Genomic DNA, 71,475 nt, shown 5'->3' with positions numbered 1-71,475 from the left:
AAGCTGTGGCGCACGTAGTAGCACTCCTTAGCGTCCTGGTTTCCCGTTGAGCCAGGGTCCGTATTCTGAAGCATTTTTGTGTTTATGTTTTCTTAAAAGAGTGGGGGCCCTCTGTCGTTGAACGCGGCTTCCCGGTGACAAAATCGGCTAGGGCTGTGCCACAAAGGGCTGCGGAGAAATCTGCGGCTAGTGTTGCACGTAGTAGCACTCCTGATCGTTCTTGTTTCCCGCTGAGCCAGGGTCCGTATTCTGAAGCGTTTATGTGTTTAGGTTTTCTTAAAAGAGTGGGGGTCCTCTGTCAATGAACTCGGCTTCCCGGTGACAAAATCGGCTAGGGCTGTGCCACAAAGGTGCTGCGGAGAAGTCTGCGGCCAGAGTTGCATGTAGTAGCACTCCTGATCGTTCTTGTTTCCCGCTGAGCCAGGGTCTGTATTTTGAAGCGTTTTTGTGTTTCGTTTTTCTTGAAAGAGTGGGGGCCCTCTGTCATTGAACGCGGCTTCCCGGTGACGAAATCGGCTAGGGCTGTACCACAAAGGGCTGCGGAGAAATCTGCGGCCAGTGTTTCACGTAGTAGCACTCCTGATCGGTCTTGTTTCCCGCTGACCCAGGGTCCGTGTTCTGTAGCGTTTTTGTGTTTAGTTTTTCTTAAAAGAGTGGGGGCCCTCTGCCATTGAACTCAGCTTCCCGTTGACGAAATCTGCTAGGGCTGAGCCGCAAAGGGCTGCGGTGAAAGCTGCGGCCAGTGTTTCACGTAGTAGCAGTCCTGATCGTTCTGGTTTCCTGGTTAGCCAGGGTCCGTAATCTGAGGCGTGTTTGCGTTTAATTTTTCTTAATATATAGAAGGCACATTGGACGCGGCTTCCCGGTGACGAAATCGGCTAGGGCTGTGCCGAAAGGGGCTGCGGGGAAAGCTGCGGCCACTGTTGCACGTAGTAGCACTCCTGATCGTTCAGGTTTCCCGGTGAGCCAGGGTCCGTATTCTGATGCCTTTTTGCGTGTAGGTTTTCTTTCATAAAATTGACGAGGCACTTTGGACGCGGCTTCCCGTTGACGAAATCGGCTAGGCCAGTGCCGAAAAGGGCTGCGGGGAAAGCTGCGGCCACTGTTGCACGTAGTAGCACTCCTGATCGTTCTGGTTTCCCGGTGAGCCAGGGTCTGTATTCTGATGCCTTTTTGCGTGTAGGTTTTCTTTCTTAAAATATACGAGGCACTTTGGGCGTGGCTTCCCGTTGACGAAATGGGCTAGGCCTGTGCCGAAAACGGCTGCGGGGAAAGCTGTGGCGCACGTAGTAGCACTCCTTAGCGTCCTGGTTTCCCGTTGAGCCAGGGTCCGTATTCTGAAGCATTTTTGTGTTTAGGTTTTCTTAAAAGAGTGGGGGCCCTCTGTCATTGAACGCGGCTTCCCGGTGACAAAATCGGCTAGGGCTGTGCCACAAAGGGCTGCGGAGAAATCTGTGGCCAGTGTTGCACGTAGTAGCACTCCTGATCGTTCTTGTTTCCCGCTGAGCCAGGGTTAGTATTTTGAAGCGATTTTGTGTTTGGTTTTTCTTAAAAGAGTGGGGGCCCTCTGTCATTGAACGCGGCTTCCCGGTGACGAAATCGGCTTGGGCTGTGCCACAAAGGGCTGCGGAGAAATCTGTGGCCAGTGTTGCACGTAGTAGCACTCCTGATCGTTCTTGTTTCCTGCTGAGCCAGGGTCTGTATTTTGAAGCGTTTTTGTGTTTCGTTTTTCTTAAAAGAGTGGGGGCCCTCTGTCTTTGAACGCGGCTTCCCGGTGACGAAGTCGGCTAGGGCTGTGCCACAAAGGTGCTGCGGAGAAGTCTGCGGCCAGTGTTGCACGTAGTAGCACTCCTGATCGTTCTTGTTTCCCGCTGAGCCAGGGTCCGTATTTTGAAGCGATTTTGTGTTTCGTTTTTCTTAAAAGAGTGGGGGCCCTCTGTCATTGAACGCGGCTTCCCGGTGACGAAATCGGCTAGGGCTGTGCTACAAAGGGCGTCGGAGAAATCTGCGGCCAGTGTTTCACGTAGTAGCACTCCTGATCGGTCTTGTTTCCCGCTGAGCCAGGGTCCGTATTCTAAAGCGTTTTTGTGTTTAGTTTTTCTTAAATGAGTGGGGGCCCTCTGTCATAGAACGCGGCTTCCCGGTGACGAAATCGGATAGGGCTGTGCCTCAAAGGGCTGCGGAGAAATCTGCGGCCAGTGTTGCACGCAGTAGCACTCCTGATCGTTCTGGTTTCCCTCTGACCCAGGGTCCGTATTCTGAAGCGTTTTGCGTTTAATTTTTCTTTCTTAAAATATAGGAGGCACATTGGACGCGGCTTCCCGGTGACGAAATCGGCTAGGGCTGACCAGCAAAGGGCTGCGGTGAAAGCTGCGGCCAGTGTTGCACGCAGTAGCACTCCTGATCGTTCTGGTTTCCCTGTGACCCAGGGTCCGTATTCTGAAGCGTTTTGCGTTTAATTTTTCTTTCTTAAAATATAGGAGGCACATTGGGCGCGGCTTCCCGGTGACGAAATCGGCTAGGGCTGTGCCGAAAAGGGCTGCGGTGAAAGCTGCGGCCAGTGTTGCACGCAGTAGCACTCCTGATCGTTCTGGTTTCCCTGTGACCCAGGGTCCGTATTCTGAAGCGGTTTGCGTTTAATTTTTCTTTCTTAAAATATTGGAGGCACATTGGACGCGGCTTCCCGGTGACGAAATCGGCTAGGGCTGAGCAGCAAAGGGCTGCGGGGAAAGCTGCGGCCAGTGTTGCACGTAGTAGCACTCCTGATCGTTCTTGTTTCCCGGTGACCCAGGGTCCGTATTCTGAAGCGTTTTGCGTTAATTTTTCTTTAAAATATAGGAGGCACATTGGACGCGGCTTCCCGGTGACGAAATCGGCTTGGGCTGTGCCGAAAAGGGCTGCGGTGAAAGCTGCGGCCAATGTTGCACATAGTAGCACTCCTGATCGTTCTGGTTTCCCTGTGACCCAGGGTCCGTATTCTGAAGCGTTTTGCGTTTAATTTTTCTTTCTTAAAATATAGGAGGCACATTGGACGCGGCTTCCCGGTGACGAAATCGGCTAGGGCTGAGCAGCAAAGGGCTGCGGTGAAAGCTGCGGCCACCGTTGCACGTAGTAGCACTCCTGATCGTTCCGGTTTCCCGGTGAGCCAAGGTCCGTACTCCGAAGCGTTTTTGTGTAGTTTTTCTTTAAAATATAGTAGGCACTCTCACTGGACGCAGCTTCCCGGTGATGAAATCGGCTAGGGTTGTGCCGAAAAGGGCTGCGGGGAAAGCTGCGGCCAGTGTTGCAAATAGTAGCACTCCTGATCGTTCTGGTTTCCCGGTGAGCCAGGGTCCGTATTCGGAAGCGTTTCTGCGTTTCGTTTTCCTTAAAATATCGGAGGCACATTGGACGCGGCTTCCCGGTGATGAAATCGGCTAGGGCTGAGCCGAAAAGGGCTGCGGTGAAAGCTGCGGCCAGTGTTGCACGTAGTAGCACACCTGAGCGTTCTGATTTCCCGGTGAGCCAGGGTCCGTATTCTGAAGCGTTTCTGCGTATGGTTTTTCTTAAAATATCGGACGCACATTGGACGCGGCTTCCCGGTGATGAAATCGGCCAGGGCTGAGCCGAAAAGGGCTGCGGTGAAAGCAGCGGCCAGCGTTCCACGTAGTAGCACTCCTGATCGTTCTGGTTTCCCGGTGACCCAGGGTCCGTATTCTGAAGCGTTTCTGCGTTTGGTTTTTCTTAAAATATAGGAGGCACATTGGAGGCGGCTTCCCGGTGATGAAATCGGCTAGGCCTGTGCCGAAAAGGGCTGCGGGGAAAGCTGCGGCCAGCGTTCCACGTAGTAGCACTCCTGATCGTTCTGGTTTCCCGGTGAGCCAGGGTCCGTATTCTGAAGCGTTTCTGCGTTTGGTTTTTCTTTCTTAAAATATAGGAGGCACATTGGATGCGGCTTCCCGGTGACGAAATCGGCTAGGGCTGTGCCGAAAAGGGCTGCGGGGAAAGCTGCGGCCAGTGTTGCACGTAGTAGCACTCCTGATCGTTCTGGTTTCCCGGTGAGCCAAGGTCCGTACTCCGAAGCGTTTTTGTGTAGTTTTTCTTTAAAATATAGTAGGCACTCTCACTGGACGCAGCTTCCCGGTGATGAAATCGGCTAGGGTTGTGCCGAAAAGGGCTGCGGGGAAAGCTGCGGCCAGTGTTGCAAATAGTAGCACTCCTGGTCGTTCTGGTTTCCCGGTAAGCCAGGGTCCGTATTCTGATGCCTTTTTGCGTGTAGGTTTTCTTAAAATATACGAGGCACTTTGGACGCGGCTTCCCGTTGACGATTTCGGCTAGGCCTGTGCCGAAAAGGGCTGCGGGGAAAGCTGTGGCGCACGTAGTAGCACTCCTTAGCGTCCTGGTTTCCCGTTGAGCCAGGGTCCGTATTCTGAAGCATTTTTGTGTTTATGTTTTCTTAAAAGAGTGGGGGCCCTCTGTCGTTGAACGCGGCTTCCCGGTGACAAAATCGGCTAGGGCTGTGCCACAAAGGTGCTGCGGAGAAGTCTGCGGCCAGAGTTGCACGTAGTAGCACTCCTGATCGTTCTTGTTTCCCGCTGAGCCAGGGTCCGTATTCTGAAGCGTTTATGTGTTTAGGTTTTCTTAAAAGAGTGGGGGTCCTCTGTCAATGAACTCGGCTTCCCGGTGACAAAATCGGCTAGGGCTGTGCCACAAAGGTGCTGCGGAGAAGTCTGCGGCCAGAGTTGCACGTAGTAGCACTCCTGATCGTTCTTGTTTCCCGCTGAGCCAGGGTCTGTATTTTGAAGCGTTTTTGTGTTTCGTTTTTCTTGAAAGAGTGGGGGCCCTCTGTCATTGAACGCGGCTTCCCGGTGACGAAATCGGCTAGGGCTGTACCACAAAGGGCTGCGGAGAAATCTGCGGCCAGTGTTTCACGTAGTAGCACTCCTGATCGGTCTTGTTTCCCGCTGACCCAGGGTCCGTGTTCTGTAGCGTTTTTGTGTTTAGTTTTTCTTAAAAGAGTGGGGGCCCTCTGCCATTGAACTCAGCTTCCCGTTGACGAAATCTGCTAGGGCTGAGCCGCAAAGGGCTGCGGTGAAAGCTGCGGCCAGTGTTTCACGTAGTAGCAGTCCTGATCGTTCTGGTTTCCTGGTGAGCCAGGGTCCGTAATCTGAGGCGTGTTTGCGTTTAATTTTTCTTAATATATAGAAGGCACATTGGACGCGGCTTCCCGGTGACGAAATCGGCTAGGGCTGTGCCGAAAGGGGCTGCGGGGAAAGCTGCGGCCACTGTTGCACGTAGTAGCACTCCTGATTGTTCAGGTTTCCCGGTGAGCCAGGGTCCGTATTCTGATGCCTCTTTGCGTGTAGGTTTTCTTTCATAAAATTGTCGAGGCACTTTGGACGCGGCTTCCCGTTGGCAAAATCGGCTAGGCCTGTGCCGAAAAGGGCTGCGGGGAAAGCTGCGGCCACTGTTGCACGTATTAGCACTCTTGATCGTTCTGGTTTCCCGGTTACCCATTGTCTGTATTCTGAAGCGTTTTTGTGTAGTTTTTCTTTAAAATATAGTAGGCACTCTCACTGGACGCAGCTTCCCGGTGATGAAATCGGCTAGGGTTGTGCCGAAAAGGGCTGCGGGGAAAGCTGCGGCCAGTGTTGAAAATAGTAGCACTCCTGATCGTTCTGGTTTCCCGGTGAGCCAGGGTCCGTATTCTGATGCCTTTTTGCGTGTAGGTTTTCTTTCTTAAAATATACGAGGCACTTTGGGCGCGGCTTCCCGTTGACGAAATCGGCTAGGCCTGTGCCGAAAAGGGCTGCGGGGAAAGCTGTGGCGCACGTAGTAGCACTCCTTAGCGTCCTGGTTTCCCGTTGACCCAGGGTCCGTATTCTGAAGCATTTTTGTGTTTAGGTTTTCTTAAAAGAGTGGGGGCCCTCTGTCATTGATCTCGGCTTCCCGGTGACAAAATCTGCTAGGGCTGAGCCGCAAAGGGCTGCGGTGAAAGCTGCGGCCAGTGTTGCACGTAGTAGCACTCCTGATCGTTCTGGTTTCCTGGTGAGCCAGGGTCCGTATTCTGAACCGTGTTTGCGTTTATTTTTCTTAAAATATAGAAGGACAATTGGACGCGGCTTCCCGGTGACGAAATCGGCTAGGGCTGTGCCGAAAGGGGCTGCGGGGAAAGCTGCGGCCACTGTTGCACGTAGTAGCACTCCTGATCGTTCAGGTTTCCCGGTGAGCCAGGGTCCGTATTCTGATGCCTTTTTGCGTGTAGGTTTTATATCATAAAATTGACGAGGCACTTTGGACGCGGCTTCCCGTTGACGAAATCGGCTAGGCCTGTGCCGAAAAGGGCTGCGGGGAAAGCTGCGGCCACTGTTGCACGTAGTAGCACTCCTGCTCGTTCTGGTTTCCCGGCGACCCATTGTGTGTATTCTGAAGCGTTTTTGTGTAGTTTTTCTTTAAAATATAGTAGGCACTCTCACTGGACGCAGCTTCCCGGTGATGAAATCGGCTAGGGTTGTGCCGAAAAGGGCTGCGGGGAAAGCTGCGGCCAGTGTTGAAAATAGTAGCACTCCTGATCGTTCTGGTTTCCCGGTGAGCCAGGGTCCGTATTCTGATGCCTTTTTGCGTGTAGGTTTTCTTTCTTAAAATATACGCGGCACTTTGGCGCGGCTTCCCGTTGATGAAATCGGCTAGGCCTGTGCCGAAAAGGGCTGCGGGGAAAGCTGTGGCGCACGTAGTAGCACTCCTTAGCGTCCTGGTTTCCCGTTGAGCCAGGGTCCGTATTCTGAAGCATTTTTGTGTTTAGGTTTTCTTAAAAGAGTGGGGGCCCTCTGTCATTGAACTAGGCTTCCCGGTGACAAAATCGGCAAGGGCTGTGCCACAAAGGGCTGCGGAGAAATCTGTGGCCAGTGTTGCACGTAGTAGCACTCCTGATCGTTCTTGTTTCCCGCTGAGCCAGGGTCCGTATTTTGAAGCGTTTTCGTGTTTCGTTTTTCTTAAAAGAATGGGGGCCCTCTCTCATTGAACGCGGCTTCCCGGTGACAAAATCGGCAAGGGCTGTGCCACAAAGGGCTGCGGAGAAATCTGCGGCCAGTGTTGCACGTAGTAGCACTCCTGATCGTTCTTGTTTCCCGCTGAGCCAGGGTCCGTATTCTGAAGCGTTATCGTGTTTGGTTTTTCTTTAAAGAATGGGGGCCCTCAGTCATTGAACGCGGCTTCCCGGTGACGAAATCGGCTTGGGCTGTGCCACAAAGGGCTGCGGAGAAATCTGTGGCCAGTGTTTCACGTAGTAGCACTCCTGATTGTTCCTGTTTCCCGCTGAGCCAGGGTCCGTATTCTGAAGCGTTTTTGTGTTTAGGTTTTCTTAAAAGAGTGGGGGCCCTCTGCCATTGAACTCGGCTTCCCGGTGACAAAATCGGCTAGGGCTGTGCCACAAAGGTGCTGCAAAGAAGTCTGCGGCCAGTGTTGCACGTAGTAGCACTCCTGATCGTTCTTGTTTCCCGCTGAGCCAGGGTCCGTATTCTGAAGCGTTATCGTGTTTGGTTTTTCTTTAAAGAATGGGGGCCCTCAGTCATTGAACGCGGCTTCCCGGTGACGAAATCGGCTTGGGCTGTGCCACAAAGGGCTGCGGAGAAATCTGTGGCCAGTGTTTCACGTAGTAGCACTCCTGATCGTTCCTGTTTCCCGCTGAGCCAGGGTCCGTATTCTGAAGCGTTTTTGTGTTTAGGTTTTCTTAAAAGAGTGGGGGCCCTCTGCCATTGAACTCGGCTTCCCGGTGACAAAATCGGCTAGGGCTGTGCCACAAAGGTGCTGCAAAGAAGTCTGCGGCCAGTGTTGCGCGTAGTAGCACTCCTGATCGTTCTTGTTTCCCGCTGAGCCAGGGTCCGTATTTTGAAGCGTTTTTGTGTTTCGTTTTTCTTGAAAGAGTGGGGGCCCTCTGTCATTGAACGCGGCTTCCCGGTGACGAAATCGGCTTGGGCTGTGCCACAAAGGGCTGCGGAGAAATCTGCCGCCAGTGTTTCACGTAGTAGCACTCCTGATCGTTCTTGTTTCCCGCTGAGCCAGGGTCCGTATTCTGAAGCGTTTTTGTGTTTAGGTTTTCTTAAAAGAGTGGGGGTCCTCTGTCATTGAACTCGGCTTCCCGGTGACAAAATCGGCTAGGGCTGTGTCACAAAGGTGCTGCGGAGAAGTCTGCGGCCAGTATTGCACGTAGTAGCACTCCTGATCGTTCTTGTTTCCTGCTGAGCCAGGGTCCGTATTTTGAAGCGATTTTGTGTTTCGTTTTTCTTAAAAGAGTGGGGGCCCTCTGTCATTGAACGCGGCTTCCCGGTGACGAAATCGGCTAGGGCTGTGCTACAAAGGGCGTCGGAGAAATCTGCGGCCACTGTTTCACGTAGTAGCACTCCTGATCGGTCTTGTTTCCCGCTGAGCCAGGGTCCGTATTCTAAAGCGTTTTTGTGTTTAGTTTTTCTTAAAGGAGTGGGGGCCCTCTGTCATAGAACGCGGCTTCCCGGTGACGAAATCGGATAGGGCTGTGCCTCAAAGGGCTGCGGAGAAATCTGCGGCCAGTGTTTCACGTAGTAGCACTCCTGATCGTTCTTGTTTTCCGCTGAGCCAGGGTCCGTATTCTGAAGCGTTTTTGTGTTTAGTTTTTCTTAAAAGAGTGGGGGCCCTCTGTCATAGAACGCGGCTTCCCGGTGACGAAATCGGATAGGGCTGTGCCTCAAAGGGCTGCGGAGAAATCTGCGGCCAGTGGTTCACATAGTAGCACTCCTGATCGTTCTTGTTTCCCGCTGAGCCAGGGTCCGTATTCTGAAGCGTTTTTGTGTTTAGTTTTTCTTAAAAGAGTGGGTGCCCTCTGTCATAGAACGCGGCTTCCCGGTGACGAAATCGGATAGGGCTGTGCCTCAAAGGGCTGCGGAGAAATCTGCGGCCAGTGTTTCACGTAGTAGCACTCCTGATCGTTCTTGTTTCCCGCTGAGCCAGGTTCCGTATTCTGAAGCTTTTTTGTGTTTAGTTTTTCTTAAAAGAGTGGGGGCCCTCGGTCATAGAACGCGGCTTCCCGGTGACGAAATCGGATAGGGCTGTGCCTCAAAGGGCTGCGGAGAAATCTGCGGCCAGTGTTTCACGTAGTAGCACCCCTGATCGTTCTTGTTTTCCGCTGAGCCAGGGTCCGTATTCTGAAGCGTTTTTGTGTTTAGTTTTTCTTAAAAGAGTGGGGGCCCTTTGTCATAGAACGCGGCTTCCCGGTGACGAAATCGGATAGGGCTGTGCCTCAAAGGGCTGCGGAGAAATCTGCGGCCAGTGTTGCACGTAGTAGCACTCCTGATCGTTCTTGTTTCCCGCTGAGTTAGGGTCCGTATTCTGAAGCGTTTTTGTGTTTCGTCTTTCTTTCTCAACCTGGTGGAGGCACTCTGTCATTGGACGTGGCTACCCGGCGACGATGGGACGCCATTTACAGAGGAATAATTAAAGAAAAAACGATACGCCGTGTTACAAAATATGGCCCCTGGTCTCTATAGCTGCGGGATTGTCGGAAGATCTTGTTTGGTGCATGGTACCGTTCTCTGTGCGTACTGTCACAGGGCAACGCGTTCTTTAACGCAATTCTTGAGATTTGTGTTCCGGAACAAACGCTTCAAGAACAAGACGACTACAGGAAGTTGTTCTGACTACTAGGGAAGAAGGCTTCATGCTGTGGCTGTCGGAGCCTGCTCAGGTTGCTCGAGGAAAATGGCCTCCACGGCCTTCTGTAGTATATTGACAGCCCCACCTTATGCCACTTGGGAGCTCGAAATGAAAACAAAAGGTGCCGCGCGGTGTCGTTTACTTTGCGGGAATGGCCGCGCAAGAAACCGCATCTCGTCTATCGCGGGGACGAATGTGTCAACGCCTGCTGCCGGTATTTCGGCCGCTGGGTCTCTGGGAACGACACTGTCCCCGTCCAGTAAGCCCTCTCGTACACGAGCCGGCTAACGTGCTCTGGGCGTTATTTGCAACCGTAATAAACACCTTTTGGACGCTGCTGTGCGTCATATATCCGATGACTGAGCATGCAACCCGGTCGTGTTCCGGTAAGGACATTGAACCCAGCTCCTTACCCCAAACCACAATCGCGCCGTGACCTGCCTTTCAATTGCCACTGCCCCGCGTCTAGGGCGGTGACTGAAGTATACAGGTTTTCATAGCTAAAGCTGAGTGAAATTAAATTTAAAAAAAAGGCGTTCTTAACTGAAATCAAATGAATGATGTTTGGAGTTGTATATAATACCTGATAGTAAAATTTAGTTCGTTCCGTATGATTTAATGATTAGTTTTCATTAATTAACTATATAAATATGGTTTAAAACGTTCAGGAGTGAATTGTAAAGGTATCGAACGCCATGAAAATGGACCAACCCAGGCGATTCCTACGAGGTAGCCCGCAGCCCGTTTTATTCGGCAGAAATGAAAGCCCGCGAAATTTGTAAAAATACCACGCGACCGCGTGCTCCGTTCCCCTGAACGCGCCGCGATCACAGCGCTCTCATCTGCTCACGACAGAGTTTGCTGCTGGTCTCGAGACCAGATCCAGCGGCTGCTGACGGCGCGCTTTCATGCGTGTTGGCCGCCCGTTCAGTGTTTCGTTTCATTCTCAAGCGGCATTTTACATTAGCAAGCAGTGAGTTTCTGGTCGTATTATTAATACCACCACAGTACTTCCTTTCTCTATGGTATTTATGCGACGAAACATGTTTTACACGAAGCAAACCTTCCTGTTATGTGCGAACGTAGCTTTTGACGTAGCGTGCGCCATTTTTTATGTGGTACAAAATTCTTCGAGATGAATTTCATTCTTAGTCCATCCGCAGTAGGGTCACTGCACGCCAAGCGTCCCAGACCGCGAAAGCAACCACCGCGGAATCATTTGAAAAAAAAAGGCTAGTTGGCGATTAGGAGAATGTAGTTTCACAGAACTATTTTTCTCGAAAAAAGTTATTTGCTCATGCCAGCGCTCTTTGAAGTTTCCGCCAAGAAGAAAAAGTTGGTTGGAGCACAAAATTTTAAAATCAAACGTGCAACAGGTTATCATGACAAATTTATATTTTGGATAATTTCGCTTTCTTTGTTTTTTCATCTGACTTCATTAATGAATCCGTGCAAGAATTTCTCGTGTTTACTCGTTTCAGTGAAAAGCAGGAAATAGGGCGTTTTAAGAATTTTTTTTACATAAACGTAGCTAACATTCCAGCCAAAATAAAATTCTGCTTACACCGGTTGCTGTAGCTTATGCTAAAAATAAATTTTGAAATTAATTTAAAATTTGAAATTAAACTTTTTAGGAAAATTACTTCCAAAGTTCGCAAGAAGTGACTTTTTCCTGACATTCACACCTAAATTAAGGATCAAGGCCCTCCAGGCAAAAATGCTTGAACTGGCTCATAATAGTCACCAGCTTCGTTGCTTGCAATCTGGAAATTTTATTTCGAGTAAATTTTGCTCTAGGCGAGAAAAAAAAATTCTTCGCAATACTGCCTCAGTGTTCGACTTAAAAGCATTAGCTAGGGGAGCTTCAAGTGTTTACATCGGTGTTCTCAGGAAACGTGGAAAAGACCAAATCCAAACATCCGCGGATGCTTCCTTTCCGGAAACACCCTTTCTAAGACACAAGCAGTGCCATTTATCTCATGGGTTTGCACTACTATTTCGATTTACAGCCACCTTGGCAATATCCGGTATATATCCTCGTTATATCGGCTAATAAACTTTATAAACGTGTGCGTCACAACACGACGAATCGTATGACACCATCCGGAACCCCTTGCGACAAACGGCTTGGCTGTAATGGCCGTCTGAAAGTCCTCGGAATGCACGGTTTGGGGGCGGAAAGGTCGTCGTTGCGAATCTCACATATAGTTTGGCCTTCATCTCAATTAGTAATTTTATCCTCAGGAATATGACACCGCATTTGACACCGCCTCGAACATTCTGCGTCAAACAGGTGGCCCCAAATTTTATGCAAATGGTGGTCCAGCGGGGAAGGTGGGTGGGGTCCACTTCGATGACCGCTACACTGGCACATATATAACGGATCAAAGGCACGCGCCCACTGTTGCTATGTGATGTAGTGTGGTCACGTGGTTACTATTTTGGTCAATTTGACCTTCATTGCAGACAGATGCGTCCTTGACAAACGTAAGTAGTAAGAGCTAACGCTCTTAAAAAATTTGAAGTCTGCAACCAGCCTCCTCCGTAGATACTGCCGAATTGCGTTTTCACTGCAGAACCTGTTCTATTGTGCTCAATACGAACTGCAATGCACAAGATGTGACAGCACATATGCACTTGGAACTGAGGCGCAGTGAATATTGGTGCCATTAAAATAGGCGACAGGTAATATTTCGCTCACAACGCATCCGATGGGAACCAGCTGAGGTTTTTGCTTCATGGTAAATCAATTCCCCATGTCAAAGGGCACCCGACTAGCACAAACATGCAGCGTACTTTGTTGTTTGGATTGGGAGCTAACTACAATAATTTCTAGCACCATTGGGTTCGCACTGCTTCGAAAACTGAGCTCCTATCACATCTTGTGCATTGCAGTTATTATGAGCACAATAGCGCGTGTTCTGCAGTGAAGACACAGTTCGGCAGAATCTACAGAGGCGGCTGGTTGCGGATTTCAATTTTTTTTCTTGCCTAAAACAAATTTTACTCGAATGTCTGGATTATAAGCAACGAAGTTAGTGTGTATTATGAGCCAGTTCACGCATTTTTACCTGGAGGGCGTTGATCCTTAATTTAGGACTTAATCTAAAATAAAATAGTAACTTTTGTGAAGTTCGGATTTTTCTTAAAACGTACTCGTTTAACAATTTTAATTTATTTTTAGCCTAAGCTATAGGGACAGGGGAAAGCAGAACAAGTTATTGTGGCTGAACCTTTATTGACATTTGTGTACAAAATTTCTTAAAACGCCACATTTTTGTTTTTTATTGAATCAATAAAACGGAAAAATCTTTCATGGCCTTATTAATGAAGTCAGACGAAAGAACGAAGCAAGGAAAATATTCTAAAATAATATTTGCCATTGTACCCTAGTTAACATCACATTTAAAATATTTTTACTCCAACTAACTTTTGCTTCTTCGCGGAAACTTCAAAGCGCTCACTTGAGCAAAACGTTTTTTTTTTTTGAGGAAATACTTCACTGAAACTCCAATCGCAAAATCGACAACTAGCTCTCTTTTTTTTTTCAAAAGAATCGGCGGTGGCCGCTTTCGCGGTCTAGGACGCTTCCCGTGGAATGACCCAGTGCCTATTTTATCCAACTCAGCAGACAGGAGGCAGTAGAGTGGAGGAACATACAGGCTAGGGCCTTCCCAAACCTAGCCAAACACCACGAAATCTGGGCCGAAAATTACAAAGACAACACATGCACTATATACGGAGAAGTATTTGACATCATTCATATGGTATGGAACTGCAGAGAACAATTAGAGAAGCATAGCACTAAAGCACTCAGCCGAGCGGAGTGGTAGGCGGAGCTGGCCCACACAGGTGTCTCTGAGCAGGGCAAGCTGCTCACCAGATCCCGACAGGCAGCCCAAACTACTGAGATCCTGGTCTGAGCACTACCACCCACGCAATTCCGGAAGCGCAATTCATTCATTCATTCATTCATTCATTCATTCATTCCCAATTAATCCATAGGCTGTGATGAAAAGTCCGCTGCATGGAAGATGGATTTTTTTTAAACGGCCGTTTTTGCATGAAGGTTATGCGACCAGGTGAACACGAATAGGTTAACACCATCGGTGCGCTTACTTAAATTAATACAAACTTTTTAGCCACCGCGTTGATTATAAAGTATTGCAGCGATTTAAGGTTCAGGTATTGATTTCATTTCAATAAGGTATTTATAGCTGTCATTCTCTTTGTATGCACCAGCTGGTCGCGTAACGACGTTGGCATAACCTGCGTGCAAAAACGCCTTCCGCGCACTGCTCATGGTTTTCAGAAAAAAAAATGGTACGGCTAATTTCGTGTGGCGTCATCGGCTTAACTTTATGAAAATGCGTCGAAAAATGTTCTCCAGTCGCCGGACCGTACTAGTTATTGTCAGGCTGAAGTGCGGCGCTGAGAGTATTATTTCGGATACGGGCGAGAGCACCCTACATCACGTTGTTGTAGCGTTCGCCACATGATACCATCTTGGCCAGTAGCCACTTGCAAAGAATGAGTGAAAGAATGAGACAACCCACGCGAGGCAAGGTCAGGCACGACCACCGAGACGCGTCGTGACGCAGCAAGCGGATCTCGATGCAATGTGACGAGAACTTGAGATAAGTAAAAGCCGGTGTGTCAGTGACGTGCACAGCCGGCGAATTAACGTCAGCTGGCGCGACTCTCTTACGGCTTCCGCACATGACTGCCCGGAACGCGCCTGCGGGGGATCCCCACCAGGAAACGAATGCTGTCCGTGGCCCTGAACCCTTAATGCACGTGCCATGCCGGCAGACCGGTTTGGGCGCACTCTTCTCGACTGGTGCCGCGATTAGTGCGCGCGACGCAGCTGATCAGTCACGTCTTCCGAGTCAAGCGTGTGCACTCCGTTCTCGGCGAGGGCCGTCATGGCGTCAAAACTGGTGAGACGCCGCGCTCGACTCCCGGACGTCTGTGGCCGCCGCTGCTTCCAATTTTATGTGGGATTCCATGCGAAAGTTTCCCAGTGGCTGCGACACTTGTCCAGCTAAGGCACTCCGCTCATACAAGCGTGGAAGCTCCATCTTGTTGGTAGCTCATGCTGGAGAAACTTGCAGCGCAATTCGACGAGGACAGAAACACAACCACAGAAAGTAATTGAACGCGACAGTCGTTCGACACAAATTACTTGAGCGCTGTGGTTGTGCTCCTACCCTCGCCTTCATCGTTTTGCGCTGCCAGGGATCCTTTCAATTCCTGTTTCCGTTGTGGGTTCCAGCGAGTAATCATTCAGGCTTCGCGAATAAGGTGCGTAAATTGGTGTGGCTGGCGTATGCATGTGCGCGAAGCCTCGAACACCGAGCATCGTGTCGAAGCTTCAATTGGGCAGCCTCGCGTGACCCACGCGTTACGCAGGTACATTAATTCCTGTTCTCAAGGGTCAGCCACACTTGTCGCAAACGGCCCTCTCGCGGTCTTACGTATAGTGTTATTTTTTGCATACTTTTGCGCGACGTATCAAGTTTCGTCGATTTTTCATGTAGTTATACCGGTCATTTTGAGTGAAAATGCCTAATTTTTTTCTTCTGTAGTCCGCTCATAAATCGAAATTTCAACAGTGAGCGCGCCGTTATCGTAGAAGATACATATATATGCAGTAACGGGATACGGTGGCATTTTACGTGCATGTGCTTTAGAAAAAAAGTATGGAGATGAGTTTTATTTGCCCCGGAAGTTCGTCGCTATTGAGGGGAGTAAGGTGCACGGCGATTGTCTTCACCCTCTAAATGTTATTTTTGTCTGTTTCGACAGCTCAGTATTTTTCTAAACTTTGTCAAACTTGGACCAAGTAACGTTCTTTTTTCGTCTACTTTTATGGTCTGTGTCTAAAGAAAGCAGTGCGCCACAGCTTCCATAATTATAATTTTTTTTTCTACAGAAGAATGCCTATTGAAGAGGACAAGGTCCTGTTCATATGGTTTACGGGTAATAAGATAAGGTCGCGCAAAATTCGAAAAAAAAGAACGAAAACTTCTGACGACAATTAAAACGTGGTGTTTAATGTCGCGAAGCTGTGTATAGGCTATGAGGTACGCCCTAGTGGAGGCCTCGGGAGTCATTTCGACCACCTGGGGCTCTTTTACGTGCACTGACATTGCGCAGCACATGATCGTTACAGCACTTGACGGTTTCAATGGAGACACATCTGCATTCGCAATGTGTGTGTGTGTGTGTGTGTGTGTGTGTGTGTGTGTGTGTGTGTGTGTGTGTGTGTGTGTGTGTGTGTGTGTGTGTGTGTGTGTGTGTGTGTGTGTGTGTGTGTGTGTGTGTGTGTGTGTGTGTGTGTGTGTGTGTGTGTGTGCGTGCGTGCGTGTGTGTGTGTGTGTGTGTGTGTGTGTGTGTGTTTAGGCTACTTGTTGCAATTAGGCTTATAGACTGTCGTTTCTAATAGCCATAGCAATCAGTTTTCAGAATTTCGGAAACGCGATTATACCCTCGCAGCTCTGGCTAGACAAAATTTGTCTTTTTGCTTTGCCTACATGCTTGCATGCGGTCGATGCAGCCGATGCAGCGCATATATTTTCGCAGGATGAAAAGACAATTAAGGCAGCTGCCGAGGACGGCCTTGAAGGCCCGAGGTAAGCGTATATAGTCCCCGTTCCGTTCTTTGTTTCAGTATCGCTTGCAGTGCCTTATCTCCCATTGAAGACAGTGTATAGGATGGGCCACGGGCAGGCGCCCAAAGACTAAACTCTTGGACGATTAGAAGGGGTTATAATGGGCGCATCCTAAAATAAGACGGAGTCCAGCACGCCCCCGCCCGTGTCCACACTTCCAGCGGTCTTCCTCTTCCTCGCTGGCCGGGCTGCGAAGACGATGAAAAGGATTCAACAAACAGCGCAGCGGTGGGGACAGAACCAGCCCTGGAGGGAGGTCTGTTGCGGACCGAACGCGGCGCATCTTGTGGTGCGCATCGTGGTACCTTTCTTTTAGCGTGCGCTAAAGGAAAGGATTGGAATTAGGAGCCAAGGACTCGTCACCATCACGAGCATCGCACTAAGATGTCGGTGCCCAGTGTCACACACACATCCAGAGCTCGAGAACCTCTCAGCGTTTCCTTGAAAGTGCATTTTCCTCTTTCTTGCACTGCAACCTGCATGTATACGTATATATGATGCGCTTTTAGCGGCTTTATTTCAGGCGGTGGTTCAAATCATTGCATCTAGATTGAAAATTCTTCGGAATATTTTCGGAAGCTCTGACACATTCGTTTCTTGTGATACACACCATCAAAGAAGACGTTACTTGGGCCAAGTTTGACAAATTAAAAAAAGATACTCAGCTCTCGAAACAAACAAAAATAACGGCACAAACCAAAGCATCAATAATTTGACTCCAAAAACTTAAGATGCCTATTATTTTTATTATGCAACATGTTTTTGACGATTCTGAACGTTGGTATACAGAAGAATGCGTGGACAAAGTTTAAGAAAATATCAAAAATGTTTTTTTTTCATTCTCGTCAGAAGCCTTTGCTGTTCTGTTTTTTTTTCGTTTTTGCGCCATCATATTTCATCATCCATATATATATATATATATATATATATATATATATATATATATATATATATATATATATATATTAGCAGACAAGGCAAATGAAGTGAGGAGCTCGTTTGACAAACATATTAAGGAAGCCAACAGTCACCGAAATCAAGGTGCATAGGGGAATGTTTCTTTTTTTTTATTATCTAGTGCCAATCAATTAGTTCTTTTTAAGAAAATTACTTATAAATCAGCAGAAAAAACAACCATGCCGCCGGTGGGATCCGAACCCACGACCTCCGAATATCGCGTCCGGTGCTTTTACCAACTGAGCTACGGCGACGGCTGTCCAATCTGCTGCTTTCGTGGGTCTGCTAATAGCTTAACGGGGGTCTCGGTTCTGGCAGTCTTGATGCCATAGGTAGCATAAGAGGGCTCTCGCACAGTTTCCGCCCTCGCCGTTAGATGACGTTCTACGTCACACTCGTGGTATTACAGGACGTGCTACGTCCACCGCTATGCACGAGGGTGGCGCTGGTGAACACTGTCAAGGTTCGCTTACACGCAAAACATAAACACCCACGAAAGCAGCAGATTGGACAGCCGTCGCCGTAGCTCAGTTGGTAAGAGCACCGGGCGCGATATTCGGAGGTCGCGGGTTCGGATCCCACCGGCGGCATGGTTGTTTCTTCTGCTGCTTTATAAGTAATTTTATTTTAAAGAAAACTAATTGATTGGCACTAGATATTAAAAAAAAGAAACATTCCCCTATGCACCTTGATTTCGGTGACGGTTGGCTTCCGTAATATATATATATATATATATATATATATATATATATATATATATATATATATATATATATATATATATATATATATATATATATATATATATATATATATATATATATATATAAACATGGCCTTGTTCACTTCGAGAGGCATGCTTGTGTAGAATATAATGTGTAATTATGGAAGCTCTGGCACATTCGTTTCTTGTGATACAGACTATCAAAGAAGACATTACTTCGGCCAAGTTTGACAAAATAAAAAAATATACTCAGCTCTCGAAACAGACAAAAATAGCAAGGCGCAAACTAAAGCATTCATAATTTCACTCCAAAAACTTGATGCTTATTATTATTATATTTTAATTTATTCATAGTCAAATTGGACCAATACAGCAGAACGTGTAAGCACGCCACTCCACCTCTCCATGATGAAAAAAATTTCTGCGCTTTGAAAGAAAAAAGGTTGGGGGATAAATCAACCCCAGAACCGTTTATTCTAGTCATCAGGCAACGACATATAAAACTATCAAAGTAAATGTAAAAGGTCGACCAGCCACCCTTTGGTTGATCTTATCTGGAACCACCCTGCTCCAAACTTACAACCTCGCACCTCCACCACGGTGGCCGCTACATCGCCGCACCACACCTTCACACCGTCCGTCCTTGTGCCTGCCCCGCCGGACGCCCGTGTATGGATGAGCGATTGTGTGACCCATTGTGACACCCATAATGCTGCCCAGATTTATTTTTCTGTGTCTGTAGCAGTCACGTTTTACGTACAAGGGCACACGCACAACATTGACTATATATGGCGGCACAGGATTACGCAACAGAAAAAAAAAGAAGTAGCGGTGTGCATAGAATGACGACAGAAATGGACTTGTAATGTTGATGTTCTCCGGATCGTTTATTCTAAAGAGCCAGACGCTTGCGTCCGATATAAATACGGTGAAATAATTTTGTTCACAGTACGGTACGAAGCCACCCCAAGATAAAGTCACGTAAAGTCGTGAAATCACTATCATTATTTTTTTTACTGAATCAGCCTACATCGCCAGCAGTCCCTTCCAGTTTGAGCTGGGGTTGCAATTTGTGATGAGGGAATGACTGAGTTGTAGAATTTCTACATGATACCAAAATTTTAGTCAGAACGGAACATTGGATGGCTCCATGACATGGAATTCCACTTCCCAAGAATCTCTTCACGCAACCTCTGCGCTTGCGCCATAGAGGCTTTGATGGCGGAGGACTGCTTGTGCTCTGATTACAGCTTCGTGTCGGGCCCATGCCCTTCGAGCGGCTCCGCTGGAATCTGCATAATTGGCTTTTGTTCCAAACTGAGCACCCTGATCAGAAAATGCGCAAAATAGAAGTGGACGATTAGAGGGTCTGCTTCATGCATACACGTCTGTTGTAGTAACCGAACGCTTCTGCGAAACATGTATGCGAAACGTTGACAAGCTCCGTGAGGCTTCCCCTTCCCTTGTTCTCTTTGTGTGTGTATACGTATACATCATTCCTGAGGTGCAGAACGGGGATTCACTAGCCGGAATTACTATAGTTGTGTTTTTCCAAGCGGCGTTCTTGTCATCCAACAACAATCAGTCAATGAAGTGCTGTTGATATACAGAGATAGAGAGATGGAGACTGCAACAGACGTGGTGGACGAAGCAAACGCTATAAAAAACCAGCACGATCATGAGATTTCAGCCCCTTACCCCACACACTATACGCAATTTCATTTTTCGGTCGACCGCATGAAGCAGCGATTTGTACCACTGCGGCTGTGTCGAATGCCCCTACAATGCCTCCTCCTGGAGGCAGACGTCGGCGAGTAACCCGGAAAGTCATTCTTACAGGCGATTGCGGCGTCACATGCAACTTGTGAGTCTGAAAGACCGCCCGCCCTGTTCTGCTCTCTCATCCGGAACAGGCGATAACTTTATTGGTGCTGCTGGCGCTGGCAGTGTGCAATACCAGCGGCCAAGGCCAGGGCAAGGGCCTCGGTCGCGGGAGAGGACAGGGTCACGGCCAAGGTCGCGGTCAAGGCCAGGGTCACGGCCAGGGCAGAGGCAAGCACGGCGGAGGCCCCTCTGTAGGCGGTCCCTTGGTTGCGGATGGCGGCCCTGTGCCCGGAGGCGGCGGCGGCCAGTTCCGCGAGTCCGGCGGCTTCCGGCAGACCCAGGGCCATCGGGTCGAGGAGGGCTTCGAGCAGACGGACTTCGACAACCAGGGCCGCGGCAACGGCGCCGCCTTCCTGGGAACCAACTCCGGCGTGCTGCAGTCAGGCCTGCTGCAGGAAGTAAAGGGGAAGTTCAAGATCATGGGATAAGTGCGCGGATACACGGCCGCCAGCGCACTAGAGCAGCAGGGGTAGCTGAACCAGCTTAGGGTGACCAGCCCCGCGGTTGTCACGCCAAGCGACTACTGCGGCTAAGCTCCGCAGGCCTCAGATTAAAATACCGGGGAACAGTCTTTTTCATCCTCTTTTCCAAAAGCCTGCTCTTTTGCTGCGTTGCAAACTAGGAACCTTCAAAGCTGGAGACATTTTTCGATCGCTCAGGCGTACTTTGAGGCCGCGCTGTTTTGCCGGTTGCATAAAACTTCAAGTGGCCATTTTTTATGAATAAGAGAGAACCTACTGACCGTCCTGGTGCTTTTGATAGATGCGAACTGTGTAGCACGTACAGCTCCTGAACAAAGCTAGTCACGGTGATTGTTTTTTCTGGCAAGACATTCGGGCAAGACATTTCCGCTGATTTAGCTGCTGTGAGAATTGATGGTTATGCATGGCGATCTGATTTGTTGGAAAAGAAGTAAAGATATATAGGAAAATCAATAGTCTCTGACACTGTTCGTTGCACCTTTCTTAACGTGCGTGGTGTACAGTTTGGCCTAAGTATACAGGCTGTTTCACCTAAGACTGCGCAATTTTTAAAATTAGGCTTTTTGAATTAGAAGAGCGCTTTTTTTCCCGGCATGGCATTGTCAGCGGTGCAGTACATCATAATGACGTGCCAACTAGCAAGGTGGTGAACTAATATTGAATAGTTAACTTTTTAATTATTACTGTTAGGCTCCTTAATTACTGGGAAGAGATCAGCCACCATAATTAATATCCTTATAAGTTTTTAGAATTTCGAAAACGCGGTTACCCTCGGCGCTATGGTCCAACAAATTTTGGCCATTTCGATGAGTTAAATGCACTGGAGAGGTTGCTTTGCCTGCAAGCTTCCCGAAAGCACCTATTTTGGCGCGATGTCGCCAAACATTGTTGGGCCACAGCGCCGAGGGTAACAGTGTTTTCGAAAGTCTAAAAACTTATATGGATATTACTTATGGTGGGCTACACGCCTCTCAGTAATTAAGGAGCCTAACTGTAATAGTTGAAAAGTTAACTATTCAATGTTATTTAACCAGCCTGCTAGTTAGCACTTCTTAGCTATATTATGATGTACTGTACTGCCGATGACAATACTATGCCGAAACAAGCGCTCGTCTAACTCTGAAAACCTATTTTAAAAAAATTGTGTAAAATATCAGGTTAAACACTCTGAATATTGCCTTCGCGATTGCATTTGGCAGTGCTGGTCGCACAGAGCGGATAATGCAAATTTTTTATCTTCCCTATTTATATATTCTTGTCAACGGTCAATATCTGTGCAAACGCCGCCGCATTGTTGCTATCTGTAATAGTCGACTAAAGCAGTGACTCTGCATTCGGCGAGCAGATGTGTTATTTCCACTATTCTGTCGGTTTTTCCCCCGCTCTCACGCGGCGCTAAAGCTTTGGAAGGCGGAGGAAGAAGGACCGTAAGGACAAAAGCCACGTGAAGCACGCCAAGACACCCGGGACGGTGAGAGAGCAACGCGTGCATGCTGAGCAGCGATAACAGGAATGGTGATAAGTGTCATGCCCAAGGCGCACGGCGATAACCGCGTGCTCAAGGCAATCGCTTGATCGACTGCCATGGTTAGTGCCGCGCGGCATGGGGTCATAGGTATCGAGTGTGATCTGTACTCTTCTGTGTGGCTGTATGCACTTCTAAAATGTCAAGCAATATGGCTTCGATGCGTACGGAGAGCCAATATTATTTCCGCAACAGCGCCAAACAAAATCTAGTTCTGTTATTGTTACAGCTTATCGCTATTGGTAACGTCAAATCTCTAAATACCAACACACATATAAATGTAGCAGTTAAAAATGTATCTGTTAAATTTAAGCCAACAACTGTACTGTCTAGCCATGCTCAGAATAAACTATTATTATTATTATTATCACAAGCTGACTTTACAGAAACTAGAGTAGTCAGCACAGGCGAGAGAATATGATTCATACTGTTCCTAACGACACCTGCTGATTTGATTTAAAAAGCCCGAAGCCAGAAAAACCTGTAAACACCGTCGAAGCTTTTGATCCGTGACTTCCCCTTTCGAATCTCACACTAATTCTGTGTACTCCCGTTTCGTAATGGAAGCAGATGCAAAGATAATTTCCCTTTTCATCCTTACGAATAACCTCTCTTTTGGCCTCCGGTTCCTTGTTCCTTCTCGGAAATCCATGGAAAGTGAGAGTAGCGCAAAACGGGACAAAGGGACAGAGAAAGACAGACACAACACAGGCGCTAACTTCCGACTGAAAGAAACCAGGGCGGCCACGACGAACGTAATCCGTGAGGGGAAACAGGCGCATGCGCCCAGAAAGATAATGAAAAACAGGTGAAAGAGGATCTACGGATGTGCACGATTCAGCGTTTCTTTAAGAAGGCCAGCTCTCTTTTGGACAGGGAGATAGACGGCTTGCTTACACATTTATCGTCCAAGGCAGCGATACGAGCTGCTTCAATAATCTCTCGCGTTAACTGATCCCGGTGTCTGGCAACGATCGAGCACTTGTCCAGAAATGGCACACAACCACACTCCTTGCAGTGTAAAGCCAGATTACTGCCAGTAAAAGTTCTCAAGTTATTTTTGTGTTCGCGAAGTCTCTCATTCAAGCACCGACCTGACTGACCAACATACCGCTTACCGCAAGAGAGAGGGATGTCATAAACAATGCCTTCAGTACATTTCACGAATTTCTTTCTGTGGTTAATGGTGCACTGCAGCTTTTGGGGACGTTTATCAGCGGGCAAAGTTTTTTTGGAAAGCGCACTTAGTTTTTCAGGGGCAGAAAAAACGACACGAACTTTAGCTTTTGTCCCAATTTTCTTGAGATTGTGGGACAGGCAATGAATGTAAGAAATAACGGCAATTTTGTCTTTTTTTCTTTCTGAAGGCACGGACGGCAGTTGACCTTCCTGGCGCTTCTTCTTTAGTATGCCTTCGGCGACAGAAACACAAATATCAGCTGGGTAGCCTGCTTGATGGAACCTTGCGAGTTGAGCGTGAAAGCTCTCGCTGATGAGGTGGGGGCATGACTTTTCCAGAGCGTTCTTCAAGCATAAATTAATAATGCCCCTTTTAACGAGTTTAGAATGGGCAGATATATAGGGGAGTAGAGGTTTGTTTGCCCGAGGTGCATAGCTCCAACATAGGTGGTTGTCCAGGAATTTAAAACGGATATCAAGAAAGCGAATCTCGTTGTCGGTTGGCATTTCGTTAGTCAATAGCAGCGGTGAAAAACACTCTTGTACCTTAGCTAAAATACCGGATGCAACTTGCTCTAAGCACGATGGCGTACACTCAACAAGGAAAAAGAAATCGTCAACAAAACGAAAGATCTTGACGACATGAGGGCTGGTAAGCCTCTCTTGGAGGCTCCTGTCAAGATGTGCCAGATACAGGTCACTAAGTACAGGGGCTAGACAAGACCCAATGCATATTCCCTGTTTCTGAATGTGAGCAGCGCCTTGCCAGTTTATGAAAGTGGAGCGGAGATAAAAGTGTAGCAATTCTAAAAAACCACTGACGGATAACCCGGATTCATTCTGAAATGACACAGCGCCGAAATGATGGATCGAATCTTCGACAATTGTAAGCAGGTTATGATGGGGCAAGGAGTAATAAAGATCTTTCACATCAATTGAGAAACCAAGAAGGCTCTTGTCAGAAAGCGATTTCACAGCACTTAACACTTCCTCTGAACTACGTACTAGAAATGGGTCATCTATCGTCAACATGTTTAGTTTTTCTTTTAGAAACACAGCGATTGACTTTTGCCAAGTGTCCTGTTCGGAAACGATTACCCTTAAGGGAACGCCAGCCTTATGCGTTTTTGCGCTGAAAAACACTTCTAGGAAGAGGCGCTTACTACTTTCAATGCTGCTGGCTAGTCTTTCGAGATTAAGCTTGAGACAAAGTTTTTTTGCTTGAACCTTAAGTTTGGGAAGTGAAACACTTCTTCCACATTTAAACACTTCTGTTATGGCATGATTGGCTTTTTCATTGAATACACCGTGGGGAAAGACAGCAAACCCGCCCTCTTTGTCAGAGGGGCTGACGCAAAGCGACTGTTCGGCTAGGTAGGACACGACACGATCCACACGAACTTTTGAAGGACGAGGCTTACAGTACTGTAGGACGTCTACGCCATCGGAGGTGCACCGGCCAGAGTCCTCTTTGTCGGCTAGGCGAGACACACGTCGCACCATGGAAAGTAGCTCATGCGGAGTCTTCGAAGTCTCCCTTGCAAACTTGGGTCCAAGGGACAACAACCGGTTGACGTCCTCAGGAAGGGTGACTCCTTCGGAGACGTATACGCTGTTGCATTTTCGCGACCCCTTAGGTGGGCAGAGGGATCGAAGGGATCGGAGTTGAAGTTGCCACAGGGCTTCAGTTGTTTGGTCCGCTAGAAGCAGATACGCTCGCAGCTGACGTTTAGCGGCGTTAGGTTCCAGTGCCTGTTGGAGTTGCACAGCTAAGTGCTCCCTCAGAAGACGTACATAGCGATGACATTCAGATCCCTTCGATCCCTCTGCCCACCTAAGGGGTCGAGAAAATGCAACAGCGTATACGTCTCCGAAGGAGTCACCCTTCCTGAGGACGTCAACCGGTTGTTGTCCCTTGGACCCAAGTTTGCAAGGGAGACTTCGAAGACTCCGCATGAGCTACTTTCCATGGTGCGACGTGTGTCTCGCCTAGCCGACAAAGAGGACTCTGGCCGGTGCACCTCCGATGGCGTAGACGTCCTACAGTACTGTAAGCCTCGTCCTTCAAAAGTTCGTGTGGATCGTGTCGTGTCCTACCTAGCCGAACAGTCGCTTTGCGTCATCCCCTCTGACAAAGAGGGCGGGTTTGCTGTCTTTCCCCACGGTGTATTCAATGAAAAAGCCAATCATGCCATAACAGAAGTGTTTAAATGTGGAAGAAGTGTTTCACTTCCCAAACTTAAGGTTCAAGCAAAAAAACTTTGTCTCAAGCTTAATCTCGAAAGACTAGCCAGCAGCATTGAAAGTAGTAAGCGCCTCTTCCTAGAAGTGTTTTTCAGCGCAAAAACGCATAAGGCTGGCGTTCCCTTAAGGGTAATCGTTTCCGAACAGGACACTTGGCAAAAGTCAATCGCTGTGTTTCTAAAAGAAAAACTAAACATGTTGACGATAGATGACCCATTTCTAGTACGTAGTTCAGAGGAAGTGTTAAGTGCTGTGAAATCGCTTTCTGACAAGAGCCTTCTTGGTTTCTCAATTGATGTGAAAGATCTTTATTACTCCTTGCCCCATCATAACCTGCTTACAATTGTCGAAGATTCGATCCATCATTTCGGCGCTGTGTCATTTCAGAATGAATCCGGGTTATCCGTCAGTGGTTTTTTAGAATTGCTACACTTTTATCTCCGCTCCACTTTCATAAACTGGCAAGGCGCTGCTCACATTCAGAAACAGGGAATATGCATTGGGTCTTGTCTAGCCCCTGTACTTAGTGACCTGTATCTGGCACATCTTGACAGGAGCCTCCAAGAGAGGCTTACCAGCCCTCATGTCGTCAAGATCTTTCGTTTTGTTGACGATTTCTTTTTCCTTGTTGAGTGTACGCCATCGTGCTTAGAGCAAGTTGCATCCGGTATTTTAGCTAAGGTACAAGAGTGTTTTTCACCGCTGCTATTGACTAACGAAATGCCAACCGACAACGAGATTCGCTTTCTTGATATCCGTTTTAAATTCCTGGACAACCACCTATGTTGGAGCTATGCACCTCGGGCAAACAAACCTCTACTCCCCTATATATCTGCCCATTCTAAACTCGTTAAAAGGGGCATTATTAATTTATGCTTGAAGAACGCTCTGGAAAAGTCATGCCCCCACCTCATCAGCGAGAGCTTTCACGCTCAACTCGCAAGGTTCCATCAAGCAGGCTACCCAGCTGATATTTGTGTTTCTGTCGCCGAAGGCATACTAAAGAAGAAGCGCCAGGAAGGTCAACTGCCGTCCGTGCCTTCAGAAAGAAAAAAAGACAAAATTGCCGTTATTCCTTACATTCATTGCCTGTCCCACAATCTCAAGAAAATTGGGACAAAAGCTAATGTTCGTGTCGTTTTTTCTGCCCCTGAAAAACTAAGTGCGCTTTCCAAAAAAACTTTGCCCGCTGATAAACGTCCCCAAAAGCTGCAGTGCACCATTAACCACAGAAAGAAATTCGTGAAATGTACTGAAGGCATTGTTTATGACATCCCTCTCTCTTGCGGTAAGCGGTATGTTGGTCAGTCAGGTCGGTGCTTGAATGAGAGACTTCGCGAACACAAAAATAACTTGAGAACTTTTACTGGCAGTAATCTGGCTTTACACTGCAAGGAGTGTGGTTGTGTGCCATTTCTGGACAAGTGCTCGATCGTTGCCAGACACCGGGATCAGTTAACGCGAGAGATTATTGAAGCAGCTCGTATCGCTGCCTTGGACGATAAATGTGTAAGCAAGCCGTCTATCTCCCTGTCCAAAAGAGAGCTGGCCTTCTTAAAGAAACGCTGAATCGTGCACATCCGTAGATCCTCTTTCACCTGTTTTTCATTATCTTTCTGGGCGCATGCGCCTGTTTCTCCTCACGGATTACGTTCGTCGTGGCCGCCCTGGTTTCTTTCAGTCGGAAGTTAGCGCCTGTGTTGTGTCTGTCTTTCTCTGTCCCTTTGTCCCGTTTTGCGCTACTCTCACTTTTCCATGGATCACCGTTACCGACTCGCCCAAGTTTCTACCCTTGTGAATTCCTTCTCGGAAATCCGCTTTATTATGCCGAAACACCGCAACACGAGGCGAACGCACCAGCATAGCGGTGTTACAGCGGTAAAATATGCAAAACTATAATGAAGGTATGGGGATGTAATAGCTGATTCTTTTTCCTTTTTTTGTAATGAAGATATGTGAATAGAACTGATTACATGCTCGCGCTGTGCTGCTGAGTCGCTGTTTCAAACCTTCTAATATGACGTTGAATGGGGCACACTGTTGTCTTTTGTTTATAATGTGCGATTTTCGTTTGTTTATTTCTAATCATTCTTTTTTGTTTTCTCGTAGGGGATCAGTTAGGTTGGCGGCCTGCCTTGCAGACGACTAGGCGCTACACGTTATTTTTCCTTTAGCTATTTTGCAGAGACCCATCGTTCAATTTAAAAGGCTTCGCAGAATGCTCAAGCGGTGCCCGCGGGTAAAAAACGTCGAGGATGCTGGCGTACCATTGATTGGTTCAGTTTTGAAGGAAAGCAAGTGAATGACTTAAAGCAGCTTGTCTCAGAATTCTGTTGAGGCGTATGAGTATTTACGCTTTTTTTTTGCCTAGGGGGGGGGGGGGGGGGCTCGATAGAAAATTTCGCTGCGGGGAAATTTGAGCGGAGAGCCGTGGTACTCTTGACAGAGAGAGCGGTCTGCGCTGCCCACTTCCCAGGATTTCGGAACCATTACCATCGCCACCTGGAGGGAAGTGGCGGAAACGGGGGAGGGTCTTGCCCTCACAGGAACATCAGCATCACCGTACCTATTTATTAGCTGCAGGTATTCCTATTTTCCCACACAATAATTGTCTTCGGTTGCTGGGTAATGTACAATATTTAACCAATATTCTGGCAACTTTTAATTTGGTAGCGGTATATCAGACTTCCCCGGGCTCATAAGGATACACTGCTAGCATCGTCATCATCGCTATCATCTAGAAAGTCAAAGGCATGCGTCGTTGCATGATCTTTGCACCATGTCATGAATGAGAACTGGCGCGTTTACCTGTTGGACAATCCTAATGTCATTAATGAGGACCGGTTTGTGGGCACTCCTTGTAATGCGTCACGCGCGCATATGTAGTAATGGTTTATGGTTTATGGGGGTTTAATGCCCCAAAGCGACTCAGGCTATGAGAGACACCGTAGTGAAGGGCTCCGGAAATTTCGACCACCTGATGTTCTTTAACGTGCACTGACATCGCACAGTACACGGGCCTCTAGAGATTCGCCTCCATTGAAATTCGACCACCTCGGCCGGGATCGAGCCCGCGTCTTTCGGGCCAGCAGCCGAGCGCCATAACCACTCAGCCACCGCGGCGGCTGCATGTGTAGTAATGTGGGATCCATATGGACCTTGAAATGTGGGTGGAAGGTGGTTGGATAGGGGCCTGGTATGACGAGAAATTACATCGTTGTCACGTGAGTAGGTGTGATGTCATATTACAGCATCGTCATGTGACTAGGCTTGATGGCATAATACATCACTGTCACGTGACCTGGTATGACGTCGCACTCATATGTCACCACCAGTTATACTATTAGTCTTAGCGTTATCTAATTATATTAATTAGCATTAGTTATGTGACATCATCTTCGTCGCACGACTTGTCGTCTCGTGACGTCACCTGGTGCCATTTCTTGCGGACACTTTTTGCGGATATGACCTTGAAAGGGATTCATTTATTGCTTTCGCATTAATAAAAGAACCCGCTCACTTCTACGCAGACATAAACAAAAATTGGGGGGCGCTTAAGCTTTGCCTTTAAGAGTGGAGCGCGACAGCGTGTTGCAGCACTGCCAGGGAGTCCATGGAACGCCATCGCCTGTTCGGCGCGACGCCCTGCCCGTTACACAAATTGCTCTGCTACGTACAGTGAAACGGACGCGCGGAGCGGCAAAGCACGTAGAAGCGCTTCCAGGCGCCTTGCCGAAACGAGCGGGACTCAAGTTGCAGTCGTAGTTCGTTGGCACATCGTTCTCGACAAACCCGATGCCACGGAACGCCAGCGTAGCTTCCGCGCCGAACGAACGGGCAGCAAGCCGCAAGCTTCGTGGTGAACACGGTTCGGATGTGCGCTGCGTTGTTCGCCGCTCACCGCGTGATTCCCGTGTGCCCGCACGGCCCCACTGCGCCCGAACGAGACGAGCGGGAGGCGCTTCCGTCGCGCGCTACCTTTTGGGGCAGTGGCGTACATTGAGAGGAAGAGGAGGAGGGATTTTTCGCTCACGGCCAACGCCGACGACAAAAGCTTTTCTGCGACACACGAGCTCCTTAACGCTGTCGCGTTAAAAAAAGTCATCCGTCTGGCCCTGGACACCACTGAAAGCCCGCTAAAAAGAAAAGAAGGTGACGGCGGTCAAGACTCAAGACTTCATCGCACTCTGATTCCTTGACGGGTGCAGTTAAAGTTATTTCATCAACGTTCCCTTACAGCGCGGTTCGGGTGTCCGCCGAGTTATGTGAGATTTACTACGCAATTTCCTTTCCTCAAAAACCAATTTTCAAGTTTGCGTTTCGCACACTGAATAGGCAGCGCGTCCACCCTGCCAGACCAGCAGGCAGCACTTAATGTTTGATCGCGAGAGATTGGTCCCGCAATGAACGCTGCGGTCATTGCTGGAGTGCCGAGTGTACCACAACTTTGTCAGCGCTAATGCATGGAGCACAGCTCTCTCTCTCTCTCTGTACCCGGCTTCGTACCACGCGTATAGATAGATAGGTCGGGTGTGGGCATACGGCACGGTTCAGGTGTCCAACGATATACGAGACAGATACTGCGCCATTTCCTTTCTCCAAAAAACCAATTATTATTATTATTAAACATTGAGCTTGTCTGTAGCGGCTAGCAAACGGAAACATGTCGTGACCGCGTTACCCGACCACGGCAGCCACGTTGATGGAGGAGAAACGCTGAAGGTGCCCGTGTGCTGTGCAATGTCAGTGCACGTAAGTATTCCCAGCTGTTCGAACTTATTCCCGAGCCCTCAACTCAGGCACCTCTTTCTTCCTTTGTTCTCTCACTCTCTCCTTTCTCCATTCCCTTACGGTGCGGCTCGGGTGTTCACCGAGATATGTGATACAGTTATTCGGCCATTTCCTTTCTATTTATTAAAAATAATAATAATTGGTTTTTGGGGAAAGGAAATGGCGCAGTATCTGTCTCATATATCGTTGGACACCTGAACCGCGCCGTAATAGAAGGGATAAAGGAGGGAGTGAAAGGAGAAAGGAAGAAAGGGGTGCCGTAGTGGAGGGCTCCGGAATAATTTCGACCACCTGGGGATCTTTAACGTGCACTAACGTCGCACAGCACACGGGCGCCTTACCGTTTTTCCTCGATAAAAACGCAGCCGCCTCGGTCGGGTTCGAACCCGGGAACTGCGGATGAGTAGCCGAGCGCCCTAAACATTGAGCCACCGTGGTGGGTATGGCTCAGTGGTTAACTAAACTCTCCCGTGTCCATTAAAGTTTTCACCAGGTGCTACCTTCCTGGATTCCGCGTCAGGTGTTTGTGTGGCGAGGGGTGCGTGTCGGTTGAGCCGATGGTGTTGAAGGAATGCGCAGTACAAGAACACCGGCTCTGGTGGTCTGAAGCCGTCGCGCGGGACTCGGTTATAATTAGCTCGAGCGACAGCGCGCGCGCTGGTTTTCTTCAGAGGTAGTGGTGACCAGGTGTAAAAATAACATCGGCTGGTTGGTGTGCTCTGCTTTTGAGGATATGATGTGCGCGGGCTCAAATTCTGCAACTGCCGTAATTGCGGCAGACAGCTTGAGAGCTGGTGATGATGTAGGCCTGTTTCTTGCTCCTCAATGGAGAGTATTGCGAGAGAGATGGCTGTCTGTTATGCCTCCAGAGTGCTCGTTGTTCATGGGGGGGGCGGGGGGGGGAGGGGGGATAATGCCAGCAGAGTGCGATAAACGTTGGTGGCCGCCGATGCATAGCGCGATGCATAGTTTGTCGCGACGGCATATGTGCGGGTTGCACAAGCTCCAGAGCCAACCCGACAGGTTTGGAAGGTTTTAAAGCGAAAAGCTTCAGTACGCCAGCTTCTCGAGCGGTGGGCGGGGCCGCAAGTTTGACCTTGAATGCAGCTAGAGGTCAGTGTGGCCGCAAGTTTAACCTTGAATGTAGGTAGAGGTCAAACCATGGGAAATGACGCCTGTCTCACAATCTCGGTAGACACCCGAACCGCGCCCGTAAGGGAAGGAAAGTGAAAAAAATTTATGTGGATCAGCGCGGCTAATCCAAGATATACAAAGCGAAAGATATCGCCGTTCACTGCGTTCATTACCGTTGGCGTTGATAATGTTCTAGACGTCGATGGCTTTGAGGAAAGGAAAGGCGCATAACTGGCTCCCTGGATATGCGGACGCCTCATTCCTGCTTTGTTACATGTGGTGGTGGTGAGAGATAGAGATGGGACCTGAATGCATTAGCGCTGACAGCGTTGTGGCTGACATGCGGCACTGCAGCAATAGCTAGGTGGCAGCGTTCATTTGGTGATCAATCTCTCGCCATCAACCATTAACTGCAGGCCACCTACCAGGGTAGCAGGGAGAAAAATTGTTTTGTGAGGAAAGTAAATGGCGCAGTATCTGTTTCACATATCGGCGGACATCTGAACTGCGCCGTAAGGGAAGGGATAAAGGAGGGAGTGAAATAAAGGAAGAGGTGCCGTAGTGGAGGTCTCCGGAATAATTTCGACCAACTAGGGATCTTTAACATGCACTGACATCGCACAGCACACGGGCGCCTTAGCGTTTCGCCTCCATCGAAACGCACCCGGTGTCGCTTTTGTGCCAACACAAGCCAGTATATAGGCAGCTTCCTCGGCAGTCTCTGGGTGCCTTGAAAGCTGTACCTGAGTGACCAATAAATTTCTTTCAATGCACTTTAAATTTAGGGCAGTGGCCGGTTTCATTAACAACTTTATGCAGCACTTAAAATGAATGTTACATATCAAAGAGAGAACAGTTTATTTTTATAATGTGTGAATATTAATTCTTGATTTGCTGATGCACTGCAGCAGCTTTTGTGCGCTGGCGACGGCAGCATGCTTTACGAAACTGCTTGGGAAGTAGGTTATTTCTCAGTATTTTACCTCTCTTTCTGGTGCTAATTATGAGAGCACAACTTACTAAGCTGGTCCTGAAGTGTATGATTTAGCAATCCATTTCTTTCAAAAAAGAAAAATGAGAAGGCGGACCTCTGTAAAAAGATAATTACAGAATACGCCCAGCCTTCCTACATGCTTAACAACACATTCTGCACGATGCACGAACACCTCCACTCTGCTATCACGATCAGCTCACAAAGAAAATAAGGCTATGCCGCATATCAAAACTCTCTGTTTGGAACAGTTCAAAAACACCGCACTCGTGCTCTCACCGCTGGCAATCCACCGTTGCGCAATGTTATTTCAAGTAATTGCTATTTACCCCTAAAATAGAGGGCACACAAAAAACATTTTTTTTTCAGCTTACAATGGCCTTGCAGCTACAGCAGCTGTCACCCAGGCGAAGGTCAATCAGAAAAAATTCTTTTCGACATAGACTACACCTCTGCCAAAGACTACAGAATCGAACTTAAGGCACTCATAACTTCGACGCAGAAGTCGAATACCTCGAGTTAACCATCTTCTACATGCATTGATTCCCAGGATGGCCTCTCCTGCAATGAGGCGGCGTTGCTTTTCTGCCGCTCTCTTGAAGTGCATTTGTTTTCTGTACACGTGCACTGTTTTCGCTGCTGCAGCATGAGTTTGTTTGTCTGTCGGATGATAGTGAATTTTCATGGTGCAATGGCATCTGCAGCCAAAGAGCGCCATTGCTCAAGATATTCTCGTTTCATCAAGGTGGGGTCAAAGTCGCTTTTCCCAAGCATTCCACCCTAAATAAGCTCAACACCAGGCGAAGAGAAGCTTGTACCCATGGCATCACCAGTGGGTACCCGGCGGCACTGGCCATCCAAGCATGCACCTCCCGGATGCGAGGATTTATCTGTCTACTGGGCAACACTGTTAATCGCAGCGTTGGGCCGATGTAGAAAGAACAGAGCATAAATTTTCTCAGGTCGAACAGATTATATCTACTCGAGATATTCTGCTTTTTGTGCAAGGTGATCGAAGGTTGTAAGTTTGGTTTTGTAGTCATTCTTAGGAGGCGTATAGCCTATTTTAAAAATAATACACTGGTTTTGAGTGTGGTCATTTTCTTAATAAACGATAAAGTTCTGTGTACGTGCTCTTATTATAGAGCGGCTAACCTTATGAATTAACAATTTGATGACAGCCGCCGCGGTTGCTGACAGCTTATGGTGCTCGGCTGCTGATGCGAAATACGCGGGCTTGATTCCAGCCACGGCGGTTGCATTTGGATGCTAGAGGCCCGTGTACTGTGCGATGTCAGTGCACGTCAAAGAACCCCAGACGGTCGAAATTTCCGGATCCTTTTACTACGGCTTCCTTCATAGCCTGAGTCGCTTTGGGACGTTAACCCCCATAAACCAAACCAAACCAAACAGTTTGATAAAACCCACTAAGTGCATTGATAAGGATGAAAGCGGAAACAATTTATTATTGGACACTTTCCATGGTAGTGCTTAATTTGCTGCTGAAGCACCGCAACTTTGAGCGCCACTTTAAATAGTATGCTTTACAAAGGTGATATCCAAGTAGCTCAATAAGCAGGCAGTGAAACAAAAAAAAAATTGGCAGTGGCTTAGCTGAGGTAGGCCAGGATATGCGTAGCGAGAGCTACGTACGCACGCTTAGCCGTTCAAGCTTCATTCTTCCGCTGACGGGCCTCTTCACGCCATGGAACGATTTTGGGGTCGTCTGAAGCAAGTTCTAGATGCCGAAGAAGATGCCGCTTGCAGTACACGCGCTCACCGTCTGCTTTTTCACCCATGGAGCACCTTATTAGCAATGCGTTGTTGTTGTGACTGCAGGTAGAATGAAGAGGAATGTGCATGAGCCTGCCCACTGGCTCAAGATGAGCCAGACAGTAGGAGAGTTCAAAAGAGATACGGGAGGAGAGATGCAAAAAAGGACGTGCGTCGCAAGAACCGCGTCATATAAAGCAATCAGTACAGCTTAGCAACAGATACTCATGGTGACAAAGAGCCCTCCCCACATATGCGACAGCCTTTAGATCCCAGCCCTGTAAGGCCAGGAAGCCGCCTCTCGTCACTAGCAATGCGCATACGCATATCCTCAATGCATTTATACGTCAATCTCGACAGCCATGCTCAACTGCAACACATTTTGAACGACGCAGCTGGTTGCCATGATGACGGCGCATGCGCGGAAGTGGGACGTGACGTCACGCCTCTCTACCGCGCATGCGCCGCACATCTCAGTGTGGTTGACAACACTGAGGTCACCCAGTGACATCACTGGGATTTCATCTACACTTGCCATATCTGTTGCTCGAACCAGCGTCGTCGTATGAGAAAATTGGATTTTGGCGAGAGGTAATGGCGCAGTATCGGTCTCACATCTCGGCGGACACCTGAACCGCGCCGTAAGGGAATGAATAAAAGAGATAGTGAAAGAAGAAAGGAAGATAGAGGTGCCGTAGTGGAAGTCTCCAGAATTTTTTTCGACCACCAGGGGACCTTTAAGGTGCACTGACATCGCAGAGCACAGGGGCGCCTTTGCGTTTCGCCTCCATCGAAACGCTGCTGCCGCGGTCGGGTCCGAACCCGGGAACTCCGGATCAATAGCCGAGTTCCCTAACCACTGATCCACCGCGGCGCGGGTGAACCGGATTGTAAGGAAAGTGAAAATGAATATTGGTTTTTGGGAAACCAAATGTTGCAGTATCTGTCCCATATATCGGTGGGCACCTGAACCGCGCTAGAATGGGAGGAATAGGGCGAGACTGAGAGAAGAAAGGAAGAAAGAGAGGCCGTATTGGGGGGCTCTGGAATAATTTCAGCCACCTGATGATTTTTCACGTGCACTAACAGCATACAGCACATGGGCGTCTTAGAGTTTCGACAGCATCGAAACGCGGCCGCCGCGGTCGGGCGCGAACCCGCGTACTCCAGATCAGTAGCCGAGCGCCCTAGCCACTCAGCATCAGCAGCGGGTAATAAAAAATAAAAAAAACGAAGGTAGAATGAGCACAGGGAAAGGTTTTCGCTTTTGCGCCCTTAAGCAGACACAAGTACAATTCTGCAGAGAGGGGAGTTACTGCTGTGTATAGTCCATCTCATCCGCATCTCAACTCTCGCGCGACGTATACTGCGGATACGTGCACTCCACTGGCATTGGAACTTCAAGCCATTTACAATGCCATTGCTTTCCTTCCGCTCGTTCCAACATTTAATACAGTTCACATTTACACAGATTTCCGCGCCGCCCTTAAACAGCTTAAGGCTGTTCGACGAACGTTCCAGATTTCACAATCTATTCATATGCTCTGCGCAAAGTATCCATGTCCTGTGCGCATACACTGGATTCGCGGCCATGCCCAGGATCCACATAACATTCAAGCGGATGCTATGACTCATCTTCATACATGAGACGATCCGCCACCTTCCCCTCTTCCCACAGATCCGTTCCTGTCCCACGTTTCCGATTCCGAAGTTCTGCGCCAGCTAACACGCGCTCTAATTCCTCCGTGTTCGCACCCTCTCCCCCGTAGTCTTACTCGGCAGGAGGAGGTATCCGTGCGCCGTATTCGGGCAGGGGCGGCTCTGACACCATCTGTGCGTCATCGGTGGCGTGCCAAAGATCTGCCACTACCTGACAGGTGCCCTCCCTGTAGCGCTGCACCGGACATGTGTGATGTGCGGCACTTGTTGTGGACGTGCCCAGCGACGGCTGCTATCAGAAAACGGCTCCTCAGGGAGGTGGGCCTGCGGTGCAACCGCGAAAGTGGCTTCGTGATGTGGACAATGGACAACCGCTTCATTAACAACCTCTGCGACTACCTCAGCGCAACGGTTCTTCACTCCTTCTTTTAACTTTCAATACCGTGCATTCCTTCTCCCCCCCCCCCTTTCCTTTTTCAACTTATGCCTCATGGCACACTTCTCGAATAAAAAAAAGTACAATCTTGTAATTTTTCCACACCACGTCGCCGCTCGCAGCGTACACAGATATCCATGGTGAAAAAAGAGCATAAATCGACGCTATCTGTGGACCCTAACCATATGCACGCTTACGTAGCTTAAACGCAGGCACATTTCCACTTTTACTTTATCGTATGCAAGCAGCCTCGCAACGATAAGCCCGGCCTAGTGGTAAAACGCCAAAGTTTAGTCAAATATCTAGCAAGGCAAAATCAGTTCACAATTGATGGCGAGGCGCTGGAAGTGATAGAGGAATGGGTCTACTAAGGGCAGGTAGTCACAGCTGATCCGGATCATGAGAGGGAAATAACGAAGTATAAAAATGGGATCGAGCCCATATGGAAGGTTCTCTCAGAACATGAATGGCAGCTAAGCAATATCCGTCAAGCGAAAAGTGTAAAACAGCTGTATCTTACCGCTACCCACCTACGGGGTAAAAATGTGGTGGCTAACGGAAAGGGTTCAGCTTAAGTTAACGACAACGCAGTGAGCCATGGAAAGAAAAATGATAGGCGTACCACTAAGAGGCAGGAAGGGGGCAGAGTGCGTGAGCGAACAAACGCGGGTTAATGACATCCTAGTCGAAATCAACAGAAAGAAATGTGCTTGGGCAAGGATTGTAATGCGAATAAGACATAACCGCTGCTCCTTAAGGGGAACGGAGTGAATGGCAAGATTAGCAGGGGGCGGCAGAATGTTGGGTGTTCGGATCAGATTAAGAAGTTTGTAGGCATAGGGTGGGCGCAGCTGTCAAAGGACAGGGTTAATTGGAGAAAAATGGAAGAGGCTTTTTCCCTGCAGTGGGTGTAGTCAGGGTGATGACGAGTGGCACCATCTTCTTGTCAGAACGGGAACCATTAATGTCAACAAACCGACGCTCCTAAGCCTAGTACCGGCAGAATCATGCCTCTAATTAAAAAAATTAAGCACATATAGAAATGAAAATTAAAAATTGGTTCTTGAGGAAGGGAAATGGCGCAGTAACTGTCTCGCATATCTCGGTGGACACCCGAATCGCGCCATAAGGACAAACAGGCAGACAGAAAAACTTTATTGAGCAAGTGAGTTTTAGACCCAGCTGGTCCCCTGTGCCACTGCGCGGACCCGCACTGCATCAAGTAGGTCATGCCGGGACATGACGTCGGTAGCCCGAGTCACCGCAGCAATCTGTGATGTCGGGTCTGCAGACATAAGCAGGACCTCTCAGTCCTTCCAGCTCGAGATGGCGTACTGTCCCCGCGGGGGAGGGTAAGCAGGGCAGCCGAAAAGGATATGGGAGAGTGTGGCATGAGGGTCACCGCATAGGAAGCATGCAGGGGTTGTGCCGCAATCGTGGGATAAAAGCTGAGGGGATGACAGAAAGCGGTTCTGGAGGCGTCTGAAGAGGATCTGTTGGGAGTGCGTAAGAGAGGGGTGGGGAGGAGGGTAAGTCCGACGGTCCAAACGGGGTATTTGCGTGAGCTCCGCAAAGATGTGCGCCCGCACCCTTGAGAATCCTGGATCGAGACTGTCCTCAGCCCGGCAAATCAAACCTCGGGCCAATTTATCGGCAGCCTCGTTTCCAGGGTTCCCAGAGTGAGCCAGCACCCACTGAAGCTCTACCCTGCGCGGTAAATTTTGGGTAAGAGTGTTCAACAATTGCCAGGCAGGGGCGTGAATCCTGCCCCTGGCAAAGTTGGACAGAGCCGTTTTGTAGTCGCTGAAGATGTATTGGGCGTCCGAATGTGCAAGGGCTAGGGTGAAGGTGGCCTCCTCTGCCTCCTCAGGCGTAGAGCCCGAGGGAAGACGGTGAGTTAGGGGGTGAGGTAGGGTTGAATTGTAGGCAACTGCTACCGCTTCATGCGCTGTAAATGCGGCGTCTACCCAAATGGCATCGTGGGCTTGCCCATAATACTTATGGAGGGCATTAGCGCGAGCTACGCGGCGAGGGATGTCATATTGGGGATGGACGTTTCGAGGAAGGGGTTTCACAACGAGGTGTATGGATGTGTCGAGGGATGGCTATAAGGGTTGACTGGTTAGCGGGCATGTTGATGCGAAGGGAGGAGAGTATATGGCGGCCAGTGGCGCTCGTGGCAATTCTAAGGTATACTGTGTCTGAAGGTGCGCGTCAACTAGTTCCTGAATGGTGTTATGCATGCCTAGTGCAAGAAGTTTGGCTGTGCTAGTGCTAGGAGGTAGGTTTAGGGCTGCCTTAGTCGCAAGGCGGATCATTGCGTTCACGCGTTCGGTTTCCTTGCGGTTCAATCTGAGATATGGGGTTGCGTATAAAATGCGGCCAAGCATAAATGCATGCACTACTTTCATGTTGTCCGCTTCGTCTAAACCCTTGTTAAGGGAGGACACTCGGCGTAGAAGGTGCAACATGGATTGCGTGGAGGTCTTGAGTCTTTTAAGGGTGTGTTCATTTCGTCCAGAATCCTGCAAGTTGAGGCCAATAATGCGGAGGGCGGGTGTGACGGGGATAGGGGATGCTTTTAAATTGATTTGGATGGGCGAGTTAGCGCCAGATTTTGGCCTAATTAGGAAGAGCGCGGACTTAGATGGGGAACATTCGAGCCCGATGGATGACGCGTGTGATGAGATGGTGTTTGCTGCTAACTGAAGAGTTTCCTCAATTTCCCCGTCAGAGCCATGAGTGGTCCATGTGGTAATATCATCAGCATACAGGGTATGCTTTAGGTGGGGGATTAGAGCCAGTTTCTGAGTTAGGGGGATGAGAGCAACGTTAAAGAAAAGGGGAGAAAGGACCGCCCCTTGAGGGGTTCCGAGCTCTCCGAGTGCATAAGGGATGTGGTAATCTGATCTATGTGCAGGGAGGCAGTGCGGCCCGAGAGAAACGCACGAGCGTAGTTGTAGGTTTTAGGGCCTACCTGTAGAGCCTGCAGTTCCCGTAAGATGGCATCGGGTCGAATTCTGTCAAATGCCTTGGTGAGGTCAACTGCCAGGATAGCTTTAGTGTGATGGGGGATGGTATCATCAAGCACGTCATGCGCAATTTGAAGTAGGGCGTCCTGCGCAGATAGATGCGCACGAAAGCCGAGCATACTGTGGGGGAAAGGGTGGTTGTTTTCCATGTACGTTGTTAGCCGAGCAAGAATTATGTGCTCGAAGACCTTGCCTAGAGAGGATATAAGAGAAATGGGGCGGATGTTGTCTAGGGTGATAGGCTTGTGGGGTTTTGGAATAAAAATAATTTTTTCATGCTTCCACGAGGGAGGGAGAGTACCTGCCTCCCAACATTCGTTAAAGTAGTTGACTAAGTCAGAGGTGGAAGCATCGTCAAGATTACTGATAGCCACGTTGGTAATTTGATCATCTCCGGGAGCGGTATTCCGTAATTTCAATAGGGCGTCTCTAATAAGGGCATCAAGCTCGGGCTGTGGTGGGTCTGCATATTCAGGATAGTTGCAAGGGTGACCGGGTGCTTTATAGGTGCATTTCACCTGGGCGAGGAAGGCGTCGGTGTCCTGTCGATGGTTGTGAGCGAGGCGGCGAATGCTAAGGCGCGTCTGAGATTTGGATCTGGGGATCTAGCATGTGCCGTAACAGATGCCAAGCGCGCGTTGTGGAGAGATTGCCGCGGAGACCGTCACAAAACTCAGCCCAGTTAGCTTCGCAAAGAGTGGCACTACATTGTACTATTTGGGATTGAATCTGGGCAAGTTTGAGTTTTAGTCTCCTATTGTGCTTCTGAGTCTTCCACCTTTGCGTTATGTTGTCCTGTGCTTGGAGGAGGTGGGCGAGCTTGCTGTCAATAACAGGGGTGTCTGAGGTAGGGTCGAGCGTTTGAGTGTGTTGGCGAATGTCTTTTTGCAACTGAATAATCCAGGTGTCTAGGTAGAAGAGAGCCTGTGTTCGCTGCGCTTGTCTAAATTTGCGGAGCGCGTCCCAATTAGTGTGCTTTACGGTAAATTTGCGCTGAGATCGGCGATAGTTCAGCGTTATTCGAATTAGGTGATTATCGCTGCCTAGTGTGGAAAGCATTCTTTCCCACTGCAGGTGGTCCATGTTTCTACCAAGCGTGAGGTCTGGGCTAGTATCGGCAGTAACACTGTTAACAATCCGCGTAGGTAAGCTGAAATCATTAAATATGATCAGGTGGAGCGCCAGCGTCTCATTGTATAAAACTGTGCCTCTGTGGTTGGTGCGCCGATAGCCCCAGTCCACGTGAGCGCAATTAAAATCTCCGGCAATAAGTAGGGGGTTTGATCCGGCCAACTGGGTTGCGGAATTGAGAAGTGAGGGGAGTAAGTTAATTGGCTGACGTGGGAGAAGGTAGCAGTTAAGAAAGAACAGGCTTGATTTTTCAGGGGTGGGCGGTAAGACTTCAATAAGGCTGTTAGCGATAGGGGAGGTAATTACGTGCTCCACGTAATACAAGGATTTACTGACATATGTGACCACCCGAGAAAGATCAGTGGGGTATGAGGGGATAAAAGCGTATCCTGGCAGCTGTCTGCAAACATTGGCGTCCTGAATGGCGATAATGTCTGGTGGGGATGACGCACTTGCGATAATTTGCTGCAGAGGATCGCGCTTTCGACGAAAGTGCCCGCAATTCCACTGAATAATCTGTAAAGAATTAAGGCCCGTTGGAGGAGCCATGTTGTTGGGTAATGAGGGGAAGGAGGGGTGTGGAGAGTGGGACTGTGGGAGGATAGTCCGTTGAGAGTTCAGGAGTGAGGCGAGTTAAGCGCTCCTCTACCTTGGTCATGATGCTACATATGACACTATCCGTTAGACGGGTAATGGTAGATTCAATCATAAGCTGGCACTGTGCAGTGAGCTGCGCAGTAATGCGCTCTGTGAGCCTGGCTTCCAAGCTTTGGGCGAAGGCCTGAAATTTGGCGTCTAGGTCTATTGGTTCGACTGGGCTCTCATCAGGCCTTATTTTTTAGGGGGAAGTTGGGCGGGTTGGGTGAGTGAAGGGGAGGGGGTGGAGGATGGGGAGATACAGCAGAGGTGGCGGTAGAGAGGGCTGCCCTGAGCTGCTTTACCTCCTCTCGCAGAGCCTTCACGTCCGGGTCCTAGGAGGTCCTGGTGTTCGTCCAGCAGCCTTGGAGGTCCATGTTGCAGTAGACGGGAGGGTCGTTTTCAGCGGAGGAAATTCGTTCTTGTTCGTTTGCAGCGGAGGAAAGTCATCCTTGTTTGGGGGCATTGCCTTCTGGGGCGATGGGTTGCGTGGTTGGGCGGTGCGATTTCTAGCCATGCACGAGCCGGTGCCCGTGAGGTGCTGGCCTCTGCAGAGAATGCAGGTCGGGATGCAGGAGGGCACATCTTGCGGGTCATGCTTGTCTCCGCACCGCGGGCAGAGAGCAGTCTTGGGGTGCGAGCACACGTCATACCTATGGCCCGGCCGACGACAGTTCGTGCACGCGTCTGGACTTCCCTTGTACGGCGTGCATCTGTACACTACACTCATGTAGCGCATGATATGGGGGACTGGTCCGTGCGCAAAGGTGATCAGTATGGAATGAGTCCTACCTATTCTGCGGGCTGCAATGATATCAGCGTACGGGTTACGGGTCTGGAGGTCCCGTAGCATTTGCTCTGGCGTCTCCTCCCAGTAGGCTTGCGAGATGACTCCACGCACAGCAGCCGCCGGCGGTGCAATGTAGGCTGCGACAGGATAAGCGGTCTCTTGGAGGACCACTTCCCTGAGCTGGACGAGGTGAAGGGCGGTTGTTTCATGTGGGGTAGCGACCGTGAAGGTGTTACTCGTTGGGTGGATCCTCAGGTGAATATCCCCGAGGTCACGGCCAGCAGCGCTGACTTGCAGGGCTTGCAGGAGTGGCTGCGCCATGGCGCCTTTCAAAGCGAGGCCTCCTCTTGGTCGGTAAACGACCCGTATAGTGCCGGGAGGGAGTGAAGCAAGTTGTTTGCTTTGGTGTGCGACTGCGTGCGTCGCGCGCAGCTGTTCTTGTTGAGGCCTGTATGTAGGGGTAGCAGACGCAGGGGTCGCAGGGGTAGAGGACGCGGACGCCGTAGGCTTAGATGGAACAGACGCTGCTTGATGGGATATGGCCAGCGTTTCCGCGCTTGATATTTCACCCTTGTACGCGCGGAGCATCGGGGTCCACTCACTGGGACGAAGGTCTTCCCTCTGCGCTTGCACCTCCATGGCTGCTGGGGGTACGTGCGCTGCCGGTGAGTGAGGAACGCAGCGCGCCGGCGAGGCTCGCCTCGATGAGGCGAGGCTTAGCGCTGTTGTGATCGCGCTTCCTTCCTGCTGTGGAATTCGGCGAAGAGACGTGACTGCAGGACTGCCAGAGGGAACGACAACAATAGCGTCCCCACGTGTTCGAACAGAAATGCCGGAAGCAGCGACGATAGCCTCCCCATAGCAACGACAGTGTTCAACAGGAATGCCATCGACGACCATAAGCGTATTCGTTCCGGTCACCAGTGCAGGATCTTTCGACAATCCATAAGCGTATTCGTTACGGTCACCAGTGCAGGATCTTTCGACACCTGCGGGGAGACATCCAGCATTCCTGTGTCATGCAGCTGCCCTCCGGACGCACGTGCGCGGCCACCTGGAAGCCGCGGGGACGACAACGTGACCGGGTCCTGTTCCCTTTCCCTCAACCGAGCTGCGAAGAAGCATCAGGACCGGCCTGCCGTGGGTGGTACCATCAGTGTCATCGTGTATTGGACATCATTCTTCGAACTGTATTCCCCAGCTAGGGATCTGGGGAATACGAAGAGTATTTAAAGAGCTGCTGGTTTGATGCCAAAAGAGCCCCCTTCTTGAGAGGTATCAGCGACTCCCGACTCCTAAGAATCTCTCTTTACTGAGAAGCCCTCCCAGTTGGCCGTACTTGTACATACTGTAATTAGTCCTCGTATAAAGTTTTCCCAGTTTTCTTCTTCCGATCGTCCTCGTCTCTTCTCGGGCCCAGTCACGCTACCTGAATCCCAACAACTGGTGGCAGCGGTGGGATGCTGCTACCTGAATTCCAACAGCGCAGCGGCACAGCAGGCGGAGACGTTTTCACTTGCCAGTTCTTGTAAATCATCGGGCACATCCAAAAGATAATTACGGTTAGGGCCCGTGTACCTTCCTGGATCCGTTGAGGGTCTTGACGGGTCCTTGGGAAGATTGAGCTGGGCACAGGAGCCAGAAATTGGCGGAGTCGTTGCGAGACGCGTCCGCTCACTCGGGCCCCTAGCGGCGATTCTCCGCCATAAGGAAGGGATACAGGAGGGAGTGAAAGAAGGGACAAAGAGGTACTGTAGTGAAATGCTCCGGAATAATTTCGATCACATGGGGAGCTTTAACGTGCACTGGGATCGCACTACACACGGGCGTCTTGGCGTTTCGCCCCCATCAAAAGGGGACCGCCGTGGTCGGGTTCCAACCATAGTACTCGGTCTCAGTAGCATAGCGCCCTAACCACTGAGCCACCGCGCTTATGTCGTCTTCTTATAGATGAGGCAAAACAAAGCGAAAGATCAGTGCGCGATTTGTGTCCAGTGAACGCGCTGAAAAAGTCAGCAACAACGACGCATTCACCCGCCGCGGTGGCTCAGTGGTTAGGGCGCTCGGCTATTGATCCGGAGTTCCCGTGTTGGAACACGAACAAGGCGGCACATTCCGAGGCAAAGCCCCTCCTTTATCCCTTCCCTTACGGCGCGGTTCAGGTATCCATCGATATGTGAGACAGATACTCGTACTGCACCATTTCCTGTCCCTAAAACCAATTTCTAAATTCCTTCATCAGGGACTCCAATAATAATACTAATAATAATGTTCGGTTTTTGGGAAAGGAAATGGCGCATTATCTGTCTCATATATCGTTGGAGCTTTGCCTTTAAGAGTGGAGCGCGACAGCGTGTTGCAGCACTGCCAGGGAGTCCACGGAACGCCACCGCCTGTTCGGCGCGACGCCCTGCCCGTTACACAAATTGCTCTGCTACGTACAGTGAAACGGACGCGCGGAGCGGCAAAGCACGTAGAAGCGCTGCCAGGCGCCTTGCCGAAACGCGTGGGACTCAAGTTACAGTTGTAGTTCGTCGGCGCATCGTTCTCGACAAACCCGATATACCACGAACGGCAGCATAGCTTCCGCGCCGAACGAACGGGCAGCAAGCCGCAAGCTTCGTGGTGAACGCGCTTCGGATGTGCGCTGCGTTGTTCGCCGCTCACCGCTTGATTCCCGCGTGCCCGCACGGCCCCACTGCGCCCGAACGAGACGAGCGGGAGGCGCTTCCGTCGCGCGCTACTTGTTGGGGCAGTGGCGTACATTGAGAGGAAGAGGAGGAGGGATTTTTCGCTGACGGCCAACGCCGACGACACCTGCTTTTCTGCGATACACGAGCTCCTTAACGCTGTCGCGTTAAAAAAGTCATCCGTCTGGCCCTGGAAACCACTGAAAGCCTGCTGAAAAGAAAAGAAGGTGACGGCGGTAAAGACTCGACTTCATCGCACTCTGATTCCTTGACGGGTGCAGTTAAAGTTATTTCATTAACTTTCCCTTACAGCGCGGTTTTGGTGTCCGCCGAGTTATGTGAGACTTACTACGCAATTTCCTTTCCTCAAAAACCAATTTTCAAGTTTGCGTTTCGCACACTGAATAGGCAGCGCGTCCACCCTGCCAGACCAGCAGGCAGCACTTAATGTTTGATCGCGAGAGATTGTTCCCGCAATGAACGCTGCGGCCATTGCTGGTGTGCCGAGTGTGTACCACAACTTTGTCAGCGCTAATGCATGGAGCACACATCTCTCTCTCTCTCTCTCTCTCTCTCTCAATACCCGGCTTCATACCACGCGTATAGATAGATAGGTCGGGTGTGGGCAACATTGAGCTTGTCTGTAGCGGCTAGCAAACGGAAACATGCCGTGACCGGGTTACACGACCACGGCAGCCACGTTGATGGAGGATAAACGCTGAAGGTGCCCGTGTGCTATGCAATATCACTGCACGTAAGTATCCCCAGCTGGTCGAACTTATTCCCGAGCCCTCCACTCAGGCACCTCTTTCTTCCTTTGTTCTCTCACTCTCTCCTTTCTCCATTCCCTTACGGCGAGGCTCGGGTGTTCACCGAGATATGTGGTACAGTTATTCGGCCATTTTCTTTCTATTTATTAAAAATATTAATAATTGGTTTTTGGGGAAAGGAAATGGCGCAGTATCTGTCTCATATATCGTTGGACACTGAACAATGGTGGCTGGAAGGGGGCAGTGTGACGGGCAGGAGCCGGCGGGGCGCCCAGAGGAGCGATGAAAGTTGTAGATGGCGCTACCTGCAGCTGGTGTGCAGCCATCGCGCCTGTTTCAGGGGGCGGCGCTGGGCAGCTAGGACGCCCGTCTAGCTAGCGTCGCGTTTTTTTAATAGTCGCTTAAGAACAAATGATGCGCGGCGCAAGTACTACAAGCTGTTTTCTGCTCAGATTCATTAATGAGAAGAGTGAAGCTTCTTTGGAGAGCAAAGAATAAAACGAGGCGTAATTTACTTCATCGTAACGCGCAGCAGGAGCTTAGATGTGCGACTTAAAAAAAAGGATTATATTTTGCACTTGAACGCAAAGTAGAACCTTGACATGCTGGACGCCTTGGTTTCCAAGAAAAGACATGGTGTTAACCCAAGCGAACACGGACAGCAAACATGAACGAATCGGAACGCTTTTCAACTTTGTCATTCACACATCCGCCGTAATATAGTCAGTGGCCACAGAAAAGAAAATACGCCCAAGAAAACAGGCAAATACTACTTTGTGGCCGCGCGCAATAAAACTCGGCGACATCACCAAATCTTCGTTCTGTTCTGTCCGCGTCAGCATTCGCCAGCACCAGAAGCTTTAGCTTTGTGAAAACAAAAAAAAATGAGGTGCTTATGTGGATGCAGAGGCAAACTTCAATATGCAGTAAATATTTTCCGTCACTGCTTTTGTTGTACAGGTCCACAAGGCCAGAGGAAACACTTCAATGTCCACAAGAGAATAAATGATTTTTATTTAACAGTGCAGCAAACCATATAACCATATGCACACATCAGACCGAGTGGAGCAGTGTGCCCTACTTCACTCTTCTTAACTTCAAATGTTTCTGGCGCTCCCTCTGAACAGCCTTGTCCTTATTTAAGGATTTTGTAAAAAAATGCAGCATAGTTAGCACCACAAACTGAATAATTCTGGCAGTAAGTTCTTTGCGATGAAGCTCGCATCCTACTTGGTGGAGCGTCAGACTGCTCAGAAATTGCATAAAATCATGCACACTGAAAGCATAAAGCTTCTCTGCCGAGAAAAACAATGTGAATGCACCCTCTAGCACTTTAATGAGCGTGGCCAACTCATCGCCAGGGTACAACAGGCCTCCCCTATCAAATTTTTGAGTGAACACACTGTCTGCATTACATTCAGCTGCTTCTCTGGTGACCATGAGGCCAGAAGCACAACGTTGGCAAGAAATTTTGCCACTAAACTTCCTGGCCACATATCCCGCCATGTAAAAGACAAGCCGGCTATCACTTGTCTCAACCACATAGCTGTTGTGGTCCGAACTGAGGCACTGCTGAATCACAGAGCCAGCATCATCAATGTTGCCAACCTCCAGCATGTCCTCAATTATGTCCTGCATGCTAAATGTGTACTTATTTTCACCACTTGGTGAACTAAGGAGGGCATTAACAAGCTAGGCTGGACTGTTTCCTGACTTGGGCGGACGAGCAAGGTTATAGAAACTGAGGCAATTCACAGTTACGAGAAACTGTGCAGGGCTGGGATGATCATTTGTTCCCGAGTACTGTCTGATAATACCGAACAAGTTTTCGAACTTGTCCTGACTTAGCCTAGACGTCAATAGGTATTTGAAACCTTAAGACGCTAGGTATGTCAAAAGTGACAGTGTGCTTCGAATTGTAACGCGCAGTCCTTCAGCAGTGCTCTTGCTAAGAGAGCCACCTCCAACCCTCTTTGCCACATTTTCCCATTTATCTAAATAGTCCAGAAAAGCCGCCAGGTCGGCAACACCCTGAGAGGATGGTTTTAGTCCACTGCGTGGAAACCTTGACGTGAGAAGGGATATGAGGCCACTCATGCACTTCACAAGCTTTTCTGTCGGCGTAATTGAATCATAAGAGTGCTTTAGGTGTGCTTTAAGTATAAAGAGGCCTTTTATCACTTCTTCGCTAAAGAGTGTGAAGGCTAAACTTACTTTCATTTTTTCGAACGAGTTGGGTCTGATGTGTGCACTGGTTATATGTGGCATTGCCTTCAGCGTTAAAGGGCTTTTGTCCTTGTCCCATGCTAGTTCTATATGCTCTACACATGCTCGGCCATCTGGAGTTAAGAAACCAGTGGTTACAAATGCGTTTCTAACACATTTTACTAAATGCGGAAAATCTGAGCAGAAATGAAGCTCTCTTGTAGAGTCTACAGGATGTCGTTTCTTGAATGTGACATGATATGAGGATGCTGAAAGAGAAATGTAGGTATTTAGAGCCAACTCTTGTCGTACGTCCTCTAGATGTTTAGATCAAGATGTGTTCTCCAGATTACTGCACTCCAGCCTTGGAGTGCCATGCCAAATAAATCGAACACCAAGTGGTTTCTTACCACCAATTCCAAATGACCTCCACATGCTGCGGTTTCATGATGCTCCGTCACAAGTCAAAAAGTCAACAAACAGTCCAGCCCGTTCAGCCAGCACTATTGCTTCCAGCAAAAGCTTTGCAAGCATTTCGCCCTTGATGTTGCCTCTTGACGCAAAGACACCAAGTATTTGGGTTCAGTCACCTGCACAAAAATAAAAAAAAACACATAGGCAGCATGCATAACATAGTCTAGGAACACTGCTTGTATATTCAGTCAGCGGCACAGAATGTTTATTGAATCAACCATAATGGAAACCTTGTCTCTGCTTAGTGCTTATTTTGTGTGTGTAGCTGGGGCTAACACTCCTTACTACAAAAGGCTGCAGTAAAGGAAGACTGGGAAACCGCTTCTCTTTGTGCGCAACAAAACGGAGTGGCACACAAGGCCTATAAGCACATACAAGTCAAAATAAGCAGCATTACAAACCTTGAAATGGTTGGAAGAGCATCACCATTCCGTGATCTGCTGAAACAGTTTTCTTCGGGTGTATGTCTTCAGAGGTCTACGAAACCTTGTACTGCACCTGAAATTATAAAATTCCATGACTACACAGTGCTGCATGTCATATTTAATTACAATGCTACCATGCTAGAGATACCAACTGTCATGGGAGAGGTAGTTGCAGTGGCTGTGCTTACCTGCAGTTCTGACACTGAAGTGCTCGCACAACTTCATTTCGTCGAACACTATGCCACCATGTCGTGCATTCGTGTCCATATGCTCAGTTTTCAGAGCGATGGCCTCAAATACATTTTCACTAAAGCCAAAGCCACTTTTAAAGTTTTGAACATAGCGCTGTAGGCAGGTCCGGCTGGGTAGCATCAGGATCTTCTGTTTTCGAAGGTATTCATAGAGTTTAGGGCTTCTCATACGTAAGAGTACGCATTCAAGAATCTATTCTTTCTCATAATACATGCCAGACGTCGACTTTCTTGTTGCTGCTTTGAAGCAGGTCCAAATGGCCATTTGTAGCTTAAGAGGCAATACTTTGATGCGGTCACTGAGCACTTCATCCCCCATTTGCTCATTTGCCTGCCTCATAGCCTCTAGCAACCTCGCTGTGTTGCGCAGTTTTTTTTGCGCGGCTTGCAAGCGACGGCTTGTATTTGCGTGCTTTTTTAGCCGACTTATTGCCGCACGCGGCCGTTTTCTTCGTGACTGCTGGTTTTGAATCAGCTTCCTTAAATATTTACAGTGGATACAGGGTCTCGGCACTTCGCATGTGAGAAAGCATTTGGAGGAAAAGTGGGCGCCAGCAAACGATACATACTTGCTTGATTTTTCGGGGGTAAGTCCGCAACCAGTGCACATCACAAGCAAGTGAGTAGCGTCGAGGACTGCTTGAGCTTCAACAGAGGATTTAACGATGCGCTCCGAGTGCTTTACACCTCGCACATAGACATAGCACAGAATTGATCCCAGCTGGTTGTTGTCTTCTTGAAACTTGATCGCTTTTGGCAGCCGCATGCGACATATCTCATCTCCGTCTCGCTCGCAAACGCCGAAGAACTCAACGTGCGGTTCGGCTGCGAATCTCCGTTTGCTCCAGGAGCTATCTGGCAGCTGAAGGTTTTGGAAAATGCTCTCTACAGTTGCCTCGTTTTTGTCCTGTGCTGGTGACTGGCCCGGTGACAAGACGGCTATGTCGAGCGGATCCGATGACTGCGCCAACTGCGCGTCGTTGGCCGTGCCTATCCTTTTGCGTTTTGAACATTTTATGTCTTGGTTGCACAAATTCCTCTCCTTCCGTTTGACGGGTGCTTTCTTGGTGAAGTATTTGGGGGCATCCGGAAAGACAGCAGGGATAGCGTCGTCAGTCAGCTGTGGCCGATCACGTGGAATATCGACTACGTCCCCATTTATCACATGCCGAAAGGCCCTTTCGATGTACTTCATTTCGAAGTGGCGTTCACAAACGACACACTCTGTTGTTAGCTCCTTGTCAGCACGTTTGAAATTTCGCGACCACAGTTCGCGTCGAGCTGCATCTTTAGGCGGTCTGAAGAGGGAGGCCTTGTCTTTGCACGTTCTGTATCCGCTTCTGCAGCCAGGCACAAAACATGTTCGCGCTTTTGACGCCATGAGTGCACGCAGCGTTATCTATCACATAGCGCAGAAATAGCACTATATCACGCACTACACACCTTCAAATAATCACAGTGGCGCATATGCAGAGCTTTCCAGCTCTAAAGTAAACGCGACCAATCGGTAAACACGCACCTGCGGCCTCTGGTATGGAGCGGCGGCAACGGCTTGCACACCAGCGCGCTTCAGCGCCCCTAGCGGCGCGGGGAACTTTCATCGCACATCGCGCCTCTCCCTCCCATGGCGCGCATAGGGCGCCCGTCACACTGCCCCCTTCCAGCCACCATACCTGAACCGCGCAGTAATGGAAGGGGTAAAGGAGGGAGTGAAATGAGAAAGGAAGAAAGAGGTGCCGTAGTGGAGGGCTCCGGAATAATTTCGACCACCTGGGGATCTTTAACGTGCACTAACATCGCACAGCACACGGGCGCCTTACCGTTTTTCCTCGATAAAAACCCAGCCGCCTCGGTCGGGTTCGAACCCGGGAACTGCGGATGAGTAGCCGAGCGCCCTAAACATTGAGCCACCGTGGTGGGTATGGCTCAGTGGTTAACTAAGCTCTCCCGTGTCCATTAAAGTTTTCACCAGGTGCTACCTTCCTGGATTCCGCGTCAGGTCTTTGTGTGGCGAGGGGTGCGTGTCGGTTGAGCCGATTGTGTTGAAGGAATGCGCAGTACAAGAACACCGGCTCTGGTGGTCTGAAGCCGTCGCGCGGGACTCGGTTATAATTAGCTCGAGTGACAGCGCGCGCGCTGGTTTTCTTCGGAGGTAGTGGTGACCAGGTGTAAAAATAACATCGGCTGGTTGGTGTGCTCTGCTTTTGAGGATATGATGTGCGCGGGCTCATATTCTGCAACTGCCGTAATTGCGGCAGACAGCTTAAGAGCTGGTGATGATGTAGGCCTGTTTCTTGCTCCTCAATGGAGAGTATTGCGAGAGAGATGGCTGTCTGTTATGCCTCCAGAGTGCTCGTTGTTCATGGGGGGGGGGGGAGGGGAGGGGATAATGCCTGCAGAGTGTGATAAACGTTGGTGGCCGCCGATGCATAGCGCGATGCATAGTTTGTCGCGACGGCATATATGTGCGGGTTGCACAAGCTCCAGAGCCAACCCGACAGGTTTGGAAGGTTTTAAAGCGAAAAGCATCAGTACGCCAGCTTTTCGAGCCGTGGGCGGGGCCGCAAGTTTGACCTTTAATGCAGCTAGAGGTCAGTGTGGCCGCAAGTTTAACCTTGAATGTAGGTAGAGGTCAAACCATGGGAAATGACGCCTGTCTCACATATCTCGGTAGACACCCGATCCGCGCCTGTAAGGGAAGGAAAGTGAAAAAAAATTAATGTGGATCAGCTCGGCTAGTCCAAGATATACAAAGCGAAAGATGTCGGCGTTCACTGTGTTCATTAGCGTTGGCGTTGATAATGTTCTAGACGTCGATGGCTTTGAGGAAAGGAAGGGCGCATAACTGGCTCCCTGGATATGCGGACGCCTCATTCCTGCTTTGTTACATGTGGCGGTGGTGAGAGATAGAGATGGGACCTTAATGCATTAGCGCTGACAGCGTTGTGGCTGACATGCGGCACTGCAGCAATAGCTAGGCGGCAGCGTTCATTTGGTGATCAAACTCTCGCCATCAGCCATTAACTGCAGGCCACCTACCACCAGGGTAGCAGGGAGAAAAATTGGTTTTTGAGGAAAGGAAATGGCGCAGTATCTGTTTCACATATCGGCGGACATCTGAACTGCGCCGTAAGGGAAGGGATAAAGGAGGGAGTGAAATAAAGGAAGAGGTGCCGTAGTGGAGGTCTCCGGAATAATTTCGACCAACTAGGGATCTTTAACATGCACTGACATCGCACAGCACACGGGCGCCTTAGCGTTTCGCCTCCATCGAAACGCACCCGGCGTCGCTTTTGTGCCTACAGAAGCCAGTATATAGGCAGCTTCCTCGGCAGTCTCTGGGTGCCTTGAAAGCTGTACCTGTGTGACCAATAAATTTCTTTCAATGCACTTTAAATTTAGGGCAGTGGCCGGTTTCATTAACAACTTTATGCAGCACTTAAAATGAATGTTACATATCAAAGAGAGAACAGTTTATTTTTATAATGTGTGAATATTATTTCTTGATTTGCTGATGCACTGCAGCAGCTTTTGTGCGCTGGCGACGGCAGCATGCTTTACGAAACTGCTTGGGAAGTAGGTTATTTCTCAGTCTTTGAATATCTTTTCTGGCGCTAATTATGAGAGCACAACTTACTAAGCTGGTCCTGAAGTGTATGATTTAGCAATCCATTTCTTTCAAAAAAGAAAAATGAGAAGGCGGACCTCTGTAAAAAGATAATTACAGAATACGCCCAGCCTTCCTACATGCTTAACAACGCATTCTGCACGATGCACGAACACCTCCACTCTGCTATCACGATCAGCTCACAAAGAAAAAAAGGCTATGCCGCATATCTAAACTCTCTGTTGGGAACAGTTCAAAAACACCGCACTCGTGCTCTCACCGCTGGCAATCCACCGTTGCGCAATGTTATTTCAAGTAATTACTATTTACCCCTAAAATAGAGGGCACACAAAAAACATTTTTTTCAGCTTACAATGGACTTGCAGCTACAGCGGCTGTCACCCAGGCGAAGGTCAATCAGAAAAAAATTCTTTTCGACATAGACTACACCTCTGCCAAAGACTACAGAATCGAACTTAAGGCACTCATAACTTCGACGCAGAAGTCGAATACCTCGAGTTAATTAACCATCTTCTACATGCATTGATTCCCAGGATGGCCTCTCCTGCAATGAGGCGGCGTTGCTTTTCTGCCGCTCTCTTGAAGTGCATTTGTCTTCTGTACACGTGCACTGTTTTCGCTGCTGCAGCATGATAGCGTTTGTTTGTCTGTCTGATAGTGAATTTTCATGGTGCAATGGCATCTGCAGACAAAGAGCGCCATTGCTCAAGATATTCTCGTGTCATCAAGGTGGGGTCAAAGTCGCTTTTCCTAAGCATTCCACCCTAAATAAGCTCAACACCAGGCGAAGAGAAGCTTGTACCCATGGCATCACCAGTGGGTACCCGGCGGCACTGGCCATCGAAGCATGCACCTCCCGGATGCGAGGATTTATCTGTCTACTGGGCAACACTGTTAATCGCAGCTTGGGCCGATGTGAAAAGAACAGAGCATAAATTTTCTCAGGTCGAAGATATAATATCTACTCGAGATATTCGGCTTTTTGAGCAAGGTGATCGAAGGTTGTAAGTTTGGTTTTGTAGCCAATCTTAGGAGGCGTATAGCCTATTTTAAAAATAATACACTGGTTTTGAGTGTGGTCATTTTCTTAATAAACGATAAAGTTCTGTGTACGTGCTCTTATTATAGAGCGGCTAACTGTATGAATTAACAATTTGATGACAGCCGGCGCGGTTGCTGACTGCTTATGGTGCTCGGCTGCTGATGCGAAATACGCGGGCTTGATTCCAGCCACGGCGGTAGCATTTCGATGCTAGAGGCCCGTGTACTGTGCGATGTCAGTGCACGTCAAAGAACCCCAGACGGTCGAAATTTCCGGATCCCTTTACTACGGCTTCCTTCATAGCCTGAGTCGCTTTGGGACGTTAACCCCCATAAACCAAACCAAACCAAACAGTTTGATAAAACCCACTAAGTGCATTGATAAGGATGAAAGCGGAAACAATTTTTTTTTGGACACTTTCCATGATAGTCCTTAATTTGCTGCTGAAGCACTGCAACTTTGAGCGCCACTTTAAATAGTATGCTTTAGAAAGGTGATATCCAAGTAGCTCAATCAGCAGGCATTGAAACAAAACAAAATTGGCAGTGGCTTAGCTGAGGTAGGCCAGGATATGCGTAGCGAGAGCTACGTACGCACGCTTAGCCGTTCAAGCTTCATTCTTCCGCTGACGGGCCTCATCACGCCATGGAACGATTTCGGGGTCCTCTGAAGCAGGTTCTAGTAGCCGAAGAAGATGCCGCTTGCAGTACACGCGCTCACCGTCTGCTTTTTCACCCATGGAGCACCTTATTAGCAATGCGTTGTTGTTGTGACTGCAGGTAGAATGAAGAGGAATGTGCATGAGCCTGCCCACTGGCTCAAGATGAGCCAGACAGTAGGAGAGTTCAAAAGAGATACGGGAGGAGAGATGCAAAAAAGGACGTGCGTCGCAAGAACCGCGTCATATAAAGCAATCAGTACAGCTTAGCAACAGATACTCATGGTGACAAAGAGCCCTCCCCACATATGCGACAGCCTTTAGATCCCAGCCCTGTAAGGCCAGGAAGCCGCCTCTCGTCACTAGCAATGCGCATACGCATATCCTCAATGCATTTATACGTCAATCTCGACAGCCATGCTCAACTGCAACACATTTTGAACGACGCAGCTGGTTGCCATGATGACGGCGCATGCGCGGAAGTGGGACGTGACGTCACGCCTCTCTACCGCGCATGCGCCGCACATCTCAGTGTGGTTGACAACACTAAGGTCACCCAGTGACATCACTGGGATTTCATCTACACTTGCGATATCTGTTGCTCAAACCAGCGTCGCCGCATGAGAAAATTGGATTTTGGCGAGAGGAAATGGCGCAGTATCGGTCTCATATCTCGGCGGACACCTGATCCGAGCCGTAAAGGAAGGGATAAAAGAGATAGTGAAAGAAGAAAGGAAGAAAGAGGTGCCGTAGTGGAAGTCTCCAGAATTTTTTTCGACCACCAGGGGACCTTTAAGGTGCACTGACATCGCAGAGCACAGGGGCGCCTTTGCGTTTCGACTCCATCGAAACGCTGTTGCCGCGGTCGGGTCAGAACCCGGGAACTCCGCACCTATAGCCGAGTTCCCTTACCACTGATCCACCGCGGCGCGGGTGAACCGGATCGTAAGGAAAGTGAAAATGAATATTGGTTTTTGGGAAACCAAATGTTGCAGTATCTGTCTCATATATCGGTGGGCACCTGAACCGCGCTAGAAGGGAAGGAATAAGGCGAGACTGAGAGAAGAAAGGAAGAAAGAGAAGCTGTATTGAGGGGCTCTGGAATAATTTCAGCCACCTGATGATTTTTCACGTGCACTGACAGCATACAGCACATGGGCGTCTTAGAGTTTCGACTGCATCGAAACGCGGCCGCCGCGGTCGGGCTCGAACCCGCGTACTCCAGATCAGTAGCCGAGCGCTCTAGCCACTCAGCATCAGCAGCGGGTAAAAAAAAACAAAAAAACGAAGGTAGAATGAGCACAGGGAAAGGCTTTCGCTTTTGCGCTCTTAAGCAGACACAAGTACAATCTTGTAATTTTTCCTCAACACGTCGCCGCTCGCGGCGTACACAGATATCCATGGTGAAAAAAGAGCATAAATCGACGCTATCTGTGGACCCTAACCATATGCACGCTTACGTCGCTTAAACGCAGGCACATTTCCACTTTTACTTTATCGTATGCAAGCACACTCGCAACGATAATCCCGGCCTAGTGGTAAAACGCCAAAGTTTAGTCAAATATCTAGCAAGGCAAAATCAGTTCACAATTGATAGCGAGGCGCTGGAAGTGATAGAGGAATGAGTCTACTAAGGGCAGGTAGTCACAGCTGATCCGGATCATGAGAGGGAAATAACGAAGTATAAAAATGGGATCGAGCCCCTATGGAAGGTTCTCTCAGAACATGAATGGAAGCTAAGCAATATCCGTCAAGCTAAATGTGTAAAACAGCTGTATCTTACCGCTACGCACCTACGGGGTAAAATTGTGCTGGTTAACGGAAAGGGTTCAGCTTAAGTTAACGACAACGCAGTGAGCCATGGAAAGAAAAATGATAGGCGTACCGCTAAGAGGCAGGAAGGGGGCAGAGTGCGTGAGCGAACAAACGCGGGTTAATGACATCCTAGTCGAAATCAACAGAAAGAAATGTGCTTGGGCAAGGATTGTAATGCGAATAAGACATAACCACTGCTCCTTAAGGGGAACGGAGTCAATGGCAAGATTAGCAGGGGGCGGCAGAATGTTGGGTGTTCGGATCAGATTAAGAAGTTTGTAGGCATAGGGTGGGCGCAGCTGTCAAAGGACAGGGTTAATTGGAGAAAAATGGAAGAGGCTTTTTCCCTGCAGTGGGTGTAGTCAGGGTGATGACGAGTGGCACCATCTTCTTGTCAGAACGGGAACCATTAATGTCAACAAACCGACGCTCCTAAGCCTAGTACCGGCAGAATCATGCCTCTAATTAAAAAAATTAAGCACATATAGAAATGAAAAATAAAAATTGGTTCCTGAGGAAGGGAAATGGCGCAGTAACTGTCTCGCATATCTCGGTGGACACCCGAATCGCGCCATAAGGACAAACAGGCAGACAGAAAAACTTTATTGAGCAAGTGAGTTTTAGACCCAGCTGGTCCCCTGTGCCACTGCGCGGACCCGCACTGCATCAAGTAGGTCATGCCGGGACATGACGTCGGTAGCCCGAGTCACCGCAGCAATCTGTGATGTCGGGTCTGCAGACATAAGCAGGACCTCTCAGTCCTTCCAGCTCGAGATGGCGTGCTGTCCCCGCGGGGGAGGGTAAGCAGGGCAGCCGAAAAGGATATGGGAGAGTGTGGCATGAGGGTCACCGCATAGGAAGCATGCAGGGGATGTGCCGCAATCGTGGGATAAAAGCTGAGGGGATGACAGAGAGCGGTTCTGGAGGCGTCTGAAGAGGATCTGTTGGGAGTGCGTAAGAGAGGGGTGGGGAGGAGGGTAAGTCCGACGGTCCAAACGGGGTATTTGCGTGAGCTCCGCAAAGGTGTGCGCCCGCACCCTTGAGAATCCTGGATCGAGACTGTCCTCAGCCCGGCAAATCAAACCTCGGGCCAATTTATCGGCAGCCTCGTTTCCAGGGTTCCCAGAGTGAGCCAGCACCCACTGAAGCTCTACCCTGCGCGGTAAATTTTGGGTAAGGGTGTTCAACAATTGCCAGGCAGGGGCGTGAATCCTGCCCCTGGCAAAGTTGGACAGAGCCGTTTTGGAGTCGCTGAAGATGTATTGGGCGTCCGAATGTGCAAGGGCTAGGGTGAAGGCGGCCTCCTCTGCCTCCTCAGGCGTAGAGCCCGAGGGAAGACGGTGAGTTAGGGGGTGAGGTAGGGTTGAATTGTAGGCAACTGCTACCGCTTCATGCGCTGTAAATGCGGCGTCTACCCAAACGGCATCGTGGGCTTGCCCATAATACTTATGGAGGGCATTAGCGCGAGCTACGCGGCGAGGGATGTCATATTGGGGATGGACGTTTCGAGGAAGGGGTTTCACAACGAGGTGTATGGATGTGTCGAGGGATGGCTATAAGGGTTGACTGGTTAGCGGGCATGTTGATGCGAAGGGAGGAGAGTATATGGCGGCCAGTGGCGCTCGTGGCAATTCTAAGGTATACTGTGTCTGAAGGTGCGCGTCAACTAGTTCCTGAATGGTGTTATGCATGCCTAGTGCAAGAAGTTTGGCTGTGCTAGTGCTAGGAGGTAGGTTTAGGGCTGCCTTAGTCGCAAGGCGGATCATTGCGTTCACGCGTTCGGTTTCCTTGCGGTTCAATCTGAGATATGGGGTTGCGTATAAAATGCGGCCAAGCATAAATGCATGCACTACTTTCATGTTGTCCGCTTCGTCTAAACCCTTGTTTAGGGAGGACACTAGGCGTAGAAGGTGCAACATGGATTGCGTGGAGGTCTTGAGTCTTTTAAGGGTGTGTTCATTTCGTCCAGAATCCTGCAAGTTGAGGCCAATAATGCGGAGGGCGGGTGTGACGGGGATAGGGGATGCTTTTAAATTGATTTGGATGGGCGAGTTAGCGCCAGATTTTGGCCTAATTAGGAAGAGCGTGGACTTAGATGGGGAACATTCGAGCCCGATGGATGACGCGTGTGATGAGATGGTGTTTGCTGCTAACTGAAGAGTTTCCTCAATTTCCCCGTCAGAGCCATGAGTGGTCCATGTGGTAATATCAGCATACAAGGTATGCTTTAGGTGTGGGATTAGAGCCAGTTTCTGAGCTAGGGGGATGAGAGCAACGTTAAAGAAAAGGGGAGAAAGGACCGCCCCTTTAGGGGTTCCGAGCTCTCCGAGTGCATAAGGGATGTGGTAATCTGATCTATGTGCAGGGAGGCAGTGCGGCCCGAGAGAAACGCGCGAGCGTAGTTGTAGGTTTTAGGGCCTACCTGTAGAGCCTGCAGTTCCCGTAAGATGGCATCGGGTCGAATTCTGTCAAATGCCTTGGTGAGGTCAACTGCCAGGGTAGCTTTAGTGTGATGGGGGATGGTATCATCAAGCACGTCATGCGCAATTTGAAGTAGGGCGTCCTGCGCAGATAGATGCGCACGAAAGCCGAGCATAATGTAGGGGAAAGGGTGGTTGTCTTTCATGTACGTTGTTAGCCGAGCAAGAATTATGTGCTCGAAGACCTTGCCTAGAGAGGATATAAGAGAAATGGGGCGGATGTTGTCTAGGGTGATAGGCTTGTGGGGTTTTGGAATAAAAATAATTTTTCCATGCTTCCACGAGGCAGGGAGAGTACCTGCCTCCCAACATTCGTTAAAGTAGTTGACTAAGTCAGAGGTGGAAGCATCGTCAAGATTACTGATAGCTACGTTGGTAATTTGATCATCTCCGGGAGCGGTATTCCGTAATTTCAATAGGGCGTCTCTAATAAGGGCATCAAGCTCGGGCTGGGGTGGGTCTGCATATTCAGGATAGTTGCAAGGGTGACCGGGTGCTTTATAGGTGCATTTCACCTGGGCGAGGAAGGCGTCGGTGTCCTGTCGATGGTTGTGAGCGAGGCGGCGAATGCTAAGGCGCGTCTGAGATTTGGATCTGGGGATCTAGCATGTGCCGTAACAGATGCCAAGCGCGCGTTGTGGAGAGATTGCCGCGGAGACCGTCACAAAACTCAGCCCAGTTAGCTTCGCAAAGAGTGGCACTACATTGTACTATTTGGGATTGAATCTGGGCAAGTTTGAGTTTTAGTCTCCTATTGTGCTTCTGAGTCTTCCACCTTTGCGTTATGTTGTCCTGTGCTTGGAGGAGGTGGGCGAGCTTGCTGTCAATAACAGGGGTGTCTGAGGTAGGGTCGAGCATTTGAGTGTGTTGGCGAATGTCTTTTTGCAACTGAATAATCCAGGTGTCTAGGTAGAAGAGAGCCTGTGTTCGCTGCGCTTGTCTAAATTTGCGGAGCGCGTCCCAATTAGTGTGCTTTACGGTAAATTTGCGCTGAGATCGGCGATAGTTTAGCGTTATTCGAATTAGGTGGTTATCGCTGCCTAGTGTGGAAAGCATTCTTTCCCACTGCAGGTGGTCCAAGTTTCTACCAAGCGTGAGGTCTGGGCTAGTATCGGCAGTAACACTGTTAACAATCCGCGTAGGTAAGCTGAAATCATTAAATATGATCAGGTGGAGCGCCAGCGTCTCATTGTATAAAACTGTGCCTCTGTGGTTGGTGCGCCGATAGCCCCAGTCCACGTGAGCGCAATTAAAATCTCCGGCAATAAGTAGGGGGTTTGATCCGGCCAACTGGGTTGCGGAATTGAGAAGTGAGGGGAGTAAGTTAATTGGCTGACGTGGGAGAAGGTAGCAGTTAAGAAAGAACAGGCTTGATTTTTCAGGGGTGGGCGGTAAGACTTCAATAAGGCTGTTAGCGATAGGGGAGGTAATTACGTGCTCCACGTAATACAAGGATTTACTGACATATGTGACCACCCGAGAAAGATCAGTGGGGTATGAGGGGATAAAAGCGTATCCTGGCAGCTGTCTGCAAACATTGGCGTCCTGAATGGCGATAATGTCTGGTGGGGATGACGCACTTGCGATAATTTGCTGCAGAGGATCGCGCTTTCGACGAAAGTGCCCGCAATTCCACTGAATAATCTGTAAAGAATTAAGGCCCGTTGGAGGAGCCATGTTGTTGGGTAATGAGGGGAAGGAGGGGTGTGGAGAGTGGGACTGTGGGAGGATAGTCCGTTGAGAGTTCAGGAGTGAGGCGAGTTAAGCGCTCCTCTACCTTGGTCATGATGCTACATATGACACTATCCGTTAGACGGGTAATGGTAGATTCAATCATAAGCTGGCACTGTGCAGTGAGCTGCGCAGTAATGCGCTCTGTGAGCCTGGCTTCCAAGCTTTGGGCGAAGGCCTGAAATTTGGCGTCTAGGTCTATTGGTTCGACTGGGCTCTCATCAGGCCTTATTTTTTAGGGGGAAGTTGGGCGGGTTGGGTGAGTGAAGGGGAGGGGGTGGAGGATGGGGAGATACAGCAGAGGTGGCGGTAGAGAGGGCTGCCCTGAGCTGCTTTACCTCCTCTCGCAGAGCCTTCACGTCCGGGTCCTAGGAGGTCCTGGTGTTCGTCCCAGCAGCCTTGGAGGTCCATGTTGCAGTAGACGGGAGGGTCGTTTTCAGCGGAGGAAATTCGTTCTTGTTCGTTTGCAGCGGAGGAAAGTCATCCTTGTTTGGGGGCATTGCCTTCTGGGGCGATGGGTTGCGTGGTTGGGCGGTGCGATTTCTAGCCATGCACGAGCCGGTGCCCGTGAGGTGCTGGCCTCTGCAGAGAATGCAGGTCGGGATGCAGGAGGGCACATCTTGCGGGTCATGCTTGTCTCCGCACCGCGGGCAGAGAGCAGTCTTGGGGTGCGAGCACACGTCATACCTATGGCCCGGCCGACGACAGTTCGTGCACGCGTCTGGACTTCCCTTGTACGGCGTGCATCTGTACACTACACTCATGTAGCGTATGATATGGGGGACTGGTCCGTGCGCAAAGGTGATCAGTATGGAATGCGTCCTACCTCTTCTGCGGGCTGCACTGATATCAGCGTACGGGTTACGGGTCTGGAGGTCCCGTAGCATCTGCTCTGGCGTCTCCTCCCAGTAGGCTTGCGAGATGACTCCACGCACAGCAGCCGCCGGCGGTGCAATGTAGGCTGCGACAGGATAAGCGGTCTCTTGGAGGACCACTTCCCTGAGCTGGACGAGGTGAAGGGCGGTTGTCTCATGTGGGGTAGCGACCGTGAAGGTGTTACTCGTTGGGTGGATAATCAGGTGAATATCCCCGAGGTCACGGCCAGCAGCGCTGACTTGCAGGGCTTGCAGGAGTGGCTGCGCCATGGCGCCTTTCAAAGCGAGGCCTCCTCTTGGTCGGTAAACGACCCGTATAGTGCCGGGAGGGAGTGAAGCAAGTTGTTTGCTTTGGTGTGCGACTGCGTGCGTCGCGCGCAGCTGTTCTTGTTGAGGCCTGTATGTAGGGGTAGCAGACGCAGGGGTCGCAGGGGTAGAGGACGCGGACGCCGTAGGCTTAGATGGAACAGACGCTGCTTGATGGGATATGGCCAGCGTTTCCGCGCTTGATATTTCACCCTTGTACGCGCGGAGCATCGGGGTCCACTCACTGGGACGAAGGTCTTCCCTCTGCGCTTGCACCTCCATGGCTGCTGGGGGTACGTGCGCTGCCGGTGAGTGAGGAACGCAGCGCGCCGGCGAGGCTCGCCTCGATGAGGCGAGGCTTAGCGCTGTTGTGATCGCGCTTCCTTCCTGCTGTGGAATTCGGCGAAGAGACATGACTGCAGGACTGCCAGAGGGAACGACAACAATAGCGTCCCCACGTGTTCGAACAGGAATGCCGGAAGCAGCGACGATAGCCTCCCCATAGCAACGACAGTGTTCAACAGGAATGCCATCGACGACCATAAGCGTATTCGTTCCGGTCACCAGTGCAGGATCTTTCGACAATCCATAAGCGTATTCGTTACGGTCACCAGTACAGGATCTTTCGACACCTGCGGGGAGACATCCAGCATTCCTGTGTCATGCAGCTGCCCTCCGGACGCACGTGCGCGGCCACCTGGAAGCCGCGGGGACGACAACGTGACCGGGTCCTGTTCCCTTTCCCTCAACCGAGCTGCGAAGAAGCATCAGGACCGGCCTGCCGTGGGTGGTACCATCAGTGTCATCGTGTATTGGACATCATTCTTCGAACTGTATTCCCCAGCTAGGGATCTGGGGAATACGAAGAGTATTTAAAGAGCTGCTGGTTTGATGCCAAAAGAGCCCCCTTCTTGAGAGGTATCAGAGACTCCCGACTCCTAAGAATCTCTCTTTACTGAGAAGCCCTCCCAGTTGCCCGTACTTGTACATACTGTAATTAGTCCTTGTATAAAGTTTTCCCAGTTTTCTTCTTCCGATTGTCCTCGTCTCTTCTCGGGCCCAGTCACGCTACCTGAATCCCAACAACTGGTGGCAGCGGTGGGATGCTGCTACCTGAATTCCAACAGCGCAGCGGCACAACAGGCGGAGACGTTTTCACTTGCCAGTTCTTGTAAATCATCGGGCACATCCAAAAGATAATTACGGTTAGGGCCCGTGTACCTTCCTGGATCCGTTGAGGGTCTTGACGGGTCCTTGGGAAGAGTGAGCTGGGCACAGGAGCCAGAAATTGGCGGAGTCGTTGCGAGACGCGTCCGCTCACTCGGGCCCCTAGCGGCGATTCTCCGCCATAAGGAAGGGATACAGGAGGGAGTGAAAGAAGGGACAAAGAGGTACTGTAGTGAAATGCTCCGGAATAATTTCGATCACATGGGGATCTTTAACGTGCACTGGGATCGCACTACACACGGGCGTCTTGGCGTTTCGCCCCCATCAAAAGGGGACCGCCGTGGTCGGGTTCCAACCATAGTACTCGGTCTCAGTAGCATAGCGCCCTAACCACTGAGCCACCGCGCTTATGTCGTCTTCTTATAGATGAGGCAAAACAAAGCGAAAGATCAGTGCGCGATTTGTGTCCAGTGAACGCGCTGAAAAAGTCAGCAACAACGACGCATTCACCCGCCGCGGTGGCTCAGTGGTTAGGCGCTCGGCTATTGATCCGGAGTTCCCGTGTTCGAACCCGAACAAGGCGGCACATTCCGAGGCAAGAGCCCCTCCTTTATCCCTTCCCTTACGGCGCGGTTCAGGTATCCATCGACATGTGAGACAGATACTCGTACTGCACCATTTCCTGTCCCTAAAACCAATTTCTAAATTCCTTCATCAGGGACTCCAATAATAATATTAATAATAATGTTCGGTTTTTGGGAAAGGAAATGGCGCATTATCTGTCTCATATATCGTTGGAGCTTTGCCTTTAAGAGTGGAGCGCGACAGGGTGTTGCAGCACTGCCAGGGAGTCCACGGAACGCCACCGCCTGTTCGGCGCGACGCCCTCCCCGTTACACAAATTGCTCTGCTACGTACAGTGATACGGACGCGCGGAGCGGCAAAGCACGTAGAAGCGCTGCCAGGCGCCTTGCCGAAACGCGTGGGACTCAAGTCGCAGTTGTAGTTCGTCGGCGCATCGTTCTCGACAAACCCGATATACCACGAACGGCAGCATAGCTTCCGCGCCGAACGAACGGGCAGCAAGCCGCAAGCTTCGTGGTGAACGCGCTTCGGATGTGCGCTGCGTTGTTCGACGCTCACCGCTTGATTCCCGCGTGCCCGCACGGCCCCACTGCGCCCGAACGAGACGAGCGGGAGGCGCTTCCGTCGCGCGCTACTTGTTGGGGCAGTGGCGTACATTGAGAGGAAGAGGAGGAGGGATTTTTCGCTGACGGCCAACGCCGACGACACCTGCTTTTCTGCGATGCACGAGCTCCTTAACGCTGTCGCGTTAAAAAAGTCATCCGTCTGGCCCTGGAAACCACTGAAAGCCTGCTGAAAAGAAAAGAAGGTGACGGCGGTAAAGACTCGACTTCATCGCACTCTGATTCCTTGACGGGTGCAGTTAAAGTTATTTCATTAACTTTCCCTTACAGCGCGGTTTGGGTGTCCGCCGAGTTATGTGAGACTTACTACGCAATTTCCTTTCCTCAAAAACCAATTTTCAAGTTTGCGTTTCGCACACTGAATAGGCAGCGCGTCCACCCTGCCAGACCAGCAGGCAGCACTTAATGTTTGATCGCGAGAGATTGTTCCCGCAATGAACGCTGCCGCCATTGCTGGTGTGCCGAGTGTGTACCACAACTTTGTCAGCGCTAATGCATGGAGCACACATCTCTCTCTCTCTCTCTCTCTCTCAATACCCGGCTTCATACAACGCGTATAGATAGATAGGTCGGGTGTGGGCAACATTGAGCTTGTCTGTAGCGGCTAGCAAACGGAAACATGCCGTGACCGGGTTACACGACCACGGCAGCCACGTTGATGGAGGATAAACGCTGAAGGTGCCCGTGTGCTCTGCAATATCACTGCACGTAAGTATCCCCAGCTGGTCGAACTTATTCCCGAGCCCTCCACTCAGGCACCTCTTTCTTCCTTTGTTCTCTCACTCTCTCCTTTCTCCATTCCCTTACGGCGAGGCTCGGGTGTTCACCGAGATATGTGGTACAGTTATTCGGCCATTTTCTTTCTATTTAATAAAAATAATAATAATTGGTTTTTGGGGAAAGGAAATGGCGCAGTATCTGTCTCATATATCGTTGGACACTGAACAATGGTGGCTGGAAGGGGGCAGTGTGACGGGCAGGAGCCGGCGGGGCGCCCAGAGGAGCAATGAAAGTTGTAGATGGCGCTACCTGCAGCTGGTGTGCAGCCATCGCGCCTGTTTCAGGGGGCGGCGCTGGGCAGCTAGGACGCCCGTCTAGCTAGCGTCGCGTTTTTTTAGTAGTCGCTTAAGAACAAATGATGCGCGGCGGAAGTACTACAAGCTGTTTTCTGCTCAGATTCATTAATGAGAAGAGTGAAGCTTCTTTGGAGAGCAAAGAATAAAACGAGGCGTAATTTGCTTCATCGTAACGCGCAGCAGGAGCTTAGATGTGCGACTTAAAAAAAGGATTATATTTTGCACTTGAACGCAAAGTAGAACCTTGACTTGCTGGACGCCTTGGTTTCCAAGAAAAGACATGGTGTTAACCCAAGCGAACACGGACAGCAAACATGAACGACTCGAAACGCTTTTCAACTTTGTCATTCACACATCCGCCGTAATATAGTCAGTGGCCACAGAAAAGAAAATACGCCCAAGGAAACAGGCAAATACTACTTTGTGGCCGCGCGCAATAAAACTCGGCGACATCACCAAATCTTCGTTCTGTTCTGTCCGCGTCAGCATTCGCCAGCACCAGAAGCTTTAGCTTTGTGAAAACAAAAAAAAATTAGGTGCTTATGTGGATGCAGAGGCAAACTTCAATATGCAGTAAATATTTTCCGTCACTGCTTTTGTTGTACAGGTCCACAAGGCCAGAGGAAACACTTCAATGTCCACAAGAGAATAAATGATTTTTATTTAACAGTGCAGCAAACCATATAACCATATGCACACATCAGACCGAGTGGAGCAGTGTGCCCTACTTCACTCTTCTTAACTTCAAATGTTTCTGGCGCTCCCTCTGAACAGCCTTGTCCTTATTTAAGGATTTTGTAAAAAAATGCAGCATAGTTAGCACCACAAACTGAATAATTCTGGCAGTAAGTTCTTTGCGATGAAGCTCGCATCCTACTTGGTGGAGCGTCAGACTGCTCAGAAATTGCTTAAAATCATGCACACTGAAAGCATAAAGCTTCTCTGCCGAGAAAAACAATGTGAATGCACCCTCTAGCACTTTAATGAGCGTGGCCAACTCATCGTCAGGGTACAACAGGCCTCCCCTATCTAATTTTTGAGTGAACACACTGTCTGCATTACATTCAGCTGCTTCTCTGGTGACCATGAGGCCAGAAGCACAACGTTGGCAAGAAATTTTGCCACTAAACTTCCTGGCCACATATCCCGCCATGTAAAAGACAAGCCGGCTATCACTTGTCTCAACCACATAGCTGTTGTGGTCCGAACTGAGGCACTGCTGAATCACAGAGCCAGCATCATCAATGTTGCCAACCTCCAGCATGTCCTCAATTATGTCCTGCATGCTAAATGTGTACTTATTTTCACCACTTGGTGAACTAAGGAGGGCATTAACAAGCTAGGCTGGACTGTTTCCTGACTTGGGCGGACGAGCAAGGTTATAGAAACTGAGGCAATTCACAGTTACGAGAAACTGTGCAGGGCTGGGATGATCATTTGTCCCCGAGTACTGTCTGATAATACCGAACAAGTTTTCGAACTTGTCCTGACTTAGCCTTGACGTCAATAGGTATTTGAAACCTAAAGACGCTAGGTATGTCAAAAGTGACAGTGTGCTTCGAATTGTAATGCGCAGTCCTTCAGCAGTGCTCTTGCTAAGAAAGCCACCTCCAACCCTCTTTGCCACATCTTCCCATTTATCTAAATAGTCCAGAAAAGCCGCCAGGTCGGCAACACCCTGAGAGGATGGTCTTAGTCCACTGCGTGGAAACCTTGACGTGAGAAGGGATATGAGGCCACTCATGCACTTCACAAGCTTTTCTGTCGGCGTAATTGAATCATAAGAGTGCTTTAGGTGTGCTTTAAGTATAAAGAGGCCTTTTATCACTTCTTCGCTAAAGAGTGTGAAGGCTAAACTTACTTTCATTTTTTCGAACGAGTTGGGTCTGATGTGTACACTGGTTATATGTGGCATTGCCTTCAGCGTTAAAGGGCTTTTGTCCTTGTCCCATGCTAGTTCTATATGCTCTACACATGCTCGGCCATCTGGAGTTAAGAAACCAGTGGTTACAAATGCGTTTCTAACACATTTTACTAAATGCGGAAAATCTGAGCAGAAATGAAGCTCTCTTGTAGAGTCTACAGGATGTCGTTTCTTGAATGTGACATGACTTGAGGATGCTGAAAGAGAAATGTAGGTATTTAGAGCCAACTCTTGTCGTACGTCCTCTAGATGTTTAGATCAAGATGTGTTCTCCAGATTACTGCACTCCAGCCTTGGAGTGCCATGCCAAATAAATCGAACACCAAGTGGTTTCTTACCACCAATTCCAAATGACCTCCACATGCTGCGGTTCCATGATGCTCCGTCACAAGTCAAAAAGTCAACAAACAGTCCAGCCCGTTCAGCCAGCACTATTGCTTCCAGCAAAAGCTTTGCAAGCATTTCGCCCTTGATGTTGCCTCTTGACGCAAAGACACCAAGTATTTGGGTTCAGTCACCTGCACAAAAATAAAAAAAAAACACATAGGCAGCATGCATAACATAGTCTAGGAACACTGCTTGTATATTCAGTCAGCGGCACAGAATGTTTATTGAATCAACCATAATGGAAACCTTGTCTCTGCTTAGTGCTTATTTTGTGTGTGTAGCTGGGGCTAACACTCCTTACTACAACAAGGCTGCAGTAAAGGAAGACTGGGAAACCGCTTCTCTTTGTGCGCAACAAAACGGAGTGGCACACAAGGCCTATAAGCACATACAAGTCAAAATAAGCAGCATTACAAACCTTGAAATGGTTGGAAGAGCATCACCATTCCGTGATCTGCTGAAACAGTTTTCTTCGGGTGTATGTCTTCAGAGGTCTACGAAACCTTGTACTGCACCTGAAATTATAAAATTCCATGACTACACAGTGCTGCATGTCATATTTATTTACAATGCTACCATGCTAGAGATAAGAACTGTCATGGGAGAGGTAGTTGCAGTGGCTGTGCTTACCTGCAGTTCTGACACTGAAGTGCTCGCACAACTTCATTTCGTCGAACACTATGCCACCATGTCGTGCATTCGTGTCCATATGCTCAGTTTTCAGAGCGATGGCCTCAAATACATTTTCACTAAAGCCAAAGCCACTTTTAAAGTTTTGAACATAGCGCTGTAGGCAGGTCCGGCTGGGTAGCATCAGGATCTTCTGTTTTCGAAGGTATTCATAGAGTTTAGGGCTTCTCATACGTAAGAGTACGCATTCAAGAATCTATTCTTTCTCATAATACATGCCAGACGTCGACTTTCTTGTTGCTGCTTTGAAGCAGGTCCTAATGGCCATTTGTTGCTTAAGAGGCAATGCTTTGATGCGGTCACTGAGCACTTCATCCCTCATTTGCTCATTTGCCTGCCTCATAGCCTCTAGCAACCTCGCTGTGTTGCGCAGTTTTTTTTTGCGCGGCTTGCAAGCGACGGCTTGTTTTTGCGTACTTTTTTAGCCGACTTATTGCCGCACGCGGCCGTTTTCTTCGTGACTGCTGGTTTTGAATCAGCTTCCTTAAATATTTACAGTGGATACAGGGTCTCGGCACTTCGCATGTGAGAAAGCATTTGGAGGAAAAGTGGGCGCCAGCAAACGATACATACTTGCTTGATTTTTCGGGGGTAAGTCCGCAACCTGTGCACATCACAAGCAAGTGAGTATCGTCGAGGACTGCTTGAGCTTCAACAGAGGATTTAACGATGCGCTCCGAGTGCTTTACACCTCGCACATAGACATAGCACAGAATTGATCCCAGCTGGTTGTTGTCTTCTTGAAACTTGATCGCTTTTGGCAGCCGCATGCGACATATCTCATCTCCGTCTCGCTCGCAAACGCCGAAGAACTCAACGTGCGGTTCGGCTGCGAATCTCCGTTTGCTCCAGGAGCTATCTGGCAGCTGAAGGTTTTGGAAAATGCTCTCTACAGTTGCCTCGTTTTTGTCCTGTGCTGGTGACTGGCCCGGTGACAAGACGGCTATGTCGAGCGGATCCGATGACTGCGCCAACTGCGCGTCGTTGGCCGTGCCTATCCTTTTGCGTTTTGAACATTTTATGTCTTGGTTGCACAAATTCCTCTCCTTCCGTTTGACGGGTGCTTTCTTGGTGAAGTATTTGGGGGCATCCGGAAAGACAGCAGGGATAGCGTCGTCAGTCAGCTGTGGCCGATCACGTTGAATATCGACTACGTCCCCATTTATCACATGCCGAAAGGCCCTTTCGATGTACTTCATTTCGAAGTGGCGTTCACAAACGACACACTCTGTTGTTAGCTCCTTGTCAGCACGTTTGAAATTTCGCGACCACAGTTCGCGTCGAGCTGCATCTTTAGGCGGTCGGAAGAGGGAGGCCTTGTCTTTGCACGTTCTGTATCCGCTTCTGCAGCCAGGCACAAAACATGTTCGCGCTTTTGACGCCATGAGTGCACGCAGCGTTATCTATCACATATCGCAGGAATAGCACTATATCACGCACTACACATCTTCAAATAATCACAGTGGCGCATATGCAGAGCTTTCCAGCTCTAAAGTAAACGCGACCAATCGGTAAACACGCACCTGCGGCCTCTGGTATGGAGCGGCGGCAACGGCTTGCACACCAGCGCGCTTCAGCGCCCCTAGCGGCGCGGGGAACTTTCATCGCACATCGCGCCTCTCCCTCCCATGGCGCGCATAGGGCGCCCGTCACACTGCCCCCTTCCAGCCACCATACCTGAACCGCGCAGTAATGGAAGGGGTAAAGGAGGGAGTGAAATGAGAAAGGAAGAAAGAGGTGCCGTAGTGGAGGGCTCCGGAATAATTTCGACCACCTGGGGATCTTTAACGTGCACTAACATCGCACAGCACACGGGCGCCTTACCGTTTTTCCTCGATAAAAACCCAGCCGCCTCGGTCGGGTTCGAACCCGGGAACTGCGGATGAGTAGCCGAGCGCCCTAAACATTGAGCCACCGTGGTGGGTATGGAAACAATTTTTTTGGACACTTTCCATGATAGTCCTTAATTTGCTGCTGAAGCACTGCAACTTTGAGCGCCACTTTAAATAGTATGCTTTACAAAGGTGATATCCAAGTAGCTCAATCAGCAGGCAGTGAAACAAAACAAAATTGGCAGTGGCTTAGCTGAGGTAGGCCAGGATATGCGTAGCGAGAGCTACGTACGCACGCTTAGCCGTTCAAGCTTCATTCTTCCGCTGACGGGCCTCTTCACGCCATGGAACGATTTCGGGGTCCTCTGAAGCAGGTTCTAGTAGCCGAAGAAGATGCCGCTTGCAGTACACGCGCTCACCGTCTGCTTTTTCACCCATGGAGCACCTTATTAGCAATGCGTTGTTGTTGTGACTGCAGGTAGAATGAAGAGGAATGTGCATGAGCCTGCCCACTGGCTCAAGATGAGCCAGACAGTAGGAGAGTTCAAAAGAGATACGGGAGGAGAGATGCAAAAAAGGAAGTGCGTCGCAAGAACCGCGTCATATAAAGCAATCAGTACAGCTTATCAACAGATACTCATGGTGACAAAGAGCCCTCCCCACATATGCGACAGCCTTTAGATCCCAGCCCTGTAAGGCCAGGAAGCCGCCTCTCGTCACTAGCAATGCGCATACGCATATCCTCAATGCATTTATACGTCAATCTCGACAGCCATTCTCAACTGCAACACATTTTGAACGACGCAGCTGGTTGCCATGATGACGGCGCATGCGCGGAAGTGGGACGTGACGTCACGCCTCTCTACCGCGCATGCGCCGCACATCTCAGTGTGGTTGACAACACTAAGGTCACCCAGTGACATCACTGGGATTTCATCTACACTTGCGATATCTGTTGCTCAAACCAGCGTCGTCGCATGAGAAAATTGGATTTTGGCGAGAGGAAATGGCGCAGTATCGGTCTCATATCTCGGCGGACACCTGATCCGAGCCGTAAAGGAAGGGATAAAAGAGATAGTGAAAGAAGAAAGGAAGAAAGAGGTGCCGTAGTGGAAGTCTCCAGAATTTTTTTCGACCACCAGGGGACCTTTAAGGTGCACTGACATCGCAGAGCACAGGGGCGCCTTTGCGTTTCGACTCCATCGAAACGCTGTTGCCGCGGTCGGGTCAGAACCCGGGAACTCCGCACCTATAGCCGAGTTCCCTTACCACTGATCCACCGCGGCGCGGGTGAACCGGATCGTAAGGAAAGTGAAAATGAATATTGGTTTTTGGGAAACCAAATGTTGCAGTATCTGTCTCATATATCGGTGGGCACCTGAACCGCGCTAGAAGGGAAGGAATAAGGCGAGACTGAGAGAAGAAAGGAAGAAAGAGAAGCTGTATTGAGGGGCTCTGGAATAATTTCAGCCACCTGATGATTTTTCACGTGCACTGACAGCATACAGCACATGGGCGTCTTAGAGTTTCGACTGCATCGAAACGCGGCCGCCGCGGTCGGGCTCGAACCTGCGTACTCCAGATCAGTAGCCGAGCGCTATAGCCACTCAGCATCAACAGCGGGTAACAAAAAATAAAAAAAACGAAGGTAGAATGAGCACAGGGAAAGGCTTTCGCTTTTACACTCTTAAGCAGACACAAGTACAATCTTGTAATTTTTCCTCAACACGTCGCCGCTCGCGGCGTACACAGATATCCATGGTGAAAAAAGAGCATAAATCGACGCTATCTGTAGACCCTAACCATATGCACGCTTACGTCGCTTAAACGCAGGCACATTTCCACTTTTACTTTATCGTATGCAAGCACACTCGCAACGATAAGCCCGGCCTAGTGGTAAAACGCCAAAGTTTAGTCAAATATCTAGCAAGGCAAAATCAGTTCACAATTGATAGCGAGGCGCTGGAAGTGATAGAGGAATGAGTCTACTAAGGGCAGGTAGTCACAGCTGATCCGGATCATGAGAGGGAAATAACGAAGTATAAAAATGGGATCGAGCCCATATGGAAGGTTCTCTCAGAACATGAATGGAAGCTAAGCAATATCCGTCAAGCTAGAAGTGTAAAACAGCTGTAT

General features: G+C 49.5%; 1 protein-coding gene and 2 pseudogenes across 1 annotated transcript; 1 reads left to right on the top strand and 2 right to left on the bottom strand.

The window, feature by feature from the left end:
• The first annotated feature begins 14,516 nt into the window (after positions 1–14,516).
• LOC144103475 (uncharacterized) lies at positions 14,517–20,972 on the top strand. The gene is made up of 2 exons (XM_077636185.1): positions 14,517–14,603; positions 19,932–20,972. Exons 1-2 carry the CDS (start codon positions 14,589–14,591, stop codon positions 20,328–20,330), a joined length of 414 nt encoding a protein of 137 aa, XP_077492311.1. The 5' UTR covers positions 14,517–14,588; the 3' UTR covers positions 20,331–20,972.
• Positions 20,973–47,040: 26,068 nt separating this feature from the next.
• On the bottom strand, positions 47,041–49,901 carry LOC144124675 (uncharacterized; annotated as a pseudogene).
• A 16,297-nt stretch (positions 49,902–66,198) lies between these two features.
• Positions 66,199–68,277, bottom strand: LOC144124669 (uncharacterized; annotated as a pseudogene).
• Between the last annotated feature and the right edge of the window lie 3,198 nt (positions 68,278–71,475).

This window comes from Amblyomma americanum, chromosome 1 (genome assembly GCF_052857255.1).
Source record: "Amblyomma americanum isolate KBUSLIRL-KWMA chromosome 1, ASM5285725v1, whole genome shotgun sequence".
Classification (NCBI taxonomy): domain Eukaryota; kingdom Metazoa; phylum Arthropoda; class Arachnida; order Ixodida; family Ixodidae; genus Amblyomma; species Amblyomma americanum.
Note: the sequence above shows the minus strand (reverse complement) of the source record. Positions and strands in the feature narration are given on the sequence as shown.